This window comes from Musa acuminata, chromosome BXJ2-8 (assembly GCF_036884655.1).
Source record: "Musa acuminata AAA Group cultivar baxijiao chromosome BXJ2-8, Cavendish_Baxijiao_AAA, whole genome shotgun sequence".
NCBI lineage: Eukaryota > Viridiplantae > Streptophyta > Magnoliopsida > Zingiberales > Musaceae > Musa > Musa acuminata.
The window spans coordinates 10,344,033-10,416,121 of record NC_088345.1 but is presented as its reverse complement, the minus strand read 5'-3'; the positions used below and the strand labels follow the sequence as shown (position 1 = coordinate 10,416,121).

The 72,089-nt window shown below is 39.1% G+C and overlaps 1 protein-coding gene and 1 long non-coding RNA gene across 2 annotated transcripts; both read left to right on the top strand.

The window, feature by feature from the left end:
• Positions 1 to 24,187: 24,187 nt before the first annotated feature.
• LOC135618425 (uncharacterized) lies at positions 24,188 to 25,060 on the top strand. The gene is made up of 2 exons (XR_010489004.1): positions 24,188 to 24,315; positions 24,461 to 25,060. It is a non-coding gene; the product is annotated as an uncharacterized LOC135618425 (long non-coding RNA).
• Positions 25,061 to 28,090: 3,030 nt separating this feature from the next.
• LOC135618173 (alpha carbonic anhydrase 7-like) lies at positions 28,091 to 29,901 on the top strand. Its single transcript, XM_065119033.1, has 7 exons — positions 28,091 to 28,427; positions 28,509 to 28,726; positions 28,817 to 28,923; positions 28,997 to 29,102; positions 29,221 to 29,379; positions 29,464 to 29,517; positions 29,616 to 29,901. The coding sequence occupies exons 1-7, from the start codon at positions 28,328 to 28,330 to the stop codon at positions 29,700 to 29,702; spliced, it is 831 nt and encodes a 276-aa protein (XP_064975105.1). The 5' UTR covers positions 28,091 to 28,327; the 3' UTR covers positions 29,703 to 29,901.
• The last annotated feature ends 42,188 nt before the right edge of the window (positions 29,902 to 72,089 follow it).

Below are 72,089 nucleotides of genomic sequence, written 5' to 3'. Positions count from 1 at the left end.
CCACTAACAAAGCCGTTGTCTCATATTTGTTTTGAGCGTCACAGGGGTCTGATGGGGATCAGACACATAGGTGATTGGCTTTAGGTCAAGTGGGAGATTACTAGTCATAGGTGCCTAGCAAGCCAATCACGTGAGTGATGGCACGTGTGACTTAATATAGAATCTTTTTGCTTATTATATTTTGGCATATATCACTTTATAACTATTGCATAAATGCATACATATATTGTGATGTCCTTGGATTTGTGCAATGGGAATCTGATCGTGATGAGATCACGATAGTGAGATCGATTCACCTTTAAACACATATCCTAAATAATCCCGGTCATAGCTTACTCAAGAGGGATATCGTGATAACCGGACAGACTAGTGTGCTGTATACCCGTCCATATGATGGATGCAGCTGGTCTCATAGCTGCTTGTGTAGGGACACTAGGGATACAGTACAGGTGCTCATTGGAGAATGAGTTCACTAATTGATCCGCTTACGGAATGCTGGATGGTTGATGATGCCTTATTGTCAGACAGCGATTCCGTAGTCCTAGTGGTGTATCTGGTCCTTAGACTTGAGACACCAAGGATGTCCTGTATGAGTGCTCCACTCTTTGATACCAGACTTATAGGTTTGGCTATCCCAGATCTAGTACAACTGGTCATTGGGAGTGGTAGTCGACCTTACGAGGGCTATTGAGTGTCGATAGAGGATCATCCACTCTCGGCGTCATGAGAGGAATATCCCATGTGTTCTTGCTCAGACAAATCCCTGGCTAGGGTCATTCGGGTTGAGAGAGAAAGAGTTCTCCGAGAGAATCCGATTAGAGCGAGACTCGAGAAGAAACCGTATGGGTCTGACAACACCATACTCTATATACGGTCTCTGGGATATTAGATGGATGAGGGACTATAGGTATACGGTAACTGAGGCCAGACATGTCCAATGGATTAGATTTCCCTGTTTCGTCTGGGGACTACGACGTAGTGGCCTAGTATGTCCGTAGTCGATGAGTCGAGTGAATTATTACAGAGATAATAATTCGCTGAGTTAGAAGGAGTTCTGACAGGTATGACTCATCGCCAGCTCGATATCGGGCCTAGAGGGTCACACACATATGGTAGGCATTGCGATAAATAGAGGTTTGGATATGAGATATTCGACGGAGCCCTTATTTTATTAGATGCAGATCCAATACCCACTAAAGGAGGACCCATTAAGGTTTGACAGGGGACCTCTATAAATAGGAGGGATTCAGAGCCCCATAGGCTAGAGAGCTTTTGTTCACTTTTTCCTATTCTCCTCTCCATCTCCACCTCTGAGCAGGCCTGGAGTTTTGAGGAGCGTCGTCGCAACCCTGTTGTGTGGATCACCACTAGAGAGGAGGACGCTTGACCTCCTTCACCCTCTCCTAAGGATCTGCAAGGAAACAGGGATATACGATCTCCCTTGGTAACATAATCTACTCTATACGCAGTTTCATGTTTCGCGGATTTTTGCGTACTAATCTTCGCACGACGACGAATATCTCTTTGGGAATCGGGGATTTTATTTTCTTGTTCTTCCGCTGCGCATGTGATATCGCCCCCAAGGATTTCCCAACAGGTTTTATACCATACCAAGCCTCAAAAGGAGTTCGATTCATAACAACCTTTGTTGGTGAAATATTCAACAAATAAACTGCTGTTGCAACTGCTTCTACCCAAAATTGATTTGGAAGATGTTTTCCTTTAAGCAAACTTCTTGTCATTTCAATGACAGTTTGATTCTTATGTTCAGCTACACCATTTTGCTCCGGTGTATATGGTGATGTCAATTCTCTGTGAATACCATTTTTTTACAAAAAGAACTAAACTCATTAGATAAAAATTCACCACCTCTATCTGTCCGAAGTGTCTTTATAGATCTACCACTTTGTCTTTCTACAAGTGCCTTAAACTTTCAAAAATTATCAAATGTTTCAGATTTCAATTTCAAAAAATATACCCAACTCATGCGACTATAATCATCCATAAACAATAAAAAATATTGACTTCCACCAAATGATTTTGTATTTATAGGTCCACATAAGTCGGCATGAATTAATTCAAGACAATTGGATGCTCTCCATGCTTTTCCAATAGGAAATGGTTTTTTTACTTTGTTTGCCATAAATATATCATTCACATACATCAAGTGTATTAATCTTGGGCAATCCGAAAACCATTTCTTTTTGACTTAACAATCTTAAACCTTTAATTTTAAGGTGTTCATATCTTAAATATCATAAACTAGGCCCGTTTTTTTGAGTTGTGATAAGTGCATGCCTTTCAATATTTGACACAACAAGTGGAAACATTTTGTTTTGTGTCATACAAACATTTACTATAATCAAACCAGATTTTTTATCTCTAATAGTGCATGAACCATCATCAAATATTACTGAATATCCATCATCTACTAATTGTCCAACACTCAACAAGTTATGTGATAAAGTAGGAACAAAGAAAACATTATCAAGGTATTTTACCTTCCCTTGATTTGTCTTCCTACTTGGATTTGCTTGCTATTTCCAAGTCTAACTTTCAACTTGTGAGTTTCATCGATATCTTTAAATATTGATTTTATGTCTGACATATGATTAGAACATCCACTATCCAAAAACCAAATATCATTTGAGATATTATATTATAAACTTGTGAATGAGTCATAAACAACTTACTATTTTCTTCATTTTTCTTCACATAGCTTGCTTGCTTTTCTCTTTTCCAGCAATCTGCCTTCATGTGACCAAACTTTTTACAATAGTGGCATTGAATTCCACTCTTGTAATTTCTTTGATCATAATTTGATTACCCTTGTTCATCATGCCCATCAAAGTGTCCTCTCTTCCATTTCCTCTACCACAAAATCCTCCTCTGTCACGTCCACTTCTTGCTGATTTTTTGTCTTCTTTTGAAGTAAAAGACTCATTCTTAACCTTAAATATTTTTTCTTCACTTTTTTCAAGTGACCTGTTCAACCTTACTTCATGTACTTGTAAGGAACCCATTAGTTCATCAAATGAATAAGTAGATAAATCTTTTGATTCCTCAATTGCGGCAACAACATGATCAAATTTTAAAGTTAAACTTCTCAAAACTTTTGCAACAATTATATGATCAGAAAGATGTTCACCATAAGATTTCATTTGACTAACAATTTCAGTCACTCGAGAAAGAAAATCTTGCACCGATTCATTACTTTTTATGAACAAAATTTCAAACTCACGACGGAGGGTTTAAAGTTTTACTGTAATCACCCTTGATGAATCTTAAAATTCATTTTGAAGTATCAACCAAGCTTGCTCTGAGGTTGTCGCTGTTGCAATTCTTGAGAAGATCATCTCATGTACAGCTTGTTGAATGAAGAACAATGCCTAGTCTTTCTTTCTATTCTCCCTCAGCCTGATTTTGTCATTTGGATCTGCATATCCATTCTCTATTAAGTCCTAAAGATCTTGAGACTTGAATAGAGTCTTCATCTTGATACTCCAATATTCATAGCTTTTGCCCGAGAAAATGAGGATAAGGGGTTGAGACATGGAATTGCCATTGAAAGCCATAATGCCCAGTTCAGAGTGAAACTAGGCTATGATACCACAAATGTTGGGAATGGAGGAGCAAGAAAAAAATAGAATACTACGATGCAAGTAAGAAGAAGCATTTCGATTCAAGAAAACTGATGTAGTATTAAAAAATAGGAGGATTGATAAGAACACTTACAAGATACCAAATTCACTCTGACTCTTTCTCTCTACTTGCTTCATGAACTATGGTCCTATTTATAGGACCTAGTGATAACCACCCTATAACTACTAGATCATCAGGTAGTTATTGAAACCACCTTATAACTACTAGATTATGATTGAGGTAGTTATTAAAATCATCCTGTAACCACTCAATTATGATAACTATCTAGATAGATAACTACGAATCAAGTCTCGACAAAAAAGAAGATATGTTACTGTTAAGAGTTGATATTCCAGAGACTTTTCCTTCATCGATTCTCCACCGATTAAAGACAATATTGGGCACACAAATTAAACGGCAAAATGATGGGTTAATGGAAAGTGTTTTTTTGCCTAAATCCTGTGGCATTGCTTGGTGATGTAAAAGAGCATCACCCACCTATTTATGTTTGCCTTTGTCGGCAGGTCTGAGAGGAATTACTTGTTCAGATTTCGTTTGCTTATATGTGTGAATTCAATGTAGGGACAGTTAATTGTGAAAGAAGAATCCATAGTTAACAGTGTTTACTGTTAATGCAGTAAGAGTCAAGCAAATGACATGCAAAATGAATTCTGTTCGACGTGAAGTCCTTGTCCAGCATCCGTGGCTTACAATTTGATGTAGGATGACGGTGCACACAACAGAACCCTAATTTATGGAATCAGTGAAACATATCATTTTTCTAGGAAAAGGAGTCATGCTTACAAGAAGAACAAACGCCTTTGTAGAGGTTTCCCGTCCTTCTCTACAAGAACAAGGAAACACTCGATATTTTCTGGCCTAAATTCCCACCAAATGAAGCTTTATTTTCTGACTAATCAAATTTGAAAGCAAATAGAACAAAGGAATCATATCTCATGCAACTAGAAATTAAAAAAAATTACATACATATAAATAGAAAATGATGAATTTTTTTGTTTGGTGCCATAAGATGCATGCATAAAAAATGTATCACTCTATGAGCAAACTATATAAGAAAACTAAGTGCTTCAAAGGAATTGAAACTATGTATACTGATGAAAAGAAATAGCTTGTTAGCAATGATTACCATGCCTTGTTTCAGTTCACTCGACCAGTAATTGTCGCTTCACTGTCTTGTTAAACTGCTTGTGTTCTTATGTACCTTCCATACGACTCCCTGTCATCTTCTATCCGTTTCTGAATCATTTGCATCTGGATGTTGATTGTTAGATGTGTCTACTTGGAGAGGTTTCAGGATTCTGTGCTGCTGATGGATTTGGTCATCTCTAGATCTGACTTATCATGTCAACTATTGAGTAGCTAATCAACACTAACAGTGGGCATCACATGCCTTCACCTATCTCATCAGCAGCCCCCTGAGTTCATTTACTCCATGTTCCACTTCCATCCATGCATATTTAGAGCTCGTCGTCCAGTTCTTGTATATACCTCGATGTTTTCTTGGTCCAAGTCCTTGAATCCACGATCTGATTCTTGATTCATGCGAGCTTACAAATCTAGTACCATGTTGTAGATATCATCAACCGAGGAATAAGAACTCTTAACATGGCCTGCTCTCTTTCTGGCCCATTAATGGGCGATCTCTAGCTATATCCATCCATCTCCTCATCGGGTGACAATGTGTTTATGGATATCTATCATGGTTTTATATAAATGCACAACATATGAGTGTGGCATCATTGATATAAATGTTCCCTGAAGTGAATCTAGTGTTTTATTTTGAAAACACTGTACAGTATTTTTTTTACCATTATCTGGCATGTTTTGAAAACACTATACAGTATATTATAGTGTTTTCGAAATAAAAAATAATATATAGTATTTTTGAACTAGCATTATAATGTTTTTGAATTCAAAACATTTTACAGTAATTTTAAAATAAAAACCCTATACAATATTTTTAAAGCACAATACAATTTGGATGATTTTTTTTTTTGACTTTAGGCAGAAAATTGCATGGCAACTTTTGAGGGTATTTTAATATTTTTAAAATAAGAGATCACTGTTTTAGAATTTTTAAAAGAGGTACTATTTAAAAAAATTGTAAAATTTTTTTTTCCAGACAAGCACTCAATCATTATTTACCATTTCATTAACATAATCCAATACCTCGGGTTTCATGCAGGTGCGAGAACGCACTTGGCAGCTGACATCAGAGCCATGCATCTGCTTTCTGATGTAACCTCTTGAGTAAACCCTAAAGTTCTAACAAGCATACCAAAGTAGAGTTCTTGCTGGAAGACAAGATGAACTTTGTTCGTGATGAAAACTAGGCTTCGATGTCTTCATGAGGAACATAAGCCAGATAAATTTATGCAAGGATATAATGGAGGTGTTTGGCTTGCAAGATCGAAATAGTTTTTGGTTCTTCCCGAGAGAGGGGTTTCTTCTTCCATGAAACACGTACACATGGTCGCAATAATTGAATGGAGATTCTTTGACGCTTTAAAGTGCGACGCGTCTTGGAATCTGAACCAGATTAGACAAGTTCTATGATTGATGTCTGAAGAGTGAAAGTTTTGAGATAATCTCATCTTACATACATATGTAGCTTCATATACCAGTATCAATATTATTCATATATATGTGTATGAACTCGAGGAGGGACATCAACAATATCTTGACAGAATCAGATTTCAGATACTACTCAACACCAAAATTTGTTTTCCTTTCCTTGCGTTTAGATCAAATTTATCACCTTATCCAAATTCATTTACCAGTTCATTGACATGATTCAAGTCTTGAGAGGTTCTTGTGGGCCCGCGAAGAACAAACCTGACATGGCCATGTTTTCTTGTTTCGATAGGAACATCATTGCCATGTTAGTAAAGCAAGTTATAAGAGGAGTCCTGTCCTTGCGAGTCGTCAACTATTTCTCTTTTGGCTTGACAAACTGTTTAGGGTTAGGGTAAGGGTCCAAATAACACGTATCAAAACCTTTCAAGAAAACTCATTCTATGAGAGATCCACACGGAATGAGTGAGATTGTGTGAGAAATATATAACACAATGTTGTATTACCCTCCATCTGCATCAAGAAAGCCTCTTTTAGTACTACTGCATGAAATCTTCCAATATCTATCACCATGATTAGCGTACTACTTGACATAGCAATTTTCTCAAAATAATAACATCAGAAATGCTCACAAATTGTGAGAATGCGATTGAGCATTAACTCCCTTCTCAAAATTTTTCTCATCCTATTGTGGTTCTCTCAAAGACATGGCAGGTGGACCTGAGAGAGGAGGAGGATGAGAAGGCGTTGGGCGTGTGCAACCAAAAGAGAGACAGTACATGCCAAATGAAGTCAGTACTTGTCTCATTTGACAATGCTATGATGACATGCATGGCTTCGATGTAAGCTGTCAAGTATTCTCGTTTGGTCTGCACGAAACCCAATGCTTCGGATTATGTTAATGAAATGGTAAATAATGATTTTTGGTTGGTGATTAATATTATTATTTTGTTCATATTCTCTTTTCTGAGATCCAAGTCAAGAACTTTCTCAGATCCAAGAAAACTCAGTGAAGAAGATAATGTGCATTTTTTGTGTGATATTGGTATCTGGCTACTCATTAGATACTATTCATCATCATCAAGCTCAAGTCTGCCATAAAATGTGCATTTTTATTGCTATATTATGACAAAACAACTAGAACGATAGTTACCATTTGATCTCCATTCTAATATTGAAGAGAGATCTGAATCATGTGTTTTGCCTCTCATTTAACTACATGCATAAAATTTTGAGTTCTGTTGACCAAAGTAAACTAGGCCTATAAGGATATGATGAATATACTGTTATTAATTTCTTGATAATTCCCTCATTCAAATGTACAACTATAGAATTATATATACTATGTTTTAAAGGGTATATAAATAATATCATTATTGAGGGATAGATATCTATGAACGTGCAAAAGAAATGGTTAAAAGTTTATACCCATAGAAAATTGTAGTTTCAAAGATATCTTATAAATAACCAATATATTAATGTTGTTATGCCTCAAAGATAGGCATTTATTGACCTATGTGTGTCTCTTAATACGATGATACTGTTTCTATAAACTAGGAATGAGAAAAATGTAGCTTCTACACAATGCATTTTCATTACACCACAAAGAAGGGGATGGCAAGTGTCAGTCAGCCATCGATGAAGAAGCAATATATGACACGGAACTTAAGAGCCCACAAGATAATGCCTACTACAAATGTTTGACCATAGGCTCACAAACCCTAACATCTATATAGATATATATGAAGCTACATGAGTAGGTAAAATGATATGTGTTGAATCTCAGATTTTGATAATGAAATCAATTGATGGGTTAATTGATCGAATCTATTTTATTGAAGTTGAGTGTGCAGGGCTAACTACGACAACCTAAAAACATAAAGCAAGGATACCGGAGTCAAGTTCGATGGACGTTTGAGAGTCCGAAGATTCGTCGGAGATGTTGTCGGAACCAACCAAGAGAAAATGGAGACTTGTCGGAACTTTCGGAAGTCTGCTGAAGAGAACGTTGGAGGTTCGCAAAGATCACCGAGAAGGCTTGGCTACTCGTTGAATTCGTCACAAGATCGGGAGCCTGCTGGGAGTCCGAGGGCATATCGGAAGTCCACCGGAAGAACGCAGGAAAGCTCGCCGAAACAAAGCTTGACGTTGGCCGGTTATACACTTGCTTAGGATTATGTTTTTAGGAATGTAGTTCACATGTAATTAGGGTTAGGATTAAGGAAAAATCTTATACCTTAGTTAGGGGCCAATTGGGCCCAAAAGAGACTTGGTTTGGGTCGGACGTAAAGCCCAAACCAGAAAGTTGTAAGGACGGGCGGTGGCACCGCCCAGAACCCGAAGTGTTAGGCGGTGGCACCACCAGACTAGGTGGTGGCACCGCCCAGCACCCGAGACCAGGCGGTGGCACAGCCATCGACAAGCGGTGGCACTGCTAGTACGCCTGCCTGACAAGACATTGACAGGCGGTGGCACCGCCAGTCTCGGAAACCCAAGAGAAATCAAAATTTAAAGCCCAAATTTTGATCCTCTTGGGGCCTATAAATACCTCTCTATTCTCAGCTGAGAACATACCTTCTTGCAAAGCAATAGTTTGAGATCAGAGCTTTATAAAAGTCTTAGTAGTCTTGTTTTTCATATTTATTGAGTGTTTACCTCCTCCCATCTTGTTGTAAAATAATTGTAAGAGTGTGAACCACTTGTAAAGGTTGGAAGAGGGGTATTAGTCCTTCCCCTACAAAAAGATTTGCTAGTGAAAGTTGGGAGCCTCTTCGAAGAAGGCTTCGCAAGTGGATGTAGGTCATTTTGACCGAACCACTTTAAAACTACTATGTTATCTGGTTTGCATCATAATCTTGCCATTTACATACTGCAAACTTCTTTACTTAGTCATTACGCTTCCATACGCCTCTAAATTATCAAGTTTCAAAATCGGTTCTCATCGATATTATTTGTTATCATGCGAAAGATTTTTCCAAAACCGAAGTTTTAATCCGCTGCACTAATTCACCCCCCCTCCCCCCTCTTACTGTCGCTCCGATCCTAACAATTGATATCAGAGCAAGGCTCACTCTTATAATTGGTTTAAAACCTAAGAGAGATGGCTTACTCCGGTATGCATGAGGGACATTCTATCACACGTCCACCTATGTTTAATGGGTCGGATTACACGTATTGGAAGACCCGTATGAGGATTTTCCTCATTTCCATGGATTTCGAGCTTTGGACTATTGTCGAAAACGGATTTCAAAAATCTTCTCTTCCGATGAGCGAATGGAATGAATCAGAGAAGAAGGTTTTTGCTTTAAACGCAAAGGCTATGAATGCCTTGTTTTGTGCACTAAACAAAAATGAGTTTAATCGTGTTTTAATTTGTGATTCGGCTTTTGATATTTGGAGAACTCTTGAAGTCACTTATGAAGGCACTAGCTGAGTGAAAGAGTCCAAAATCAACATCTTTGTGCACTCTTATGAACTTTTCCGAATGAAACCAAGTGAGTCCATCGGAGACATGTACACCCGTTTCACGGATGTCATCAATGGACTCAAAGCTCTTGGTAAAGATTTTTCTAACTTTGAACTAGTAAATAAAATCTTAAGATCTCTTCCTAAAAGTTGGGATCCAAAAGTTACGGCCATTCAAGAGGCCAAAGACCTCAAAACATTCCCTCTTGAAGAACTTATTGGGTCTCTAATGACCTATGAAATGACGTGTCAAGATCATGACGAACTCGAGAACCTCCTTCCAAAGAACAGGAAGGATATGACACTCATATCACAAGAAGATCACTTGAAAGGAACATCAAGTGATGAGGACAGTGAAAATGACATTGCACTCTTGACTCAAAAATTTAAAAAATTTTTAAGAAAGAACAAATTTAAGAACAACACCAAAAATAGACTTGAACATAAAAAGGATCAAGTGATATGCTATGAATGCAAGAAGCCAGGGCATTTAAAAAATAAATGCCCACAAGCCAAGAAGAAGCAACCAAAGAAGAAGAAAGCTCTAAAGGCAACTTAGGACGATTCAAGTGATTCGGAAAGTGAAGAAGCTAGCAACAAAGAGGAGGTAAACTTCACACTAATGGCTTTAGGAGAAGAGGTATATAATTTATTTAATGAAGATTTATCTTTTAAAGAACTCTCTATCGCTTTTCATGAATTGTTTGATGAATATAGAACTATTAGTAAGAAGTTAAGTATATTAAAGAAAGAGCACGTTTTACTACAAAATAAGTTTGATAGTCTTCAAACTCCTCCATGCTCTAAATGTGAACATTTAGAAGCAATAAAAAATGAAAATTTGGTTCTTAAAGAAACCTTAAACAAGTTTAAGGTTGGTAGCAAAGGATTAGATATGATCTTTGCAAACAAGGGTCACATCGCAAATAGAAGTGGAATTGGATTTATAAATGAATTACATCAAAATCCTACCATTTTCATAAAAGGACCTACATTACATGTTTCATCTTATATGAAATGCAACTTTTGTTGCAAATCCGGACATATTGCCTACAAATGTCCATTTAGGAAAATTAGTCCACAAAAATTAATATGGGTTCCTAAAGGAACTACAAATGATTCAATAATGAATAACAAAATTAGTGGATCAATTTTTGAGGCACCCAAAATCAAATGAGTACCTAAAAATCATCCTCTTTTGTAGACAAACCCATAAGCTAGGAGCAAGAGATGGTATCTCGATAGTGGATGCTCAAGACATATGACTGGAGATCCATCTCATTTCTCTATACTCACTAGGAAAAAAGAAGGGTATGTCACCTTCGGAGACAACAACAAAGGCAAAATCATTGGCAAGGGAACTATTGGTAACAAATTAAGTTTTTCTATTGATGATGTTTTACTAGTTGATGGATTAAAACATAATCTCTTGAGTATTAGTCAACTATGCAATAAAGGTTATATCGTTAGATTCGAATCAAATGTGTGTATTATCGAAAAACCAAATAATAACATGACTATGATTGCATTAAAATAGAATAATATCTACACCATCAACCTTGATGAACTAAGTAATGAAATGTGCTTCTCCACTCTAAATGATGATGCTTAGCTTTGGTATAGAAGATTAGGCCATGCAAGCATGAAACTAATATCTAAGATCTCATCTAGAGAATTAGTACGAGGGATTCCAAATATGAAGTTTACTAAGGACAAAGTATGCGATGCATGTCAACTAGGTAAACAAATAAATACTAGTTTCAAACCAAAAAATCAAATTAGCACCACTAGACCACTACAATTGATCCATTTGGACTTATTTGGACCAATTGACATAACAAGTCTAGGAGGAAGCAAATATGCTTTTGTAATTGTGGATGACTATACTAGGTACACTTGGACCTATTTCTTAGTCCATAAAAGTGATTATTTCAAGTGCTTCTCAAAATTCTGTAAACTCACTCAAAACGAAAAGGGCTTCATGATTTCATCAATTCGGAGTGATCACGGTGGTGAATTTCAAAACCGTGATTTCCAAAATCTTTGTGAAGTTAATGGATACAATCACAATTTCTCCACTCCAAGAAATCCTCAACAAAATAGAGTAGTTAAAAGAAAAAATAGAAACCTACAAGAAATGGCAAGAACTATGTTAAATGAACATAGTCTACCTAAGTATTTTTGGGCTGAAGCCGTAAATACGGCTTGCTACATCATGAATAGGGTTCTAATAAGACCGTCTTCATAAAAAACTCCCTATGAATTATGGAATAACAAAAAACCAAATATTTCTTATTTTAAAGTTTTCGGTTGCAAATGCTTTATTTTGAATGAAAAGGATGCCTTAGGAAAATTTGATGCTAAATCCGATGAAGGCATCTTTCTTGGTTACTCTTCCGTTTCTAAGGTTTTTCGTGTTTTTAACAAAAGAACCTTAGTTATAGAAGACTTTATTCATGTAGTTTTTAATGAAATTTCTAATTTAAAGAAAAATGATTTTGATGATGATCTTGGTTTTGATAATTTGAATTTAAATGAACCTCCTCATAGCAACTTAAATGCATATTCTTTTGAAATTTCCTTACCCAAGGAATGGAAGTATGTGGATGCTCATCCAAAGGAGCTAATTATAGGAGATACATCAAAAGGGGTTCAAACTCGCTCTTCTTTCAAGAATTTTTGTGCCAACACCACCTTCCTTTCTCAAATCGAACCAAAATGCATTGACGAGGCCTTAAAAGATGATTTTTGGGTCATTGCAATGCAAGAAGAATTGAACCAATTTGAGAGGAATGAGGTATGGAAGCTTATTCCTAGACCTAGTGATCATTTAGTCATTGGTACTAAATGGGTCTTTAGAAACAAGCAAGACGAATGCAGTATCGTGGTTAGAAACAAGGCTAGATTAGTGGCCAAAGGTTTCAACCAAGAAGAAGGTATCGACTATGAAGAAACATTCACTCCTGTGGCAAGATTAGAAGCCATTAGGATTCTCCTTGCCTATGCTAGTAGTAATAATTTTAAACTATTTCAAATGAATGTCAAAAGTACTTTCTTGAATGGTTTTATTTCCGAAGAAGTATATGTTGAACAACCTCCCGGATTTGAAAACTCTCTTCTTCCCAATCATTATTCAAATTGACTAAGGCTCTCTATGGCTTGAAACAAGCTCCTAGAGATTGGTATGAAAGGCTTAGTTCCTTTTTTATTTTAAATAATTTTACCAAAGGTAAGGTTGATACTACATTGTTTATCAAACATTTTGAAAATAATTTTCTTATTGTACAAATTTATGTTGACGATATTATTTTTGGCTCTTCGGATGAATCACTATGTGAATCATTTGCCAAATGCATGAGTCACGAATTTGAAATGAGTTTGATGGGTGAATTAACTTTCTTTTTTGGATTACAAATCAAATAACTTAGTGATGATATATTTCTTAACCAATCTAAATACACATTAGAATTGTTAAAACGATTTAACATGAATGATTCAAAAGCGATAAACACCCTTATGAGTACTTCAACTAAGTTAGATATGAATGAAAATAGTAAAAATTTCGATCAAAGAATATACAGGGGAATGATAGGTAGCCTACTCTACCTCACTACGACTAGACTGGACATCATGTTTAGTGTAGGACTTTGCGCTAGATTTCAATCAAATCCTAAATTATCTCATCTTAAGAGTGTTAAAAGAATATTTAGATATCTTAAAGGAACTCCAAATTTAGGATTGTAGTATCCTAAGTCTGATAAATTTGATTTAATAGCTTATGCATATGCCGATTTTGGCGGATGCAGGATAGATAGAAAAAGTACATCAGGAACATGCCAATTTTTAGGACATGCACTTGTTTCTTGGACTTCCAAGAAATAAAATTCAGTTGCACTATCTACGGCGAAAGCCGAATACATTGCTGCAAGTGTATGCTGTGCACAAGTTGTTTGGATGAAAAATACATTAGAAGACTGTGGAATTCACTTGAAAAACACTCCCATAAAATGTGATAATACAAGTGTCATATGTCTTACCAAAAATCTAATTCAGCACTCTAGAATTAAGCATATAGATATTAGACATCATTTCATACGCGATCATATCCTTAACAATAATGTCGTTCTAGAATTTGTTGACACAAAGCATCAATTAGCAGATATTTTTACAAAAGCCTTAAATGAAGACCAATTTGAATTTATTAGAAGGGAACTAGGCATGTTAAATTGTCCCTTAAAGTAAGTTGGTTTGAATGTATTTTTCGAAGAATATCTCATCCTTGTTCCGTTCTTTTGTGGATTTGATTTCATCCTTTTCTTTCGATTCCAAACGATATATTAAAGTACAACTCAATATCTCAACCTATCTTGAATCAAACACCTCTGGAAATCAAGAAGGGGAAGAAAGAATTTTTTTTTTCTTCTTCTCTTTTTTTTTTCTTCTTCTCTTCCGCGACAAGCCAGCGGTGGCACTGCCAGAATCGACGGTAGCACCGCCTGAGCGCTCGGGTGCTAGGCGATGGCACCGCCCAAGAGCCCCTTTATAACCCGAGGGGTTAGGGCCGACGGTGACACCGCCCCCAACCCATGAGGAATCGCCTCTACTTCTCCCACAACCTCTCCAAAGCTTAATTCCAGCATTTAGAAGCCTTGGAAAGTGATTCTTGTAGGTCCAAGCTCTCCATCTTCTAAGAGATTCTCAATAAGATAAAATCTGAAAATTTTCCTCTCTTCTCATTAGTTTACCTACTCCTTATAGTTTCATCTATCATATCTAGATAATGGCTCCTAAAAGATCAAAAGGGAAAAGGGTTGAAGGAGATTCATATGACCAAGACCTTTTTAGATCCAAAGAAGTAGCTCTTAGGTTTCCAAACTTCGAAACTAGATGTATCCATAAGGGTAAACACGTTGATCTCAATGAACTAGGAAACCTAGAACCTATTATGTGGTTTGCATATCTAGATGCCTTGCCTCTGTTACAAATAAATGAACCAATCTATCCTAGGTTAGTCAGGCTATTTTATGTAAACTTATATGTGGATAATGATAGCCTATGTAATTACCTACTAGGGACATAAATTAGAATTTTTGATAGTACTATTTGTGAACTAATTGGAATCACTGAAAAAGATATGAGTTGTTATTTTAGAGGTAAATGAGATGTCAATACAATCGGAGCAACCTACTCTGAAGCCGTCGAAACTATTTTTGCAAATCCTGACCTCGGCATAATACCAAAGAGTTGTGAGCACCTACTGCCCTTTAACTCTAAAATCCTTCATCATATCATAACTAGCATACTATTCCCTAAGCAATTTCATCTTGATGAAATGAGTCAAATAGAAATAAGCACCATGCATTAGATTATGACCGGTCAACATAACTGGTTTGGATACTCAATCCGGTAACACATGCAAAATATCATAGCTAAAGACACTATGTTGCCTTATGGAGGGTTAATCACTCGATTTCTACTTGCCCATGATATTTGTATCCCACCCGATGAAGAAATAATTTGAAGTGATCGGTATAACATTATCAATAGAAATCTGCTGAAAAGACTTAGGTGCACATTTAGCAACGATATATGGGTTAGGCAACCTAGAAGGACTGATCCAATTCCCCCACCTGTCGAACACCCTGAAACACCAATTCTTAGGGAAAATGAATCTCCTCCTCCTAGTCCCTTTAGCGCAGCACCTCCGGCTCTTGTTTCATCCTTCGAAGAACTCATTATGGTAGAATTGAATTATATCAAATCATAGCAAGAACAAATTCAAATCCAGCAAATTAAAATTTTGAAGGAACTACGACAAATGAATCAAAAAATAGATGTCATGTATCAGCACTGTGGCTTACCTCCTAAGGATTAATGCATGTTCTGATTACTCTTAATGCGATGTTAGAAGTCTATCATCTTCTTTTGAATAAAACCTGAACCTTTGTTACATTCTAGATGTTTTGCTGAGTTGGTTTTTATTTCTTGCGAGATTAATTTTGAATGATGAATTTCGTATGATCAATCTTTATGCTGACTTCTTTTGTTTTTATGATCATAAACTGTGTTTTTATGATCAATCTCCTTTTTCTTTTTTTTTGCTGATGACAAAGGGGGAGAAGTGATGACTTGTATGACTTATGAGTGCATATATAGCATGACTTATATGACTTATATCATGCTTATGCTTTAATCCTTGAGTACATCGCAAAATTGGTTGATCATATAAAATCATTCTTCACATTTATATCATGAAATTCATGTTGAAAATCTTTATCATATTTTTATCTCTCGTCAAAGTGAAAATTGTCTCTTATCATTTGACTTGAAAATGATTTTCAATAGCTAAAAATTATGAGAAATACGAAGGTTCGTATTTGCTCATGCTTAATAAGACAACGATAAGTTCAACATTAGAGCTAATCGAATTATGCTTGAAATCAAAGGGATGGAATCCAAGTGGTTTTATCTTCTCACATTATGGCATATAGATAGGGGGAGTTATGATTAACTCCGTCATCAATTGATTATCATCATAAAAAAAGGGGAGATTGTTGAATCTCGGATTTTGATGATGAAATCAATTGATGGGTTAATTGATCTAATCCACTTTATTGAAGTTGAGTGTGCAAGGTTAACTACGACAACCTAAAAACATAAAGCAAGGATACCGGAGTCAAGTTCGATGGACGTTTGAGAGTCCGAAGATTCGTCAGAGATGCTATCGGAACAAACCAAGAGAAAACAGAGACTTATCGGAACTTTCGGAAGTCTGTCGAAGAGAATGTTGGAGGTTCACAGAGATCACCGAGAAGGCTCGGTACTCATTGAATTCGTCACAAAATCGGGAGCCTGTTGGGAGTCCGAGGGTGTATCGGAAGTCCATCGGAAGAACGCAGGAAAGCTCGCCGAAACAAAGCTTGATGTTGGCCGGTTATACACTTGCTTAGGATTATGTTTTTAGGAATGTAGTTCACATGTAATTAGGGTTAGGATTAAGAAAAAATCTTATACCTTAGTTAGGGGCCAATTGGGCCCAAAAGAGACTTGGTTTGGGTCGGACGTAAAGCCCAAACCAGAAAGTTGTAAGGACGGGCGGTGGCACCGCCCAGAACCCGAAGTGTCAGGCAGTGGCATCGCCCAGCACCCGAGACCAGGCAGTGGCACCGCTAGTACGCCTACCTGACAAGACATTGACAAGCGGTGGCACCGTCAGTCTTAGAAACTCAAGAGAATTAAAAATTTGGAGCCCAAATTTTGATCCTCTTGGGGCATATAAATACCCCTTTATTCTCAGTTGAGAACATACCTTCTTGCAATGCAATAGTTTGAGATAAGAGCTTTATAAAAGTCTTAGAAGTCTTGTTTTTCATATTGCTTGAGTGTTCACCTCCTCCCATCTTGTTGAAAAAGAATTGTAAGAGCGTGAACCACTTGTAAAGGTTGTAAGAGGGGTATTAGTCCTTCCCCTACAAAGAGATTTGCTAGTGGAAGTTGGGAGCCTCTTCGAATAAGGCTTCGCAAGTGGATGTAGGTCATTTTGATCGAACCACTTTAAAACTACTGTGTTATCTGGTTTGCATCCTAATCTTGCCATTTACATACTGCAAACTTCTTTACTTAATCATTACACTTCCATACGCCTCTAACTTATCAAGCTTCCAAATCGGTTCTCATTGATATTGTTTGTTATCGTGCGAAATTTTTTTCCGAAACCGAAGTTTTAATCCGCTGCACTAATTCACCCCTCCCCCCCCCTCTTAGTGTCGCTCCGATCCTAACAATATGGTCCTCACACTTTAATTAGCACTGCAGGCATCAATCATAGAGCTTGTCTCAACTGGTTCAGATTCCATGATGAGCCGCATGCTTCGACATCAACGCACTTTAAAGCATCAAGAAATCCTCCATTTAATTATTACGACCCATGTGTACATGTTTCATCGAGGAAGAAACCCCTCTCTCTTAAGAAGAACCAAACCTATTGCGATCTTCCAACTTAAACACCTCCATTCCCTTGCATTAATTAATCAATATGTCTTCTTCATAGAGGCAGCAAATTAGCATAGTTTTCTTAAATAGGTTTTCATCATGAACATACTTTGTTTTTGGCCAGGAACTTAGTTTTGTTGTGCTTGATGGGGGAGCATTAGGGTTTATGCTGCTGAAAAAAAGAAAAGAACTTTATGTTGAGAATTGATTCATAGTAGTTATCTAGATAGTTATCATGATCTAATAGTTATCTAGGTAGTTATCATGATCTAAAAGTTATAGGGTAGTTTCAATAACAACCTCAATCATGAGTGACATGGTGATATGGGTAGTTATCACTAAATCCTATAAATAGGACCGTAGTTCATGAAGCAAGATAGAAGGGAGAATACACTTGAGAATATCTTGTAAGTGTTCTATGTCAATCTTCTTGTTTTAAATATTACATCAGTTTTCTTGAATCGAAAGAATTCTTTTTACTCGTATTGTAGTATTCTATTTTTTTCTTACTCCTCCATCCCCAACATTTGTTGTATCAGAGCCTAGTTTCAATCTGAATTAGGCATTATGGCTTTCAATGATAATTTCATGTCTCAACCCCTTATTCCCATCTTCTCGAGCAAATACTATGAATTTTGGAGTAACAAGATCAAGACTCTATTCAAGTCTCATGATCTTTGGGACTTAATAAAAAATGGATATGCAGATCCAGATGACAAAATCAGGCTGAGAGAAAATAGAAAGAAAGACTCAAAGGCATTGTTCTTCATCCAACAAGCTATACATAAGACAAACTTCTCGAGAATTGCAGCAGCGACAATCTCAAAGAAAGCTTGGTTGATACTTCAAAATGAATTTCAAGGCTCATCAAGGGTGATTATGGCAAAACTTCAAACCCTCCGTTGTGAGTTTGAAATTTTGTTCATGAAAAGCAATGAATTGGTGCAAGATTTTCTTTCTCAAGTGACTGAAATTGTTAGTCAAATGAAATCTTATGGTGAACATCTTTCTGATCATATAATTGTTGTAAAAGTTTTGAGAAGTTTAACTTTGAAATTTGATTATGTTGTTGCCGCAATTGAGGAGTCAAAAGATTTATCTACATTTTCATTTGATGAACTAATAAGTTCATTGCAAGCACATAAAGCAAGGTTGAATGGGTCACTTGAAAAAAGGGAAGAGAAAGCATTTCAGGTTAAGGGGGAGTCTTCTACTTCAAAAGAAGATAAAAAATCAGCAGCAAGAGAACATGGCAGAGGAGGATTTCGTGGTAGAGGAAATGAAAGAGGAAGAGGAAGTGGACACTTTGATGGGCATGATGAACAAAGGCAATCAAATTATGATAAAAAAAATTATAAGAGTAGAATTCAATATCACTATTGTAAAAAGTTTGATCACATGAAGGCAAATTGTTGGAAAAGAGAAAAGCAAGCAAGCTATGTGAAGGAAAATGAAGAAAATAATAAGTTGTTTATGACTCATTCATAAGTTCATGATATCTCAAATGATATTTGGTTATGAATAGTGGATGTTCTAATCATATGTTAGGCATAAAATTAATATTTAGAGATATTGATGAAACTCACAAGTTGAAAGTTAGACTTGGAGATAGCAAGCAAATCCAAGTGAAAAGGAAAAGAACAATTGAGGTGAAGACAAATCAAGGGAAGGTAAAATACCTTGATAATATTTTCTTTGTTCCTACTTTATCACATAACTTGTTGAGTGTTGGACAATTGATAGATGATGGATATTCAGTAATATTTGATGATGATTCATGCACTATTAAAGATAAAAATTTGGTTTGATTACAGTAAATGTTTGCATGACACAAAACAAGATGTTTCCACTTGATGTGTCAAATATTGAAAGGCATGCATTTGTCGCAACTTAAAAGAATGAGTCTAATTTATGATATTTAAGATATGGACACCTTAACATTAAGGGTTTAAGGTTGTTAAGTCAAAAAGGAATGATTTTAGAATTACCCAAGATTAATTAGAGAACCACTCCAAGTTGGGGTGAAAACTTCTTGCATTCCAGAAGTTCGATGATATTGAGAAGGTGAATCACAGTAACTAACTCAACGCAAGGAGTGCAAACACTTCAAGTGCTTCAGAAATGTGAGCAAAGAGTAGGCGAAGGCTAGTAACTAGCTCGATGCATGGAGTACAACCTCGAGGAGGCGGGCGAAGTCAAGTAACATTTGCCTTCTCAACTCTTAAGAGAATGGGCAAAAACCGAGTACCCAAATTCTCTTATCTATCCAGCAAAGGAGCTTTGCATATGTTCAAAGACCCTTCGAATATAATGGAAGACAATAGTTGTCAAATCCTTACCAACGGTGATCAGTGTTACTGAGAGTAGATTGTCCGCTTCATTTCCCAATGAAATGCCAATCAAAAGCGGAAGTGATGCGAACCTACTTGGATGTGACAACTAAGTGAAAGAAGAGTCAATGAGCAAATTTTGTGGAGGAATGAGCCAAAACTTCAGAAGTTTGTGAGGCGATGCTCGTTAAAGCTCCAACAAGCATCCACCCAATTCAAGCAGCATGAGGCATTTGAGAGACTAGCGCAGTAAGGATGGTCTTTTTCTTCATCTGGAGGATCCGCAAGAACGAACAAGGATCAACACAACTCAGCCAACCCCACACTAGAGTCAAAGTCATTGGTGAGTGGAAACAGCATGGCGGATCAAAGGTTCGACTACTCAAAAATAGCAGCGGAGAGCAGTTGGGAACCAAGAGGCATATTGCAGCTGGAGCAGAAGATTGAAGACTCAACAAAGGCGAGGAGTTGCAGTGTCGACAAAGGCTTCAACGAGGACGTCGAAGGAATAAGTGGGGGAGAATGTCACGGACAAACTTCTAAACAGGATGTTTGATGTAATGCTTATGTATGTCCGTGTCTTTTGGTATGTTTATGCTTTGCAAAGCATGTAGAGGGACGACCGAAGACTTAATAGTCTCATTTTAGTTAGGTTGGTAGTCGCTTTAGGCTTGTAAATAAAGGTTGTGTCATGTGGACAAGTGCGAGAAATTTTCGGTCTGTAATGGATCATTTTACTCTTTGTTGTGTAACTGTTCAGAGCTTGTAAAGTCTGTTTGTAATTTACATTGTCTATGAAGTGTTTTTGGAAATGTTTGCTTATGGATCTCAAATGAGGCATTTTCTCTAACCCGTTCTCTCTTTTGTGGGTCCTAAGGGACATAGGAGGCTTCGGGGAGACTGACCTTTGCAGACGGACACGCAAGGGTGCCGCATGACTTAGGCAAAACCAACTAAGTCCGTGACAAAGTGGAGCAATAACAATGAAGTATTGTGGAACGAATGAACAAGTTGCGGATATCCTCACCAAATCGCTTCTAGTTCGAAAGCATGTTTATTTTATGTCACAAATTGGTGTATGCAACTCTGAATCAAGTGGGAGTGTTGAGATTTGATTCATAATTATCTAGATAGTTATCATGATCTAGTGGTTACAAAATGATTTCAATAACCACCTTAATCATGAACTAGTAGTTATATTATGGTTTCAATAACTACTTAAATCTAGCAATTATAGTAGTTATAGGGTGGTTGTCACTAGGTTCTATAAATAGGACCGTAGTTCATGAAGAGCGTGTGCATTTGTTAATCCTCTTGTTTTTAATACTATAACAGTATTATGTTTTTTTCCTTGCTCCTCCATCCCTAACACTAATATGGTTAAGTAAATAACTAAAACTAGTATGGTTAAGTAAGTTCCTCCAAGTTTGAGATACTTGATAGGAGATATGATATTTATAAGGGAACCTTAAAGGATGGGAAAAATGGAGAAAGTAACAAGATAAACATTGGGAATCTTGTTGTCCGTATCGGTCATGCGTGCATATTATAAGATATAGCATGCCTAAGGTATTTATTGTGTGAATTACATCACACGCACCAATGAAATAGTGGAGAATAATAATCATGTTGTCGATGGATGAAATTGATTGCAATTGACACTCCATTGAGTGTCATATGTCTAACTTGGTATGCTAGTCAAAAGGTTCAAATATGCACTTCACTCAACCCTATATTGGACACCTATTAGTTTCCCTAGTTCTCTAATGATAAGAAATATCTACTACTCCTAAACTATCAACATTGTTTGCCAATTTGCTCATTACTCCACCATATGTATGCTTGACTTGTGATGCAAATAGAAGAACTTCTTTGTAAACAAGAGCAAAGACAATTAGTATGAACTTGTCAAGTTAAACCAACCAAAAGAATCATGTTAAATTCCTTACTACTGAAATGGATATAATTTTTTAGTTATTATACATATCATGAAAAGTATCATGTTCAAGTCTTGACTATTAATATGAATATAATTGCACAATTTCTACTCTTTGAATGAAACATCATAGTCATAAGCATAAGCATAACCAAACCTATGTAAACCTACATCAGCCCAAAAACACAGATTTAATATTAGCACATCCATTTTCTATTTAACAAGTTGTATAAATTATTAAAATGCCATCACAATTTGTTTAACATTGTTGTTTTGAGAACTGATTCTTAACTTATACTATGTGCTTCTCAGATGTTCTATACATCTAATCCTAGTTCACATGCTTAATTAAATTTCATTTGTTTATTCTTCTGCTCTTAATCATAACTCTTATGGCTTTCATCAGATCAATAACTATTCCATGCATGCATATATTCATCGATTTTATATTGAAACAAGAACCCACTACTCGATGGCATTCTCACAATTTGTGAGCAATATATGAGCATTTCTCACGTTATTATTTTGAGAGAATTGCTATATCAAATAATATGCTAATCATGCTGATAGATATTCAAAGGCTTGATAGAGACTCCAGTCCAGAAAGAGACTGTCTTGAGGAAGATTGAGGGTAATAGAACATTGTGTTATATATTTCTCACACAATCTCTCACATTCTGTGTGGATCTCTTAAGGAATAAGTTATCTTGAAAGGATTTTTTGTGCGTGCTATTTGGACTCTTACCCTAACCCTAAACAGTTTGTCAAGCCAAATGAGAAATAGTTGATGACCCACAAGGACAGTACTCGTCCTATAACTTGCTTTACTAACAGGGCAATGATGTTCCTATCGGAACAAGAAAACATGGCCATGATTTCGGCTGTTAGGTTTGTTCTTCTCGGACCCTCAAGAATCTCTCAAGACTTGAATCATGTCAATGAACTGGTAAATGAATTTGGTTAAGGTGATAAATTTGATCTAAATGCAAGGAAAGGAAAAGAAATTTTGGTTATGAGTAGTGTCTGAAATATGATTCTGTCATGATATTGTTAATGTCCCTTCTCGAGTTCATACACATATATATATAAATAATATTGATACTGGTATACGAAGCTACATATGTATGTAAGATGAGATGATCTTAAAACTTTCAATCATCAAACATCAATCATATAACTTGTCTGATCTCATTCAGATTCCAAGACGAGCCGCTTGCCTCAACACCAACACACTTTAAAGTGTCAAGGAAACTCCATTCAATCATTGCGACCCATGTGTACGTGTTCATGGAAGAACCAAACACTATTTCGATCTTGCAAGCCAAACACCTCCATTATATGCTTGCATAAATTCATCTGGCAAGGTTCTTCATGAAGACATCGAAGCCTAGTTTTCATCACGAACAAAGTTCATCTTGTCTTCCAGCAAGAACTCTACTTTGGTGTGCTCAGAACTTTAGGGTTTACTCCACCCCGCAAGAAAAACTTTAGGGTTTACATGTAACAGATGCATAGCTGGTAATATTGCCTAACAAAGCTAATAACAAAGCTAAGAATCAGTCCTCAAAACAACAATGCTAAACAAATTGTGATGGTATTTTAATAACTTATACAACTTGTTAAATAGAAAATGGATGTGCTAATATTAAATCTGTGTTTTTGGGCAGATATAGGTTTACATAGGTTTGGCTATGCTTATGCTTATGACTATGATGCTTCATTCAAAGTATAGTAATTGTGCAATTATATTCACACTAATAGTCAAGACTTGAACATGATACTTCTTATGATATGTAAAATAACTGAAAAATTATATCCATTTCAGTGGTTAGGAATTTAACATGATTCTTTTGGTTGGTTTAACTTCACTAAATTTATACTAATTGTCCCTGCACTTGTTTACAAAGAAGTTCTTCTATTTGCATCACAAGTCAAGCATACACATGATGGAGTAATGAGCAAATTGGCAAACAACGTCGATACTATAGGTATAGAAGTAGATATTTCTTATCATTAGAGAACTAGGGAAACTAATAGTTGTCCAATATAGGGTTGAGTGAAGTGCCTATTTGAACCTTTTGACTAGCATATGTAGTTAGACATCAATTGTAATCGATTTCATCTATCGGCGACATGATTATTATTCACCACTATCTCATTGGTGCAGATGACGTAATTCGCACAATAAATCTGTAGGCACGCTATGTCGTATGATATGCGTGCATGACCGATACGCACAATAAGATTCCCAATGTTTATCTTGTTACTTTCTCTATTTTTTCCGGCCTTGAAGGTTCCCTTATAAATATCATATCTTATATCCAGTATCTCAAACTTGGAGGAATTGAGTTCAAGGTAAGTTTGAAGACTAATACTAGTTTTAGCTATTTACTTAACCATATTAGCATTTGTATCTGTTGAATATATCAAAGTTCGAAATTAATTGTTACATATAGGATACCTTAGTATTGAAATGGTGAATTTTTTTTCTTTGTTGTAGCTGATCAACAATGAAGATGTCATTTGTGCTTGTTTTTACATTTGGTTTGGTCATCATCCTCTCCAAAACTGGTGTGGAGAGCAGAAGGCTTGAGGAGAATCCCTTGGGTAGCTCTCTTCGAGGAGTTCAGGTAAAGGAATACGTGCATGCTGATAACAAAGTTGTGTTTAGCTCCAGTAGTGCTGGTGGAAGCAACAACGAGGAGGTCAAGAAGGACATCAACAATATTCCCGGAGAGAAGAAGGTAAAAGCTGCTGCAGATGCATCAGTCGGCGATTCCTTTGGTGCCACGAAGGATGCCGAGAACGACAATATGTTTGATGTTAGTACTACGGCACGCACTGCACGCCCGGACAAATTACCACACCACTGCTTATCTGCTGCATGCCCTAAGACTATGCTGCTGCCATGAATTGCTATCTGCTACAGTAGTATATAGGATGTGTAAGATTTGCTCAGTATATGGGGCAAATGCTTTCAAGTACTTGCTGCCATGTATAGCTTAGATCATTATGTCATGGATGGCTGGGGCTTTTCTGTCAATGTACTGAACTACTACTACATTAAATAAAATGTCCATGGCTGGCTTGGCTTGTTTTATGTACTGTCCACATAGTACCAATTCTTAAGAGCAAAGATAGCTATGAGGCATTCACTAAAATTTCTAGTTGTTGGTCCTTTACAAAGTGAGTCCGCTCCTTTCCAAATCACTTGCAATTTTTTTTCATGAAAATTGTGGGCAAATGGCCAAAAGGAAGAGCACTTGTCGGTCTTCAAATCTATGATACACAGGTAGGTAGCAGCTAGTTAATTCAGTATACATGATGTTATAGGCAATGTTTCTTTTTGTGCATATTTTACATGTAAAATCTAGAGTTATTTTGTGGGGCAAACCCTACATTTATGCTAGCAATGTTGGGGCATATCTCTCTCTCTCTCTGTCTCTCTCACTCTCTCTCCCTCTCTCCTTGTCTATATTTACCAAAATAACCTAAGGGATGGACTCATGATGATGGATGTTTGATGACTATTATGAACCATGAGAGTTATGTATGAGCATAAAGATAAATCATATGCCACGAACATAATATACAAATAAAGGTTGAGCATGAGAACATAGAACATTTGCAAAACACATAACAAGTACATAAAATAATGAACTTAATCAAGGCCTAAGAAACAAGGTAGTTTGCTTTCAAATGATTCCTCCATAGTTCTTCTAGGGTTTATGGTTTTGATGTTTTTCTATGCCAAATACAGAAGAAAATATTTGGATTGTCCATTAATTAGATTTATAAATCATTTAATTCATCAAAAACAAGTCCAAGCATGGTCCATAATGTATGCTAAAAAACCATTATAAGTTAGTCATTACTTGAAGTCTTTAGAAGGGTTCATTGCAGACTCTTGCACGAGCAATGTGACCTTATCTTTGGACAGCCACCAGTTTAGCCAACCTAATCATTATAATGATGTATATACTTATGCTTGGTTATGCTTACTACTTTGATGCTTCATTAATTCAAAGCAATGAACAACAACAATGTAATAATTGGACAATTATGTTCATTTTATTAGTTAGGAACTTAACATGATTTTCTTTTCATGGTATATAGAACAATGGAGCCTTTGATCATTATCATTTTAGATTGACTAAGTTCATGCTAATTGTCTTTGTTCTTTTCCAACGAAGCTTTCCTATTTGGATTACAAGATAAGTATACTTGTGGTGGGTCATTTTTCTTGGTCATCTCTAAACTAATGGAGCACACTGGCAAATCATGCGGATAGTAGACTTGTAGAAATAGATATTATTTTATCAGTAGAGAATTAGACAATAATATTTGTCCAAAAGAAATTTGAGAGAAGCATATATCTTAATTTTTTTAGAAACATAAAAAGTTAGACATAGTTAAATTAATGTTGTATCAATTGCAATCAATTTTGTCCATCCGCGACATGATTATTATCCTCCCCTGTCTCATTGGTGTATTTGACGTATATAATTAGTGTGATAATTATCTTATGCAACCTATGTTTCATAAGACATATGGGCATCATCGAAAGGCACCATTAATTTAACTATGTCTACATAGTTATTATTATGGTGGCCAAAATACTATAACAAGTCAAAAATACTACAATATGCTAAAACATTATAACAGGAATAAAAAAGGAATAATTCATTTTTTTAATTAAAGATACTGTTTGGAAACAAAAAACAAAAGGGAGGTTCCGATTGAGAAAAATCTAAAATATAAATATTTATTAAGAAAATATTTATATATAGTATATGTATATATATAGTCACAGTGATCCTCAATCGTGTTAAGGAAAATTTGAAATGAACCTTGCATCTATCTTCACCATCATGCTGACATAATTATCATGATAGCACAAAAGTTCAGTTGGCCACTAAATAAGTCGATTGACCTTCGCCCGCAGTAACTATTCACATAGCCGAAGAATAAATGATTATGTCTGAGCTACAACCTACTCGGTGTTGCAGATAGAAAATGAAGATCCTACAAAGCTCCTTTTTTCCTATTAATTCGTATTACATGTCTTTGATCTCCCTATCTTTCTAAGTACTCATGTAGAAGTTGCACGCCGTTGTCTTCCATTTACTTTGTGTTGCGGATAGCTATAGCTAGCAGCCTTTAGTGACAGTAAACTTTGGTCGACAAAAGGCAAAAGCTTGTGTCCGGAGTTTATGAGAGGCAAAAAAGCATGATTCAAACGGTGACTATATTGTTCTATCTTTCTTATCATGACATAACCACAAAGATGCACATTTTGTGGCAGACTTGAGTTTTTGATGTCGAATAGTCTCCAATGAGTAGATATCAACATAACACCACATCGTCTTCTTCACTATGAGTTTTCTCGGATCAATAATAGCACATTCAGATTTATATCATCTGACTCTGTTACAGCAGGATTATTAACTGACAGGTGCCGTATCTACATAATATTCTACAGATTAGTATAAATTATTAGATGAGAATTTATTTTTTTTATATCTGATACATCACCATCCAACCAATATGTTAGATATTAACTTGTAAATATTTTAATATATTACCATAATGTGGCAGGACTAACATCCTCATCATTCGTAAAAAAAAAAAGGGAAAATAAAGTTGAAGCAAGATTGCAACTCTCACGAAACTTTGTGGTAGACAATCACATGGGTACTTATTTGGCTTATTAGTAGCATTTGCTGCTAATAAGATAAAGCTAGTAACTTTGTGGTAGACAATCACGAAACTTTGTGGTAGACAATCACATGGGTACTTATTGTGTCAGCAACATTTAATATCCATAGTATCATTCAAAGTCGAGAGGAGATTGGTAACAAGCCATATTTGCATGCTGTAAAACGTAAGATAAAGCTTCTCCCAATCTTGTCAGATTGATGCTTCATGTTTTTCACGTTAGCCGCCCCCCAGTTTTCTTCCATGCATGCGACAAAGCTAGTGATCGAGACGACTCGTCTGTCAAGGTTCTCTTTGTTTCGTCCGTGGATGCATCTGTCAAGAGAATAATAGTGAGATATCATTAGGTTGTCAAGTGTTACTAAACCTCTTCATTATCAATCTTGTGGAGAAGGCATATTGACATTTATTAGGGTAAGGACGTTGTCATCTGAAAAACGTGAGCGGTGGAAGAGAAGACAAAGTCTTCATCAAAGGACGAAGTACTACTAAAATGGCGACAACATGGTGAGGGCTAATCCATTGTCTTCGTAAACGTTTCCATGTTTCCACCGGGTTTCAGCATCTGTTCATGCACACTCGATCCCTATATAAGAAGAAGCGCACTGCGATCACATAACCTGCACCGATTCCTCCTGTATCTCCGAGCATGAGGAACTCTAGAATTCCATTCCAATGGCTGAGTGCTTCACTAGCCCTCCTCCTCGTCCTCCAATCACATGTCATGGCAACGGAAGCAAGTGGTGTTGGTGAGTGGCCTTCTAAGACCATGCTTTAGGTCTCATGTAAATTTAGGCCTCTTTGACTGAGTCATCTCGTTTTACTGGTAGGAGCTGATTGGGAGTACAGCTACGATCCATGTAGCGAGCTCGGACCTCAACACTGGGGAGACCTTCATGAAGAATGGGAGACGTGCAAAACTGGAGAACAACAATCACCGATTTCGATTAAACCAAGCAATATCATCGTCAGCACATCACTGGGGAGCTTGAGAACAAATTACGGCACCAGACCTGCTTTCTTGCAGAACAAGGGGCATGAGATCCTGGTAATCGAGAAACAGAGTCCGGAATGCCCTCATGTCTTGGCTTTAACAGTACTGAATCCTACGTTCTCTGTGATGTTGCATGCGTGTCAGGTGAATTGGACGTGGTCGCCAGGAGATCTTGTGATCGGCGAGAAGACATTCCATCTCCGGCAGTGCCACTGGCACTCACCGTCCGAGCATGAACTCTATGGCAAAAGGTTCGAACTACAAAGTTTATTGCTACTTGTAGATCCAGCGATCGGCAAGCTCAACTCCTAGTTTTGTCGACAGGTATCCCTTGGAGTTGCACATGGTGCACACTACTCGGGAGGGAGAAATAGCAGTCATTGGCATGTTGTACGAGTTTGGTCACTTTGCTGATCCCCTCTTGAACCAGGTTCGCATTCCCCTCCAATAATTGCTTGACATGCAGGTGGAAGGATTATTATGTCTCTCTCGTCAGCTGCTGGACTAACTCTTTCCCCTCTTTCTCCTTTCGGTCTCTTTTGGCACAGTTGTCGGAGGGTCTAATAGCTCTCCAGAATCAGGACAACGTGTATGTGGGGACTATCCGCCCACCTCTTATAGGTGTGAGAGAACCATACTTCAGGTACAGTGGCTCTTTGACAACCCCACCTTGCGGTGAGCCTGTTACATGGACGGTGATGAAAGAGGTACGCGTGTGCCTACCGCCACTCCTTTACCATCTCCTCATGGAAGTCGAATGATCATTCTCCGAATCGTATGGTGTTGTTTAGGTGAAGAGCGTAACGGAGAGTCAACTGGCGTCGCTGAGGATTCCCGTGCATGATGTACGTGTGGTGTTTGATCTTTTTCCCATGCATCAGATGAAGCGTTTTGTTTCTTGCATTGCCTAACCATCGTCTTCCTTCAACCCTCGTTCTCGCAGAAGGACAACGCAAGACCAGTTCAGCCCATCAAAGGACGCAACGTGTACAAGTACGAGCCGCCGCACGAAGACCACGCCAGCTCTTAAAGCGAAACTGTGGATGAGCACCCCCGACGACGCACACTTCCATGCCTGAAAAGGATGATGAAATGGGGTTGCTACTTCTGCTATGTATATTGCTGGGGTAGAAGCCATCTATCTACCAGTAAAAAATAGTTCGTCACACCTACTATGTAATATGCCAATGTCCGTTGTCTGGAAATAAATGGTACATCACGTTTGATTACCTAATAAGCTTGTTTTTTTTCTTTGGGAAATTAAAGATCAAATACAGCCAAGAGAGATGTGTTTCTTATGGGAAACACACTGAGCGTCACTAGAAATCAGATCTTTGGATCACGAGAGCTGTGCTAGAAAGAACTTTTTCTTGGGAACCGAGGCTGCAGGCTTTTACCTCCTCCGACCAAGTCTTTTGTAGCTACAGTGAGCTGTTGAGACTGGACACACGCCCTACAAATAAGTACTGTGTCTAATTTTGATGGAGGTGAGAGATAGAATACGAAACTTGAGGAGGAAGCCAGATCAGACTAGTGGGACGTGTTCAACGAAGTCATATCCGTCCATCAATAATTGGTATCATGTTCATGTCATCTACAAATATTTGAATCAATCTTGTTTATGGACAAGACCACAATTTGTCTGTCTTCATTGGCAGAGAAAATTGAGTAGGACCGAGCATGTTTTATCTGACAACTTCTCATGAAGAATATAAAGTAAATACATGATTAGCAGAACAACAAGGAATTAGCAAAAACAAATAAGTAAATACATCATTACCGGACCATCATCCATTGCTCCGGTAATGATGTATTTGTGTGGACACTGATTGTAGTACTACTATAGCATGTTGATGAATGTCTGTTGAGAGTTACTTTTTATATTTCATTAAATATGTAATTTGAGAGTGTTAGTAGATGCAAAATATAAACTATTTCTGAGTAAGATTGATGTAAATTGGAGAGCTTGGTATTTTGTAATGCAGTATTACTTGAATGATACAAGTAGTATCATATACAGTACTTCAGGTGGTCAGTCTCTTAATGCAAAATCTTGTTATCTTCTTTAACATATTATATCATTAGCATGTCAAATCAAAATCATCATATTGGTTTTAATTTAATTAGGATCAAGTAGCAGCACTAAGAGGGAGGGTGAATTAGTGCAGCTGATAAAAACATCAGTTTTAGAAAATCTTTCATACGATGAAACTCGAACTCGGAAATGCTTAACTTGAAACACATGTTCGAAAATGTATTGTAGATAGTAAGCTACTAAGAGGTTTGCAGTAAAGATAAATTACTTAAAGTAAAATACAAACCAGATTTTAGAATAGTTCGGTCGTCGTGACCTATATTTACTTTGTCGATTCCTTTTCCATCGAGACCATCGACATCCACTATCGATCTTCCTTTAATAGACGAAGAACAATCTCCTTCTTACACCCCTCTTCTCCTTTTCACGGGTTTAGGAGACAACCCTTATAAGCACTCACTCCTTTCTTACATAATTCTAAACTTATAGTGGAGGAGAAAATTTCTAAAGAGACTGCAACAGCGTTTCTTCACTTTTAAACTCTCTCTGCTTGTATCTCTTAACCAGGGATGAGAGGGGTATTTATATATAGGCTTCAAGTTGATTCAAACTTGGAGCCTAAAAACATCTCATCTTGGGTTTCCTGGGTCCGAGCGGTACCACCGCCCAGTCTGGCGGTACCACCACTTGAGATGCTGTGCTGGGCGGTACCACCGCCTAGACTGGTGATACCACCGCCTGACAAAGTCTCAAAGACTGTGCCATTATGGTACCACTTCTTGGGGCACTATTTGGGCATCTCATTGGGCTCAACACAGTCCTTACATGGGCATACTGTTGGGAAATCATGGGGGGCGACATCATATGCGCAGCGGAAGAACAAGAAAATAAAATCCCCGATTCCCAAAGAGATGTTCGTCGTCGTGCAAAGATTGGTGCGCAAAAATCCGCAAAATACAAAACTGCGTATAGAGATTGTGTTACCTAGGGAGATCGTATATCCTGTTTCCTTACAGATCCTTAGGAGAGGGTGAAGGAGGTCAAGCATCCTCCTCTCTAGCGGTGATCCACACAGTAGGGTTGCGACGACGCTCCTCAAGACTCCAGGCCTGCTCTGAGGTGGAGAGGAAGAGTAGAATAGGAAAGGCAAGCAAAGACTCTAGCCTATGAGGCTGTGAATCCCTCCTATTTATAGAGATCCCGTGTCAAACCCTAATGGGTCCTTCCCTAGTGGGTATTGGATCTGCATCCAATAAGACAAGGGCTCCATCGGATATCTCATATCCGAACCTCTACTCATCACAATGCCTACCATATGTGTGTGACCCTCTAGGCCCAATATCGAGCTGGCCGTGAGTCATACCTGTCAGAACTCCTTCTAACTCAGTGAATTATTATCTCTGTAATAATTCACTCGACTCATCGACTACGGACGTACTAGGCCGCTACGCCGTAGTCCCCAGACGATACAGGGGAATCCAATCCATTGGATATGTCTGTCCTCAGTTACCATGTACCTATAGTCCCTCATCCATCTAATATCCCAGAGACTGTATATCGAGCATGGTGTTGTCAGACCCATACGGTTTCTACTCGAGTCTCGCTCTAATCGGATTCTCCCAGAGAACTCTTTCTCTCTCAACCCGAATGACCCTGGCCAGGGATTTGTCTGAGCAATAACACATGGGATATTCCTCTCATGACGCCGAGAGTGGATAATCCTCTATCGACACTCAATAGCCCTCGTAAGGTCGACTACCACTCCCAATGACCAGTTGAACTAGATCTGGGACAGCCAAACCTATAAGTCTGGTATCAAAGAGTGGAGCACTCATACAAGACATCCTTGGTGTCTCAAGTCTAAGGACCAGATACACCACTAGGACTACGGAATTGTTGTCTGACAATAAGGCATCATTAACCATCCAGCATTCCGTAAGCGGATCAATCAGTGAACTCATTCTCCAATGAGCACCTGTACTGTATCCCTAGTGTCCCTACACGAGCAACTATGAGACCAGCTGCATCCATCATATGGACGGGTATACAGCACACTAGTCTATCCGGTTATCACGATGTCCCTCTCGAGTAACCTATGACTGGGATTATTTAGGATATGTGTTTGAAGGTGAATTGATCTCATTATCGTGATCTCATCACGATCCGATTCCCATTGCACAAATCCAAGGACATCACAATATATATATGCATTTATGCAATAGTTATAAAGTGATATACGCCAAAATATAATAAGCAAAAAGATTATGTATCAAGTCACACGTGCCATCACTCACGTTATTGGCTTGCTGGGCACCTATGACTAGCAATCTCCCACTTGACCTAAAGCCAATCACCTATGTGTCTGATCCCCATCAGACCCCTGTGACACTCAAAGACAATCTGAGACAACGGCTTTTTCAGTGGATCTGCAATGTTATCTTCGGATGGAACTCTTTCCACTACTACATCTCCTCGGGTTACGATCTCTCTTATAAGCTGGAACCTCCTCAGAACACTTCTGATGAGACCCGGGTTCCCTTATTTGAGTAATCACCCCATAGTTATCGCAATATAAGGAAGTCGACTTGTCGCTATCTGTATCGACTCCCAAATCTGTGATGAACTTCTTCACCCAGACTCCCTCCTTTGCTGCATCTGATGCAGTAATGTACTCCGCCTCTGTGGTCGAGTCAGCAGTGGTATCTTGCTTGGAACTCTTCCAGCACACTGCTCCTCCATTCAAGGTGTACACATACCCTGAATTCGACTTGCTATCATCGACATCAGACTGAAAACTTGAGTCAGTGAAGCCTTCAACCTTAAGGCTATTACCTCCATATACTAGTAAAAGATCCTTAGTCCTTCTCAAGTACTTAAGGATACACTTTACTGCTTTCCAGTGCTCCAAGCTTGGATCCGCCTGATACCTGCTCGTGACACTCAGAGCATGTGCTATATCAGGCCTAATACATAGCATGGCATACATGATATACCATATTGCTGAGGCATAAGGTATCATATCCATGTTCGCCCTTTCTTAGAATTTTCAATGCCAAACCTTTTGACAATGGTTTCTATGTACCTGGACTGGGACAAGCCAAGCATCCTCTTGGATCTATCTCTATAGATTCTAATCCCCAAGATATAGGATGCTTCCCCTAAGTCCTTTATGGAGAAGTGTCTAGATAACCAAGTCTTTACTGTGGATAGCATTCCTACGTCATTCCCAATGATGAGGATGTCATCCACATATAACACCAAAAAGGTGATAGCGCTCCCACTTACCTTCCTGTATACACAAGGCTCATCTTCGTTCTTAACGAAGTCATAAGATCTGATTGACTCATCAAATCTTATGTTCCAACTTCGGGAAGCTTGCTTTAGTCCATAAATGGATTTAAGCAACCTACACACCTTGTCTGGGCAGTTCTTGGATACGAATCTCTCAGGTTGCATCATATACACCTCCTCCTCGAGGTTCCCATTGAGGAATGCGGTTTTCACATCCATCTGCCAGATCTCATAATCATAGTGTGCTACAATAGCCAATAGAATTCTGATGGATTTTAGCATTGCTACGGGTGAGAAGGTTTCGTCGTAGTCAACACCTTGCCTTTGACAATACCCTTTAGCCACTAGCCTTGCTTTATAGGTCTCTACCTTTCCATCTACTCCGATCTTTTTCTTAAAGATCCATTTGCAACCGATGGGTACAATGCCTTCGGGCGCATCAACTAGGTTCCAAACCTTATTGGAGTACATAGAATCCATCTCAGAATTCATGGCTTCTTGCCACTTCCCAGAGTCTATACTCATAATAGCCTCCTCATAGGTTTGAGGATCAATATCCTCTACATCCTCTGCTCTAATATGTCTCACATATCTCTCAGGAGGATGGGATACTCTATCAGACCTGCGTAAAGTTGATACTTGTGTATTAGGTACCTGAACAGACTCGGGCTGTAGAGTGGTGCTTGAGCTTGGTTCTCCAACCTCGCTTAATTCTATCATTCTCCCACTGTCTCCGTCAATAATGTGTTCCTTCTCAAGGAACACTGCTCTCTTAGCTACAAAGACCTTTTGGTCCTCGAGATAATAGAAATAATACCCACAAGTTTTCTTGGGGTGTCCCACAAATTTACATTGCTCTGTCCTTGATTCTAACTTATCGGGGTTGTGTCTTTTAATGTGGGCAGGGTAGCCCCAAATCTTAACAACCTTAAGATCAGGCTTCTTCCCTTTCTATATCTCATATGGTATAGACACTACCGACTTAGTTGGAACTCTGTTCAGAAGGTAAGCTGCAGTTTCTAGGGCATATCCCCAGAATGAGATGGGTAGGTCAGCGAAACTCATCATGGACCGTACCATAACTAATAATGTATGATTTCTCCTTTCAGAGACACCATTGAGTTAAGGTGTATAAGGAGGTGTCCATTGGGATAATATCCCATGGTCCTTGAGGAACTGAGTAAACTCTGTACTTAAGTATTCACCTCCTCGATCTGATCGAAGAGTTTTGATACTCTTTCCAGTCTGGTTCTCCACCTCATTCTTATACTCTTTGAATTTCTCAAAGGCCTCGGACTTGTACTTCATTAAGTACACATATCCATACCTTAAGAAATCATCAGTAAATGTAATGAAGTAGGAGTAACCTCCAATGGCATGAGTTGACATGGGTCCACATACATCACTATGTATGAGTTCCAACAACTCAGTGGCTCTCTCTCCAGTTCCACTAAATGGAGAGTTGGTCAATTTTCCACGAATGCAAGGCTCACAAGTTGCATAAGACATATAGTCGAATGGATCTAGATATCCATCATTTAGCAACTTTTGAATCCTTCTTTCATGGATGTGACCTAGCCTACAATGCCACAGGTATGCACTGTTCAACTCATCTCGTTTCCTTTTGGACACATTTACATTCATGATATGTGGAGTGGTGTCTAACATAAATAAACCATTATGCAATGTTCCTTTCGTGATGATCTTATCATCTAATAATATCGAACAACCATTGTTCTCAAAAACAAATTTATATCCACTAACTGTTAAACATGAAATGGAGATAATGTTTTTGATAATAGAAGGAACAAAATAACATGCATCTAATGCAATAAAAGCTCCACTAGGCAGATGTAGGGCGACCTCGCCAACAGCTAATACAGCAACTTTTGCTCCATTACCCATCTTGAGGTCCATCTCACCTCTTTCAAGTCTCCTAGGCCTTGCCAGAACCTGCAACGAATTGCATATATGATAAGCACTACCGGTATCCAATACCCATGTGTTATCATAAGATTCTAACAAATGGAGACTGATCATGAATGTACCTGAAGCTTCATCAAGCTTTTGTTTCGCCCTTTCTGCAAGGTACTCTTTGCAGTTTCTCTTCCAATGCCCATCTTTACCATAGTGGAAGCACTGGCCTTTGTCCTTTGTTGGGTCTTTCTTAGCAACCTTTGCTTTACCTTGTTTGCCCTTGCCCTTTCCCTTCTTAAGGGACCTTTCTGCTTTCCTTTTCTTTCTGGTCTCACCAGTGTAGAGAATTAGCTTCTCTTTCTTAATAGTACTCTCTGCCTCCCTCAACATATTGAGGAGCTCTGGGAGAGTCACCTCAAGCTTGTTCATATTAAAATTCATTATGAACTGTGAAAAGAAATCTGGTAGGGACTGAAGCACAATGTCCACACACAAGTTATCCTCTAGGACCATTCCTAGACCTGTGAGTTTCTCTATCCACTCAATCATCTTTAGGACATAGTTCTGAACCGGTGTCCCCTCAGTCATCCTAGCGCGGAAAAGGCTCTTGGATATCTCATATCGTTGAGTCCTTCCCTGTTCCTCAAACAATTTGCGGACATGTAGGAGAATGGATCTGGCATCCATCTTTTCATGTGTCTCTGTAACTCTGGAGTCATAGAGCCCCAACATATAGCACTGAGCAAGAGTGGAGTCATCAATGTACTTCACGTAGCGAGCGATCTCATCCTCGCTTGCCCCTTCTTCGGGCGTAGGCATCACTGTATCAAGGACGTACACGATTTTCTCCGTTGTGAGAACAATTCTCAAGTTACGAAGCCAATCCGTATAATTTGGACCAGTGAGGCGGTTGACATCAAGTATGCCACGTAAGGGATTTGAAAGCGACATTTTCTGAAAATAAAGATGTAGCAGAAATGAATAACATGCAGATTTTGCAAGAAATAAACTATCAAGATATGGACTTCTATCTTAATATGCTCCCACTATTTTACTAACGAGTCACGCGACACCCTCAGCACGTGAAACGGAAGTCTCCGGCAGACTTCTAGTGGGGATCAGGATCCAATCAGCGTCTTAGTGTAACCTCGAGGGACTCGACCAATCATACTAAGCCTAAAAGGTAGGCAACTCTTGCCGATCACAACTCCTTGTGATTCCCATCCTGTTCGGCCTCCGAATCACCATGGCCTCGACCAACCATGATGCTCGGTTAAGTCAACACCTTCGTTACAAGATGAGTCTGATTTGATGATATACCCTCGAGGGACTCGACCAAGCATACCATGCCCTCAGGTCACCAGTGGCATCTCTATGTCGTAAGCAAGATAGCGAATCGTGATATAGGTGAGTCTCGAGGGACTCGACCAACTCAACCTACACCGGGAATCGGTTCCTACTCATAACGATGGAAGGCCACGTGGGTCAATCTAATTGCCTCACGTTTACCGACTTAATATTATCGAGAGATGTTTCTATAATTTGGTCTCATAATATGACATGTCACACATATACATATTTAATATATATCTACATCGCATGCAAATATATATACATATCTAGTATGTGTATAAGCAATCACATCAGATGATCATGGACCACAACCTAATATGATTAGGCCCGAGCCAGTAGGCCTAATCACTCACATCAAGATCTATGTGTGCAACGGTGCATCTCCATGCCCTGTGATCGTCCATCTCGTCCTCATCGGTTCCGTCGACATCTTGATGCATCTCCATGCATCACGATCGTCCGTCTCGTGGGTCCCGCTGTCGTATCCACGCTCCCGCTGCGCCTCCTCATGTGATTACAACTTAATCATAGGCACGCAGGCTCGACAATAAACGAGAAATATAATGGAGGTTCACAGACCTCAATAATAATAATCACAAGTACACACATCACACGGTCCATGATCATCCGTCCACACATCATACATCACATGTATAAATAATCATCATCATGTAGGACTACTAGATAATAATAAAAATAATAATCAACTAAACCTTTTAATTAATTAATATTTTTCTGAAATCAGGGACATGTAGGGACTTTCTCAATTCCTAAGGGTATTTTCGTAATTTAGACAAAAGACAGAAACTGGAATTTCTCAAATTCACAGGGGCAAAACTATCCTTTTGCCCAAAACCCTAATTCCCTCTGCTGCTGCCGCCGCCGCCACCCTTCCGACGGCGCCTGTGCGGCGGGGCGAGGGCACTACCCTCGCTTGCAGGCGGCACGCCCGCTGGCGGCGACGTCGCTGCAGGTGGGCGCCTCCTTCGGACGCCGCTGCCTCCGCAGGCGGTGCTGTCCCGCCAGGCGGCCGCCCCTGTGGGGGGGAGTTTCGCCTGCGGGAGCTGCGGCGGCAGGCGTCGCTGCCCTGCGGCGGCAGGCGCCGTTTCCTTGCGGCGGCAGGCGCCGCTGCCCTGCAGCGCCTCTGCCCGTGGGCTGCCAGCCCCGCCGGTAGCAAGCCTGCTGCAAGCAGACCGCCGGCCGGCTGCTGCAGGCACAGCGCTTGCGCATGTGCTGGCGCTGTGCTGCCTAGCTGCGGCTGAAGGCTGCCGCTGCAGGTGGCTGCAGGCATGCAGATCGAGGGCAGCAACTGTTGCTGCCCTTCCTCGCTTTTGCGTCAACGATTTTGACGTCAATATTCTTCCTAAACACAACACACGCAGTTCAAAACCAATCATTCGCACGAACAACCTGGCTTTGATACCACTGTTGGGAAATCATGGGGGGTGACATCATATGCGCAGCAGAAGAACAAGAAAACAAAATCCCCGATTCCCAAAGAGATGTTTGTCGTTGTGCAAAGATTGGTGCGCAAAAATCCACAAAACACAAAACTGCGTATAGAGATTGTGTTACCTAGGGAGATCGTATATCCTGTTTCCTTGCAGATCCTTAGGAGAGGGTGAAGGAGGTCAAGCGTCCTCCTCTCTAGCGGTGATCCACACAGCAGGGTTGCGACGACGCTCCTCAAGACTCCAGGCCTGGTCTGAGATGGAGAGGAAGAGGAGAATAGGAAAGGCAAGCAAAGACTCTAGCTTATGAGGCTGTGAATCCCTCCTATTTATAGAGATCCCGTGTCAAACCCTAATGGGTCCTTCCCTAGTGGGTATTGGATCTGCATCCAATAAGACAAGGGCTCCGTCGGATATCTCATATCCGAACCTCTACTCATCACAATGCCTACCATATGTGTGTGACCCTCTAGGCCCAATATCGAGCTGGCCGTGAGTCATACCTATCAGAACTCCTTCTAACTCAGTGAATTATTATCTCTGTAATAATTCACTCGACTCATCGACTACGGACGTACTAGGCCACTACGCCGTAGTCCCCAAACGATACAGGGGAATCCAATCCATTGGACCTGTCTATCCTCAGTTACCATGTACCTATAGTCCCTCATCCATCTAATATCCCAGAGACCGTATATCGAGCATGGTGTTGTCAGACCCATATGGTTTCTACTCAAGTCTCGCTCTAATCGGATTCTCCCGGAGAACTCTTTCTCTCTCAACCCGAATGACCCTGGCTAGGGATTTGTCTGAGCAAGAACACATGGGATATTCCTCTCATGACGCCGAGAGTGGATGATCCTCTATCGACACTCAATAGCCCTCGTAAGGTCGACTACCACTCCCAATGACCAACTGTACTAGATCTGGGACAGCCAAACCTATAAGTCTGGTATCAAAGAGTGGAGCACTCATACAGGACATCCTTGGTGTCTCAAGTCTAAGGACCAGATACACCACTAGGACTACGGAATTGCTGTCTGACAATTAGGCATCATCAACCATCCAGCATTTCGTAAGCGGATCAATCAGTGAACTCATTCTCCAATGAGCTCCTGTATTGTATTCCTAGTGTCCCTACACAAGCAGCTATGAGACCAGCTGCATCCATCATATGGACGGGTATACAGCACACCAGTCTATCCGGTTATCACGATGTCCCTCTCGAGTAACCTATGACCGGGATTATTTAGGATATGTGTTTGAAGGTGAATCGATCTCATTATCGTGATCTCATCACGATCCGATTCCCATTGCACAAATCCAAGGACATCACAATATATATATGCATTTATGCAATAGTTATAAAGTGATATACGCCAAAATATAATAAGCAAAAAGATTATGTATCAAGTCACACGTGCCATCACTCACGTGATTGGCTTGCTGGGCACCTATGACTAGCACCTACCTGGCCCCTAATTGAGTTGACCCAAATCCAAATCTAATTACATGCTAACTACGATTCCTAAGATATTTGCTAAGCTAAATAAGTCCCTATGTCTTGGTTTCTTCCGGCGAGCTTCCGACGATCTTCTAGTGAACTTCCGACGATCTCTCGGCAATGTTCCGGCAGACTCATAGCAAGCTTCTGGACTTTACGATGATCTTCTTAGTTAGTTCTGACGAGCTTCTCTGGCAAGCTCCGAGACTTCTCGGTTGGTTCCGTAAGAACTTCCGACGAACGTCCGGACTTCCGACGAACTCTCAAACTCCCAACGAAATCGCATCCTTGACTCTAAGACTTCATTTTGCTTTATGCCTTGCTATCGTATTTAATCTCGCACATGTAAAATATACTTCGATCTAGATAATTAATACTAAGCATTAATCATGTTGTCTGGAATGTCATTGGTCCTTCGACGCTTCGTCCGATTCTTCGATGCATTATCCTCTCTTGTGGCCTATTACCTAATCGGTCAGTTGACTCCGCAACTCCAATATCCTTAGCACAATATCCGCTCTTCTTAGCCTGATGCCCGAATCCATGGCCCGAAGCCTTCTATCGATACATCGACCGATCCTCTAGCTCGATATCCAATCATTTGACATGTTTTCCGCCGGCCCAACATGGTTCTTCTTGATTTAATTATCTCATCATGATCAAAGCATTCTGCATCACTCAAAATGCAGATTAAATCATAAACACTTATCAATTGGTTTCATCATTAAAATATAAGATTCAATAATCTCCCCCTTTTTTATGATGACAACCAATTGATAACAGAGTTAACCTTAACTCCCGGAGTTTAAACAAACTCCCCCTATCAATATGCCATATTGATAGAGACTCTTGGATTCAAAAATCCAAGCAAACATGCCATGATTAAAATCATGCATAACATCAACATACTTCTCCCCCTTTATCATCAACAAAAAGGAGAAGTGCATCATCTAAGCAAATGTTTAGACATAATTTCAAATCATTGCATAACAAACATTTTTATCATCATGTAAGCTAGCAAGTCTTGGTGATGTTCAAGATAGCAAGTTCTACATCATGCAAGCTATAGCAGTAATTAGAGATGTGCAAGTTTGCTTTTCTTTTACAATGTGCAAGTTGCAAGTTTTTCTCCCTACAATTTATGAGCTAGCAAATTTTACACATATGAAAGTTAGCAAAGTTTTGCTAACTCCGATATCTTTGATACTAAGCATTAATCATGTTGTCCGACATGTCATTGGTCCTTCGACGCTTCGTCCGATTCTTCAATGCATTATTCTCTCTTGCGGCCTATTACCCAATCAGCCATTTGACTCTGTAACTCTGATATCTTTGGCGCAATATCCGCTCTTCTTGGCCCAATGCCCAAATCCATGGCCCGAAGCCTTCTGTTAATACGTCGACCGATCCTCTGGCCCGATGTTCAATCATCTGACATGTTTTCCCCCGGCCCAACATGATTCTTCCTACTTTAATTGTCTCATCCTGATCGAAGCATTCTACGTCACTCAAAACGTAGATTAAATCATAAACACTTATCCATTGGTTTCATCATCAAAATACGAGATTCAACAATCTCCATCTTTTTTATGATGATAACCAATTGATGACGGAGTTAATCTTAACTCCCGGAGTTTAAACAAACTCCCCCTATCAATATGTCATATTGATATAGACTCTTAGATTCAAAAATCCAAGTAAATATATCATGATTAAAATCATGCATAATATCAATATACTTCTCCCCCTTTATCATCAACAAAAAGGAGAAGTGCATCATCTAAGCAAGTATTTATATATAATTTCAAATTATTGCATAACAAAACAGTTTTATCATCATGCAAGCTAGCAAGTCTTGGTGATGTTCAAGATAGCAAGTTCTACTTATACAAGCTAGCAGTAATTAGAGATGTGCAAGTTTGCTTTTCTTTTATAATGTGCAAGTTGCAAGTTTTTCTCACAATTTGTGAGCTAGCAAATTTTACACATATGAAAGTTAGCAAAGTTTTGCATCTTTTGAGATAAGCAAGTTTTTTGCTTCTCTTTATGATGTACAAACTAGCAACTGTTGCTTTTCTTTGCGCATATTAACAAATTTTGCTTCATTCTTGGATTGTGCAAGTTAACATCTTTCTGTACATTAGCAACTCTTTCTCACCGTTTGTCATTGGAAAAAAGAGGGGAAGAATATAATTTTGTTGTTCTTTTCCCTTTACATCAATTTTCAAATTACGATAATAATACATTTGCATTATAAACATAATCTCATGTTTATCATTCAAGCTAGCATATATTTTTGTTCTCTTTTGCAATGTGCAAGCCTACAATCTCCTTTTTCTTTTATAATAATGATTCAATCATATCATGCAATATACAAATCATTAATATTTCAAATCATGATGGTATCAAAAAGTCAAATTACATTACATCCTATCATGCATGATCATAACTTCATATTTGTATGCATCAAAATAATATCAAGAGTATTTCATACATAATTTTATATCATCGCGTGAAAAATATCAAGAGAATTTTGGTGATGCGATGCATAAATAATGAAGATAAATTGTGAATATCAAGAGACATATTATGATTCTTTTTTAATAACTCAAATAGTGAAAAGAAATAATCATAGTAGATAATCTTGATTTATAAAAAAAATTTTCAAGTTATAATTATGAGAAATCAAGATAAAAATCATGGTTAGATAAAACTCATTCAAATCAACAAAATCACTTTTAAGAGATTCAAAATGACATAAACAACTTTACTAATCTCTTAGTGAAAAATTGATAAGATAGAAAAAAAGAAATTTTCAAGAAAAATATTTTTTCTCTTTTTAGTTGTTTCAAGTCATGTGATTTATTTTATAGAAGCATGCCTTTGTCCCTTTTTTTTATGCCAAATGAAAATATATATATCATTGTTTAAAATGAAAGTGCAAGATTTATTACGACAAAGATTAATAAGCCACTTTTATTATAGTAAAAATTGATAATCCATAAATCGTAAGATTCATTATGCATAATTTCGAATTATAAAATCATTAAACATGATTTCAAATCAATATGCTCAAGTTTTTGTATGAAAACCATCCATCTTATTTAAAACCGAAAAAGCAACATTTCATCATGAATAACTTCAAAGTCTCATGCATAGTATAAAATCATCAAGATTTCATTAAACATAAATCATCTTCAATCAAAATCATGAAATCATCAAGATACACATTAATCATAAGATTAATCATTAGATTTAAATCTAACATTTAGTTGTATTTTCATCATTAAAACATCAAGCATGATTTCATAAGGCATTTAAAATCATTTTATTTTTTTTATCATGAATCATGCATTTGTCATTATCATTTTTAAAATTACTAGTATGGTAAGCATGATTCCTAATTTTTTATATTTTCATTACATTATTAAACATGTAACTTTCAAGAAAAATAATTATTCTAAAAAAAAACTCATGAAAAGCTTTATGTAATTTCAAAGTAAACTAAGGGCATTTTGATTACCTCATCGTCGAAAGCCGTTAAGGGGTAGTTTACCACCTCGCCTTTGTTGATTTTCTCCTCATCTTCGGATGAGCTTGATTCATCCCAAAGAGTTTCTTTCTTCTTGCGTTCATAGCAAGTAGTTGTGTTCTTTTTTATTTTTAATTTTTGTTTCATGAATTTTTTAAATTTCATAGTGATGAGTTCAAGTTCACCATCACTTGAGCTTATTCTCGAATGGTCTTCTTTTGTTCGATATCTGAAATCCTTCATATTCTTTGGAAGGTGATTATCAAGTTCTTTACATGCATTGCACATCATTTCATAGGTTATCAAAGACCCTATTAGTTCTTCGATTGGAAATTGGTTCAAGTTTTTCGATTCTTGAATAGTTGTTGCTTTTGAATCCCAACTCTTATTAAGAGAACGCAAAATCTTATTTACAAGTTCAAAATCTGAAAAACATTAGCCAAGAGCTTTTAAACCATTGACAACATCCGTAAAACGGGTGTACATGTCAACAATGGTGTCGCTAGGCTTCATTTGAAAAATTTTAAAATTATGCATTAAAAAATTAACTTTAGAATCCTTAACTTAGCTAGTGCCTTCGTGTGTGATTTCAAAAGTGTGCCAAATGTCGAAAGTCTTTTCGCACATAAAAACCCGATTAAACTCGTTTTTGTCTAAGGCGCAAAATAAGGCATTCATAGCGCATTTAGAGAAAACATTTTCTTCTCCAAATCATTCCAATTTTTCATTGGAAGAGAAGACATTTCAAATCCAATTTTGACAATATTCCATAAATTTAAATCCAATGAAAGCAAGAAAACTCTTATTCAAGTTTTTCAATAAGCGTAGTCTGTCCCATTGAAAAACAGAGGACGAATGAGAGAGTGACCCTCTTGAAAGCCGAAAAGAGCCATTTCTATTTGGGTGTTAAACCAAATATGAAAAAACGAGGCTCTGATACCAATTGTTAGAATCAAGAGCGGCACTAAGAGGGGGGGTGAATTAGTGCAGCGGATAAAAACGTCAGTTTCGAAAAATCTTTTATACAATAAAGTCCGAACTCGGAAATGCTTAACTTGAAACACATGTTCGTAAATGTATTGAAGGTAGTAAACTATTAAAGATGTTTGCAGTAAAGATAAATTGCTTAAAGTAAAATGTAAACCAGATTTTAGAGTGGTTCAGTCATCATGACCTACATCCACTTCGTCGATTCCTCTTCCGTCGAGGCCACCGGCATCTACTATCGATCTTCCTTTAATAGGTGAAGATCAACCTCTTTCTTACACCCCTCTTCTCCTTTTCATGAGTTTAGGAGACAACCCTTACAAGCACTCACTCTTCTCTTACAGAATTCTAAACTTAGAGTGGAGGAGGGAATTTCTAAAGAGATTACAGTAGCGTTTTTTACTTTTAAACTCTTTGTGCTTGTATCTCTTAACCAGGGATGAAAAGGGTATTTATAGGCTTCAAATTGATTCAACCTTTGAGCCTAAAAACTGTTGAATCTCGGATTTTGATGATGAAGTCAATTGTCATTTGTTGTCTAATCTATGTGTTGAGATAAGTGTGCAGGATTAACTACGATGAAAGATAGACAAGCAGCAGGAGTTGCGTCGGAGTCAAGTTCATGATCACGTTGGGAGTTCGAGAGTTCGACGGAAGTTCGGACGGTCGTCGGAGGTTCTGCGAGAACAGATCCGAGAAGTCCAGAAGCTTGCCAAGCGAAGCTCGTCAGAACTTGCCAAGTGGATCTTCGCAAAGTCCAGGAGTTTGCCGGAAGTCCGCAGGAGCATCACCGAGGGTTCATCGGATGATCGACGGAAGTTCACCGGAAACTCGCCGGAAGAAGCGATTGACGTACCGAAGCAAAGCTGCAGAAATTGTCTTAGATTTAATCGTAGTTAGCACGGTGATTAAGTTAGAAATGGGAGGTGATCCCATTAGCTTAATCCCGGGGCAATTGGGCCCCTGAAGAACTCAAGTTGGGTCGAATGGTTCAACCCATTCGAACCCAAGTAGCTGTGGGAGGTGCAACCGCTCCAGCCAGGCGGTGCAACCGCCCAGGCTAAGTCTCCCAGCGAGACTGGGCGGTGCAACCTCTCCAGCCAGGCGGTGCAACCGCCCAGGGCTCAGTCTCCAAGTGAGACTGGGCGGTGCAACCTCCTCTGTCAAGAGGTAGCACCGCCAGAGCTCAAGTTCCGAGCTCTGCCAAGAGGTGCAACCACCGAGCTCGGTCTTCGAGCTCTGGCAGAGAGGTGCAACCTCTTTGGACAGGTGATGCATCGCCTGAGCTCGGTCTTCGAGCTCTGGCAGAAAGGTGCAACCACCCCTGACAGAGAGGTGCATCCGCCTGAGCTCAGTCTTCGAGCTCTGCCAGGCGGTGCAACCTCTCCAGTTAAGAGGTGCAACCGCCTGATCCCGGAATTCCGGGATTTGATGGTTTTGAGCTCGAATTTTGAATTGGGTTGGGGCCTATAAATACCCCACCCATTCAGCACTGAAAAGATACAGACCTACACCGAAATCTTGATCTTTTCTGTGATTCTAAGAGCTCAAAAGTGTTGTAAAGCCTTTAAGTCTCCTCCTTCTATTCTTCAAGTTTTCAGTTGTAAAGTGAGGAGAGAAAGGTCTGTAAAGGTTGTCTCCTGAGCCTGTCAAAAGGAGAGAAATTGTAAAAGGGCAGTTTGGCCTTCGCCTATTGAAGGAAGGCCCCTAGTTGACGTCGGCAACCTCGTCGGTGGAGGAAGCCAAAAGTGGAGTAGGTCAAGGCTGACCGAACCACTCTAAATCTCTGGTTTACGTTTATTCTCGAGCACTTTATCATTACTGCAAACCTCCTTCATTACTACTGCTCTCTGCGCTTTCACGAACAAGTTCTAAGTGCTGTTCTTCCGAATCTGCATTCAGACGTAAATTCGTATTTTCATGCATTACAGTTTACGTTTACGTTTGATTCTGCAGAACTGTCTTCCGTGCTTTTACGAACGAGCTTCTTTGCAGTTTACTCTTACATTTTGATCCTATTGATAACTGCAAACTGTCCTCTACAATTTTACGAACGAGTTTCAACATTTAGACGTAAAACTGCATTCAGACGTAAATCGGCTTTCCTCGCACAATCATCAGATCTCAGTTCACGTTTACGTCTTGATTTCAACTGCATACTGCCTTCTGCGAGTATACAAACGAGTTTCAAAGTTTAGACGTAAATCTGCGTCTAGACGTAAAACTGCGTTTAGACGTAAATCTGCGTTTAGACGTAAATCTGAGTTTAGACGTAAATATGAGTTTAGACGTAAATCTGCGTTTAGACGTAAAACTGCGTTTAGACGTAAATCTGCGTTTAGACGTAAATCTGCGTTTAGACGTAAAACTGCGTTTAGACGTAAATCTGAGTTTAGACGTAAACTGCGCTTAGACGCAAAACTGCGCTTAGACGTAATCTGCGCTTAGACGCAAACTGCACTTAGATACAAACTGAGAATTAGCTTTTGCATCATAATAGTTTTTGAACGAACGCAGCTTTTGGTTTTTAATCGCTGTAAGATTTCCGCTGCACTAATTCACCCCCCCCCCCTCTTAGTGCTCTCGATCCTAACAATTGGTATCAGAGCCCGGTTAACTCTCAAAAGGATTAAAACCCAAGAGAGATGACTTACGCCGGAAACCAAGAGGGCCATTCTATTACACGTCCACCCATGTTTAATGGGACGGACTACACCTACTGGAAGACCCGAATGAGGATCTTTCTTATTTCTATGGATTTTGAATTATGGAATCTTGTCGAGAATGGTTTTTTAAAGTCTTCTCTTCCAATGATCGATTGGAATGATTTGGAGAAGAAGGCTTTCGCTCTAAATGCAAAGGCTATGAATGCCTTATTTTATGCACTCGATAAAAACGAGTTTAACCGTGTTTTAACTTGTGAAACTGCATTTGATATTTGGCACACACTCGAAGTGACCCATGAGGGCACAAGTAGAGTAAAAGAGTCAAAAATCAATTTGCTGTTACACTCTTTCGAACTCTTTCGGATGAAACCGAGTGAAACCATTGGCGACATGTTTACCCGTTTCACGGATGTCGTCAACGATCTAAAAGGACTCGGAAAGAGCTTTTCGGATTTTGAGCTTGTTAATAAGATACTAAGATCCCTTCCTAAGAGTTGGGATCCTAAAGTCACCGCTATTCAAGAGGCAAAAGATCTGCGAAATTTCCCTCTTGAAGAACTAATCGGGTCACTAATGACCTACGAAATGACTTGTAAAGCTCATGAAGAGCAAGAAGACATCCTTCCAAAGAACAGGAAGGATATGGCACTCAAAACTTCAGAATGCCACTTGAGAGAAAACTCAAGTGATGAGGACTGTGATGATGACTTGGCACTTCTAACAAGAAAGTTTAAAAAGTTCTTTAAAAGAAACAAGTTCAAGAATGATGCAAAAAATAAACTTGAACCCAAAAAGGACCAAGTAATCTGCTATGAATGCAAAAAGCCGGGACACTACAAGAGTGATTGTCCCCAAGTCAAGAAAAGAACAACAAAGAAGAAGGTGCTTCAAGCAACGTGGGATGATTCGAGCGCATCTGAGGAAGAGGAGTCCAACACCGAGCAAGTTGCTCATTACGCCTTAATGGCCATCGAAGACGAGGTAACAAATTCAATAGATGCTGATTTATCTTTCGATGAATTATCAGATGCCTTCAATGACTTATTTGACGAATGCAAGAGTATAAGTAGAAAATATAAATTGCTGAAAAAGATGCATGATAGTCTTACTTGTGAGTTTGATAAGTTAAAAGTCGAACATCATGATAGTTTAAATTCATGTATCAAATGTCATGATTTAGAAACTATGCAAAAAGAAAACCTGCTACTCAAGGACACCTTGAAGAAATTCGAGGTTGGTAACAAGTCATTAAACATGATCCTTACAAACAAGGGTCATGCTCCCAAACGAAGTGGGATTGGATTTGTGAGGAGTCCTCACCGAAATCCAACTACCTTTGTAAAAGGCCCCATCTTACATGCTAGAAGCAAGTGCAACTTTTGTTGCAAATCTGGACACAAGACACATTGTTGTCCATTCAAGAAAATAAGTCCAAACAAATTAATTTGGGTTCCTAAGGGAACCATGATAAACTCTATGCAACATGATAGAAAATGTAGATCTATTTATGAGGCACCCAAAAGCAAATGGGTACCTAAACATCATCCTTTCTTGTAGAAAACTAAACAATCGCAAGCTAGGAGCAAGAAATGGTACCTTGATAGTGGATGCTCAAGGCATATGACCGGAGATCCATCTCAATTCTCTAAGCTCACTAGCATAGACGAAGGATATGTCACCTTCGGAGACAACAACAAGGGTAAAATCATTGGCAAAGGAACCATAGGTAACAAATCCAACCTCTCTATTGAAGATGTTTTACTAGTTGATGGTTTAAAACATAACCTCTTGAGCATTAGTCAATTATGTGATAAAGGATATATTATAAGATTTGAATCTAATGCTTGCATCATTGAAAAACCACACAAAAATATATCTATGATTGCATTAAAACAAAACAACGTATACACTATTGACATCAATGACTTATGTGATGAAATGTGCTTTGCCGTTATGAATGAGGATGCTTGGCTATGACATAGAAGATTAGGTCATGCTAGCATGAAACTAATCACTCAAGTATCATCTAGAAAACTTGTAAGAGGAATTCCTCATATCAAGTTCATCAAAGATAATGTATGTGATGCTTGCCAATTAGGTAAGCAAATTAGGGGTAGCTTCAAAGCTAAGAATCAAATAAGCACCTCTAGGCCCTTACAATTGATCCATATGGACTTATTCGGACCAATCTCTACATCGAGTCTAGGAGGTAGTAAATACGCCTTTGTCATTATTGATGACTACAGCAGATATACATGGACCTACTTCTTAAAACAAAAAAATGAATGCTTTAGATATTTTACCAAGTTTTGTAAACTTGTTCAAAATGAGAAGGAATCTATGATTTCGTCAATTAGAAGTGATCATGGTGGAGAATTTCAAAACCATGACTTCCAAGAATTCTGTGAACTCAACGGATACAACCATAATTTCTCTACTCCAAGAAATCCTCAACAAAATGGGGTAGTAGAAAGAAAAAATCGAAATTTACAAGAAATGGCAAGAACCATGTTGAATGAACATAGCCTACCCAAATATTTTTGGGCCGAAGCTGTAAACACTGCATGCTATATTTTAAATAGAGTCCTAGTAAGACCCTTACTCACCAAAACTCCTTATGAGTTATGGAATAACAAAAAACCCAATGTCTCATATTTTAAAGTCTTTGGGTGTAAGTGTTTTATCTTGAATGAAAAGGATAACTTAGGAAAATTCGATGCTAAATCTGATGAAGGAATCTTTCTTGGTTATTCTTCGGTTTCTAAAGCTTTTCGCATCTTCAATAAAAGAACCTTAATTATTGAAGAATCCATCCATGTTGTTTTCAATGAGATTTCAGAAATTAAGAAAAATGATCTTGATGATGATGTTAATTTTGATTCCTTGAATTTAAACGAAACCCCGTCTCCAACTAGCAACTTGGATGCATCCACTTCCGAAACATCCTTACCCAAGGATTGGAAGTATATAGATGCTCATCCTAAGGAGCTAATCCTAGGAGACACATCAAAGGGGGTTCAAACACGATCTTCTTTTAAAAACTTTTGTGCCAACGCCGCTTTTCTCTCCCAAATTGAACCCAAATGTGTTGATGAAGCCATGAAAGATGATTCATGGATTATCGCAATGCAAGATGAATTAAATCAATTTGAGAGAAATGAAGTGTGGACGCTTGTTCCTAGGCCAAATGACCATTTAGTTATTGGTACTAAATGGGTCTTTAGAAACAAGCAAGATGAAAATGGTATCATGGTTAGAAACAAGGCTAGATTAGTGGCCAAAGGTTTCAACCAAGAAGAAGGTATCGACTACGAAGAAACCTTCGCACCTGTGGCTCGATTGGAAGCCATAAGGATGCTCCTTGCCTACGCTAGTTACAATAATTTTAAGTTATTTCAAATGGATGTTAAAAGCGCTTTTCTAAATGGTTTCATTTCCGAAGAAGTTTATGTTGAACAACCTCCTGGATTTGAAAATAATGGCTACCCTAATCATGTGTTTAGATTAACTAAAGCTCTCTATGGTTTAAAACAAGCCCCAAGGGCTTGGTATGAGAGACTTAGCTCTTTTCTCATTGAAAATAATTTCATAAAAGGCAAGGTTGATACTACATTGTTTATCAAGAATTTTGAAAATAATTTTCTCATTGTTCAGATTTATGTTGATGATATCATCTTTGGCTCTACAAATGAATCTCTTTGTGAATCGTTTGGTAAAACTATGAGTCTTGAATTCGAAATGAGCTTAATGGGAGAATTAACATTCTTCTTAGGTTTACAAATCAAACAACTAAGCAATGGCATCTTTATTAGTCAAACTAAATATGCCATGAATTTATTAAAAAGGTTTAACATGAACAACTCAAAGGCCAGTAACACTCCTATGAGCACCTCCACTAAATTAGAAATTGATGAAACTGGAGAAAGCTTTGATAAAAAAACTTATAGGGGTATGATAGGAAGTTTACTTTACCTCACTGCAACCAGACCAGATATCATGTTCAGTGTAGGACTTTGTGCTAGATTTCAATCAAACCCTAAGATGTCTCATCTCAAAGCAGTTAAAAGAATATTTAGATATCTTAATGGTACCACAAATCTAGGATTATGGTACCCAAAATCAGAAAATTTTGAGTTAATTGCTTTTGCTGATGCTGACTTTGCTGGGTGTAGATTAGATAGAAAAAGCACATCAGGATCATGTCAATTTTTAGGACATGCCCTTGTTTCCTGGTCATCAAAGAAACAAAACTCAGTTGCACTATCAACAACCGAAGCTGAATATATTGCAGCAAGTGCATGCTGTGCACAAGTTGTATGGATGAAAAATACCTTAGAAGATTATAAAGTTCATCTCAAAAATATTCCAATTAAATGTGATAACACAAGTGCAATATGCTTAACCAAAAATCCTATACAACACTCAAGAACAAAACATATTGATATTAGACATCACTTTATACGAGATCATGTCACCAATCATGACGTAACCATAGAATTCATTGATACTAAACATCAACTAGCTGACATTTTTACAAAACCTCTAAGTGAAGAACAATTTGATTTCATTAGAAGAGAGTTAGGAATGCTCATGTGTCCGAACAAATAAAATCATTTTTCGGACTATATTGTATGATCAAATCACTTGATTTTCATGATTATATCTCCAACAAAATCTTGTCTGAATGCATCTTATTTACACCTTCATGAAAATTGAGTTTCTGAAATAGATTTGATGAAGTGATTCATGTGTATGTATTCCATCAACGGATTATAACACAAAGGGGAAGAAGTATTTAAAGTAATCTATGTAAAATTCCTCTATAAGCTTATTTTCTGGTATCATAGTTACTATGCTTTTTGTTGATGACAAAGGGGGAGATATATATGAATTGATAAACACTGCCATGATTAGAAATACTATGAATGATGCTATAAACACTGCTATGATCACCAAGAGATAGATGAACATGTGCTGAAGTTTGCATTATGCCCTGAGCTGATATCTTATCATATGAAGCTTGCTAGAATATTTCAAATGTGTGCATCATGTAATAAGTTTCACAGCTTTATATGACAATGTTCACACTACATGATGAATAGTTACAAACACAATCATACAAACTTATTGATGCATGTCAAATCCTGACCTCATTCTTGAAGAGATACATCATGATGAGTATCATGATGGGAGTATTGATAAGTCTAATTGATCTAACTTATCAATACGTCACTTGAATTCTTAGGTCTTGAATTCAAGGTTAACTTATCTCAACTATGGCATATAGACAGGGGGAGTTAAGGATAACTCCATTATCAATTGATTGTCATCATCAAAAAGGGGGAGATTGTTGAATCTCGGATTTTGATGATGAAGTCAATTGTCATTTGTTGTCTAATCTATGTGTTGAGATAAGTGTGCAGGATTAACTACGATGAAAGATAGACAAGCAGCAGGAGTTGCGTCGGAGTCAAGTTCATGATCACGTTGGGAGTTCGAGAGTTCGACGGAAGTTCGGACGGTCGTCGGAGGTTCTGCGAGAACAGATCCGAGAAGTCCAGAAGCTTGCCAAGCGAAGCTCGTCAGAACTTGCCAAGTGGATCTTCGCAAAGTCCAGGAGTTTGCCGGAAGTCCGCAGGAGCATCACCGAGGGTTCATCGGATGATCGACGGAAGTTCACCGGAAACTCGCCGGAAGAAGCGATTGACGTACCGAAGCAAAGCTGCAGAAATTGTCTTAGATTTAATCGTAGTTAGCACGGTGATTAAGTTAGAAATGGGAGGTGATCCCATTAGCTTAATCCCGGGGCAATTGGGCCCCTGAAGAACTCAAGTTGGGTCGAATGGTTCAACCCATTCGAACCCAAGTAGCTGTGGGAGGTGCAACCGCTCCAGCCAGGCGGTGCAACCGCCCAGGCTAAGTCTCCCAGCGAGACTGGGCGGTGCAACCTCTCCAGCCAGGCGGTGCAACCGCCCAGGGCTCAGTCTCCAAGCGAGACTGGGCGGTGCAACCTCCTCTGTCAAGAGGTAGCACCGCCAGAGCTCAAGTTCCGAGCTCTGCCAAGAGGTGCAACCACCGAGCTCGGTCTTCGAGCTCTGGCAGAGAGGTGCAACCTCTTTGGACAGGTGATGCATCGCCTGAGCTCGGTCTTCGAGCTCTGGCAGAAAGGTGCAACCACCCCTGACAGAGAGGTGCATCCGCCTGAGCTCAGTCTTCGAGCTCTGCCAGGCGGTGCAACCTCTCCAGTCAAGAGGTGCAACCGCCTGATCCCGGAATTCCGGGATTTGATGGTTTTGAGCTCGAATTTTGAATTGGGTTGGGGCCTATAAATACCCCACCCATTCAGCACTGAAAAGATACAGACCTACACCGAAATCTTAATCTTTTCTGTGATTCTAAGAGCTCAAAAGTGTTGTAAAGCCTTTAAGTCTCCTCCTTCTGTTCTTCAAGTTTTCAGTTGTAAAGTGAGGAGAGAAAGGTCTGTAAAGGTTGTCTCCTGAGCCTGTCAAAAGGAGAGAAATTGTAAAAGGGCAGTTTGGCCTTCGCCTATTGAAGGAAGGCCCCTAGTTGATGTCGGCAACCTCGTCGGTGGAGGAAGCCAAAAGTGGAGTAGGTCAAGGCTGACCGAACCACTCTAAATCTCTGGTTTGCGTTTATTCTCGAGCACTTTATCATTACTGCAAACCTCCTTCATTACTACTGCTCTCTGCGCTTTCACGAACAAGTTCTAAGTGTTGTTCTTCCGAATCTGCATTCAGACGTAAATTCGTATTTTCATACATTACAGTTTACGTTTACGTTTGATTCTGCAGAACTGTCTTCCGTGCTTTTACGAACGAGCTTCTTTGCAGTTTACTCTTACATTTTGATCCTATTGATAACTGCAAACTGTCCTCTACAATTTTACGAACGAGTTTCAACATTTAGACGTAAAACTGCATTCAGACGTAAATCGGCTTTCCTCGCACAATCATCAGATCTCAGTTCACGTTTACGTCTTGATTTCAACTGCATACTGCCTTCTGCGAGTATACAAACGAGTTTCAAAGTTTAGACGTAAATCTGCGTCTAGACGTAAAACTGCGTTTAGACGTAAATCTACGTTTAGACGTAAATCTGAGTTTAGACGTAAATCTGAGTTTAGACGTAAATCTGCGTTTAGACGTAAAACTGCGTTTAGACGTAAATCTGCGTTTAGACGTAAATCTGCGTTTAGACGTAAAACTGCGTTTAGACGTAAATCTGAGTTTAGACGTAAACTGCGCTTAGACGCAAAACTGCGCTTAGACGCAATCTGCGCTTAGACGCAAACTGCACTTAGATACAAACTGAGAATTAGCTTTTGCATCATAATAGTTTTTGAACGAACGCAGCTTTTGGTTTTTAATCGCTGTAAGATTTCCGCTGCACTAATTCACGCCCCCCCCTCTTAGTGCTCTCGATCCTAACAAAAACCTCTCATATTCGGTTTCTTGGGTCCGAGTGGTACCACCGCCTGCGTTGGGCGGTACCACTGCTATTGTCAGTCTGACACTAGGCGGTACCACCACCCAATCTGGCGGTACCATTGCTTGGGATGCTGTGCTGGGCGGTACCACTGCCCAAACTGGTGGTACCACCACTTGGCACCCTGCTAGGGGTGATACAATTGCCCAGACTAGCGGTACCACTGCCTGACATAATCTCGAAGATTGTGCCATGATGGTGCCACTTCTTGGGGCACTGTTTGGGCCTCTCATTGGGCCCAACACAGTCTTTACATGAGCTTAGTTGGCCCTTAATTGGGTTGGCCCAAATCCAAACCCAATTACATGCTAACTACGATTCCTAAGACATTTGCTAAGTTAAATAAGTCCCTATGTCTTGGTTTCTTCCGACGATCTTCCGGCGATCTTCCGGCGAACTTTCGACGATCTCTCGGTAATGTTCTGGTGGACTCTCGGCAAGCTCCTAGACTTCACGACGATCTTCTTGGTGAGTTCCGATGAGCTTTTATTGCAAGCTTCGAAACTTCTCGGCTGATTCCACTAGAACTTCCGATGAACGTCCAGACTTCCGACGAACTCTCGAACTCCCAACGAAATTGCATCCTTGACTCCGAGATTTCATTTTGCTTTACGCCTTGTTATCATAGTTAATCCTGCACATGTAAAATATACTTCGATCTAGATAATTAATGCTAAGCATTAATCATGTTGTCCGGCATGTCATTAGTCTTTCGATGCTTCGTCCGATTCTTCGGCGCATCGTCCTCTCTTGCGGCTTATTGCCCAATCGGTCAGTTGACTATGCAACTTCGATATCCTTGGTGCAATATCCGCTCTTCTTGGCCCGATGCCCGAATCCATGCCCCGAAGACTTCTGTCGATACGTCGATCGATCCTCCAACCTAACGTCCAATCATCTGACATGTTTTCCCCCGGCCCAATATGATTCTTCCTGCTTTAGTTGTCTCATCTTGATTAAAGCATCCTATGTTACTCAAAACACAGATTAAATCATAAATACTTATCAATTAGTTTCATCATCAAAGTATGAGATTTAATATATATCTGGATATATCTCTAGCGGGGTTGAAAGTCACCAAGCTAATTATGTGAAAGTTGCATCAAGTTTAAGAAAACTAAAGAAACCTATTTATGAAAAACAAGAGAACTAGATAGCTAGCATCGATATGTAAATTTTGATGAAGGAGAATTTTGGATTGTAGAAAATGTTCTGCATTTGACCAGCATGTAGATATATAGGCATTAATTTGAATATTTAAGTTTCTCATGGAAAAGCAATGATTGTGAAATCTAGATGCTTATTCAGGTTTAACTTGTTAAAAGGTCATCATACATACTATAAGACTGAAGGGAAATTCCTGTGCATGGAAACCTCAACATTAGTGGGAACACATGGGAATAAGATGGTCTTTTTCTAATCTAAATTTGCACTAACATTTAATTTTGGATGGTCTTTTTACATGGCCATTTAATTTGCACTAATCTAAATTGCATCGGGCCAAGAAGAGCGGGTATTGTGCCAAGGATATCGGAGTTGTGGAGTCAACTGGCCGATTGGGCAATAGGCTGCAGAAGAGGACGATGCGCCGAAGAATCGGACGAAGCGTCGAGGGACCAATGACATGTCGGACAACTTGGTTAATTGCTTAGGATTAATTGTCTCGATCGAAGTTTTGTTTTGTTGTGCAGGATTAACTATGATAACAATGAAGACATAAAGCGAAACAAAGTGTCGGAGTCAAGCGCGAAGGATTTGTTGCGAGTTTGAGAGTTCGACGGAAGTCCGAAGGTTCGTCGGGAATGCTACCGGAACTAGCCGAGAATGAGTTGGGAGCTTGCCGAAGGGTTTTTCGGAAGCTCGCCGGAAGGTTCGTTGGAAGTTCATGGAGCTCGCCGAGAAAGATCGGAGCTTGTCGACGAAGCTCGTTGGAACCCGCTAAGATCAAATCATGAAGTCTAGGAGCTTGCCGGGAGTCCACAGAATGGTTTCCGAGAGTTCATCGGAAGACCGCCGGAAGTTTGCCGGAAGCTCGCCAGAAGAAGTCTTGACTTGCGGACTTTGTAATAGCTTAGAAAATATCTTTAAATTCATAGTTAGCACATTAATTAGGGTTAGGATTAGGTGTTAATCCTATAACCCAAGTAGGGGCCAATTAGGCCCAAGTTCGGACTGGTTTGGACCAAGTTTGGAGCCAAACCAAGTGAGCTGGAATAGTAAAAGAGGTGGCACCACCAGGGTTGGAGGTAGCACCGCCCAGGCTATGTCTTCCAGCGAGACTGGGAGGTGCAACCGCCCCAGCCAAGAGGTGCAACCGCCCAGAGCTCAGTCTTCGAGCTAGACTGGGCGGTGCAACCTCCCTGACAGAGAGGTAGCACCGCCTGAGCTCGGTCTTCGAGCTCTGGTAGAGAGGTGCAACCGCCTCTGACAGAGGTGGTACCGCCCAGAGGCTCAATCTTCGAGCTCTGCCAGGCGGTGCAACCTCTCCAGTCAAGAGGTGCAACCGCCTGATCCCGGAATTCCGGGATTTGATCGTTTTGAGCTCCAAATTTGAACTGGGTTGGGGCCTATAAATACCCCACCCATTCAGCACAGAAAGAGCAAGAGATCCACACCGAATTCTTGATCTTTTTTGTGATTCTAAGAGCTCAAATTTGTGTAAAGTCCAAAAGTTCTCCTCTTTCTATTCTTCAAGTCTTGAGTTGTAAAGAGAGGAGAGAAAGGATCTGTAAGGGTTGTCTCCTGAGCCTGTCAAAAGGAGAGAAACTGTAAAAGGGTAGTTGGCCTTCGCCTATTGAAGGAAGGCCTCTAGTTGACGTCGGCAACCTCATCAGTGGAGGAAGCCAAAAGTGGAGTAGGTCAAGGCTGACCGAACCACTCTAAATCTCTAGTTTGCGTTTATTTTGAGCACTTTACCATTACTGCAAACCTCCTACATAGCTACTGCCCTCTGCGCTTTTACGAACGATTCTCTAAGTTCAGATCTTTCCGAATCTGCATTAAGACGTAAATCGGTGTTTTCGTACGATCTTTACATTGCAGTTTACGTTAACGTATTGATTCCATTTATAACTGCAAACTGCTTTCTGCGCATTCATAAAACGCTTTTCAAAGTTCAGTATCTGCGTTTAGATGTAAAACTACGTTTAGACGCAAAACTGCGTTTAGACGTAAAACTGCGTTTAGACGTAAAACTGCGTTCAGACGTAAAATTGCGTTTAGACGTAAAACTGCGTTTAGATGTAAAACTGCGTTCAGACGTAAAACTGCGTTCAGACGCAAAACTGTGTTTAGACGTAAAACTACGTTTAGACGTAAAACTACGTTTAGACGTAAAATTGAGTTTAGACGCGTTCAGACGCAAAACTGCGTTTAGACGTAAAACTGCGTTTAGATGTAAATCTGCGTTTAGACGTAAAACTGAGTTTAGACGTAAACTGAACTTGGACGCAATCTGCGCTTAGTCGCAAACTGCGATTAAATACAAACTGTGAATCGGCTTTTGCATCATAATAGATTTTATCGAACGAACGCACCTTTCGGTTTTAAATTGCTGTAAGATTTCTGCTGCACTAATTCACCCCCCCCCTCTTAGTGCTCTCGATCCTAACAATTGGTATCAGAGCGGGGTATTTCTCATTTCGGATTTACACCCGAGAGAAATGGCTCTTCAAGAGGGCTTTTCGGTCTTTCGTCCACCGTTGTTTAACGGATTGGACTACACTTATTGGAAAACTCGAATGAGAGTTTTCTTGATTTCTACGAATTTAGATTTATGGAATATCATTGAAAACAGTTTTCAACTTCCCTCTAAACCGATGAACGAATGGTCGGATTTGGAAAAGAATTATTTTTCTTTAAACGCAAAGGCTATGAATGCCTTATTTTGCGCTTTGGACAAAAATGAGTTCAATCGGATTTCCACGTGCGAAACGGCTTTTGACATTTGGCGAACACTTGAAATCACGCACGAGGGAACTAGTAGAGTCAAAGACTCGAAAGTTAACTTTTTATTGCATGATTTCGAGCTTTTTCAAATGCAACCAAGCGAGACTATAGGCGACATGTACACCCGTTTCACGGATGTCGTCAATAGTTTAAGAGCTCTTGGAAAATGTTTTTCGGATTTTGAACTCGTAAACAAAATTTTACATTCTCTTTCTAAAAAGTGGGATTCAAAAGTAACTGCAATACAAGAAGCTAAAAATCTAAACAACTTACCACTTGAAGAACTAATTGGTTCATTGATGACATTTGAAATGGTGCACAATGCACATGATGAACATGTTGAACACAATCACCTTCCAAAGAACAGGAAGGATTTGGAACTCTGGACAAATGAATGCCACTTGAGCGATGACTCAAGTGATGAGAACAATGATGAACAAACCAACCTTCCAAAGAACAGGAAGGATTTGGGACATAGAACATTTGAAGACCACTCGAGCATAAGCTCAAGTGATGGTGAACTTAAACTACAAGTGAAACGAAAATTAAAAAGGAAAAAGAATGGAACTACTTGCTTTAAACGCAAGAAGAAGAACAAAAATTGGGATGAATCGAGCTCCTCTGAAGACAAGAAAGTTAACAAAAGCGAGGCGGCAAACTACGCCTTACCAGCCTACGACATTGAGGTAATTAAAATGCCTTTGGTTTATTTTAAAATTACTTGATGCTTTCATGATATATTTTTTTTTTTTTAGTTTAGAATTAATTTTCTTGAAAATTACATGTTTAAAAATAAAAATACAAAAATTATGATCATGCTGATAATTTCGAAAATGATGATATTGCATATTTTATGATAAACAAACAAAATGATTTTGATCATGGTTAAGAAGTAATAATGTGTATCATGTTTGATTAACATTGTTGAATGAAATCACGTTTGATTTAAAGTAAAGCATAAAGATGTAATATTAAATGGTTATTAACAATTTTATGCATGAGACTTTAAGTTATCCATGATCATGAGCTTGTTTGATCTTCTTGATTTAATTTCAAGATCTATAACAAAAATCATGTCTGAATATATGAAAGTGTTAATTTCATTTTCGGATTCACTTAACAATTGGTATCCTAACAATCGGATTTTCTCATACACTTATGAAAAATATTTTTCTAAAATGGATTTGATGAAATGATTCCTGCTTATAAATTCCATCTTGAAATATGAATGATAGTGTTTTTTGCTTGCAAAGATTTGTTTCACATTCATATCTCCTATGATTCATGTGCAGAAAAAGAATTTATAAATCATAATACAATGAGATTTCTTATGCAAAAATAAAGTGCTTTTGTGATTCTTTGCTAAAGAGAATAATTATTAAAATCATGATCTTGGTAATTATAACATGAAGCTCTTTATAAATCAAGATCGTTCATTATGCTCCCTACATTTATCAAAAAGAAGTTCTTCAAATGAAATGCAATTCAATGAAGTGTCATATTGATATCTTGAAACTTGGAATATTTTAAAATGTGATCTTTGATAAGAATGTTTCAAGTTGCTCTTTGTACTATATCTTTTCAAATGAATCATGAGCCTTGATATCATATATTTCATAATACAAGATTTCTTTGCCTTATGTCTTGAACTTTCATGCTTATCTTAATTTGGCATATAAAGACTAATGCATGCTTAGATGAAAAAGAATCTCTTAAAAAAATGCTTTTCCCATCTGATCGAGATTAATGATTTCATGATATTTTGTGAATCTCGAAATTAATTTTAATGACTTGACTATGAATTTCAAGTTAATGATTTGATTTGAATAAGTTTTATCTAAATCATAATCTTGATCTTGCAAAATTGAAGTCACAAATAATATCTTGTGGTATTCATGGATTGAAACATTGTATGCTTAAATTAATCATTCTCCTATGTTTCAAAAAAAATCCTTAAAAGCCTTATGTGTTGATTGAAAACTAACTTGCTTTATGATGAATCACGAATCATGACTTGATCTATGATGTAAATGCCTTGAAATGATTGAAATATTTAACACTTTTATGCTCTTCCCCCTACTTTCTTCTTGTTTTCAATGATAAAATGGAGAGAAGTTTTAATCATGCATGGTAGGATATAATTTGACAAAATTGATACCATCATGATATGAAACATTTATGATGTTCAATTATGCATGCAATACTTGTGCTTTCTAATTATGATGTGATGTATTGCATATAATGTAAATCATGATTTAAAATGCTATGAGTGCCGAGTTACACATTTTGAGAAGAAATTGTTATATTGAAACATTAATGTAATTATGAACGGTGATATGATATCATGCATGTAATACTTCAACTTATGATAATGATGCATGCAATGATAAAATATTCATGATGAAAAATTGTCTTGACATTCATAACTTGATTATTCATCCTTTGTCATGATTTTGAAATCGTTGTAAAAGGAAAAAAGAACTACAAAACTGCATTCTCTCTTTCTTTTTTACATTGACAAAGGGGGAGATAGCTAGCTTGTACAAGTCAAGAAGATGCAAAAACTTGATTGCTAGCTTGCCTATCTTAAGTAGCAAAGATTGCTAACTTGCTTATTTCAAGAAGAAAAATTGTCTTCTTGAACATCACTATCTTGAATATCTCAAGAAGCAAAACTTACAATTTGCACATTGCAATAGGAAGCAAGAATCATGAGCTTACACAAGAAAGCTATCTTGCATTTGCTTTCGAAATTTTTGCTAGCTTATATATTGTGAAACTTGTATATCGTAAAAATTGCTAGCTTGTTGGTCTAAAGAGAAGCAAAAAGTTGCTATCTCAAAAGAAGCAAATGTGCTATCTTGCCTATCTCAAGAGGCAAAAATGCTAACTTGCGCATCTAGCAAAGTGAGCAAAATTTTCAAGAAGCAAGAGTTGCCTTCTTGAACATCTCTAATTTGCTAGCTTGCATGATGTAGAACTTGCTATCTTGAACATTACCAAAAGTGTTATCTTATATGCTATAAAACTTGCATATCTAAAACTTGATAGCATGAATGTTCTAAGCATGATGTAACACTTGCTAAATCTTCTAGCTACAAGATTGCATGATGATAAAACTTGATATTATGATTTTCATGCAATGAGTTGAACCAATATCACACACAAACGATTAATTGTGATACTTCTCCTTTTTGTTGATGATAAAGGGGGAGAAGTATGTTGATGACATGACATGTGATGCATAAGTTTATGCATATGTTCATGTTGACGTGTTGCAAGTATTCATGATGAATATTGCAATGACTTGAATTCAGTTTGAATTCAAGGTTCTATCAATATGGCATATTGATAGGGGGAGTTTATTTAAACTCTGGGAGTTAAGATTAACTCCGTCATCAAGTGGTTGTCATCATCAAAAAGGGGGAGATTGTTGAATCTCGTATTTTGATGATGAAACTACTTGATATATATTTATGATTTAATCTGCATTTTGAGTGATGCAGGATGCTTCGATCAGGATGAGATAATTAAAGCAGGAAAATCATGTTGTGCCGAAGGAAAATGTCAGAAGATTGGACATCGGGCCGGTGGATCGGTCAACGTATCGACAGAAGGCTTCGGGCCGTGGACTCGGGCATCGGGCCAAGAAGAGCGGGTATTGTGCCAAGGATATCAGAGTTGTGGAGTCAATTGGCCGATTGGGCAATAGGCTGCAGAAGAGGACGATGCGCCGAAGAATCGGACGAAGCGTCGAGGGACCAATGACATGTCGGACAACTTGGTTAATTGCTTAGGATTAATTGTCTCGATCGAAGTTTTGTTTTGTTGTGTAGGATTAACTATGATAACAATGAAGACATAAAGCGAAACAAAGTGTCGGAGTCAAGCGCGAAGGATTTGTTGCGAGTTCGAGAGTTCGACGGAAGTCCGAAGGTTCATCGGGAATGCTACCGGAACTAGCCGAGAATGAGTTGGGAGCTTGCCGAAGGGTTTTTCGGAAGCTTGCCGGAAGGTTCGTTGGAAGTTCACGGAGCTCGCCGAGAAAGATCGGAGCTTGCCGACGAAGCTCGTTGGAACCCGCTAAGATCAAATTATAAAGTCTAGGAGCTTACCGGGAGTCCGCAGAATGGTTTCCGAGAGTTCATCGGAAGACCGCCGGAAGTTTGCCGGAAGCTCGCCAGAAGAAGTCTTGACTTGAGGACTTTGTAATAGCTTAGAAAATGTCTTTAAATTCATAGTTAGCACATTAATTAGGGTTAGGATTAGGTATTAATCCTATAACCCAAGTAGGGGCCAATTAGGCCCAAGTTCGGACTGGTTTGGACCAAGTTTGGAGCCAAACCAAGTGAGCTGGAATAGTAAAAGAGGTGGCACCGCCAGGGTTGGAGGTAGCACCGCCCAGGCTATGTCTTCCAGCGAGACTAGGAGGTGCAACCGCCCCAGCCAAGAGGTGCAACCGCCCAAAGCTCAGTCTTCGAGCTAGATTGGGCGGTGCAACCTCCCTGACAGAGAGGTAGCACCGCCTGAGCTCGGTCTTCGAGCTCTGGCAGAGAGGTGCAACCGCCTCTGACAGAGGTGGCACCGCCCAGAGGCTCAGTCTTCGAGCTCTGCCAGGCGATGCAACCTCTCCAGTCAAGAGGTGCAACCGCCTGATCCCGGAATTCCGGGATTTGATCGTTTTGAGCTCCAAATTTGAACTGGGTTGGGGCCTATAAATACCCCACCCATTCAGCACAGAAAGAGCAAGAGATCCACACCGAATTCTTGATCTTTTCTGTGATTCTAAGAGCTCAAATTTGTGTAAAGTCCAAAAGTTCTCTTTCTATTCTTCAAGTCTTGAGTTGTAAAGAGAGGAGAGAAAGGATCTGTAAGGGTTGTCTCCTGAGCCTGTCAAAAGGAGAGAAACTGTAAAAGGGCAGTTGGCCTTCGCCTATTGAAGGAAGGCCTCTAGTTGACGTCGGCAACCTCATTAGTGGAGGAAGCCAAAAGTGGAGTAGGTCAAGGCTGACCGAACCACTCTGAATCTCTGGTTTGCGTTTATTTTGAGCACTTTACCATTACTGCAAACCTCCCACATAGCTACTACCCTCTGCGCTTTTACGAACGATTCTCTAAGTTCAGATCTTTCCGAATCTGCATTAAGACGTAGATCGGTGTTTTCGTACGATCTTTACATTGCAGTTTACGTTAACGTATTGATTCCATTTATAACTACAAACTGCTTTCTGCGCATTCATAAAACGCTTTTCAAAGTTCAGTATCTGCGTTTAGACGTAAAACTACGTTTAGACGCAAAACTGCATTTAGACGTAAAACTGCGTTTAGACATAAAACTACGTTCAGACGTAAAATTGCGTTTAGACGTAAAACTGCGTTTAGACGTAAAACTGCGTTTAGACGTAAAACTGCGTTTAGACGTAAAACTGCGTTCAGACGCAAAACTGCGTTCAGACGCAAAACTGCGTTTAGACGTAAAACTGCGTTCAGACGCAAAACTGCGTTTAGACGTAAAACTGCGTTTAGACATAAAACTGTGTTTAGACGTAAAACTGAGTTTAGACGTAAAACTGCGTTCAGATGCAAAACTGCGTTTAGACGTAAAACTGCGTTTAGACGTAAAACTGCGTTTAGACGTAAAACTGAGTTTAGACGTAAACTGAACTTGGACGCAATCTGCGCTTAGTCGTAAACTATGATTAAATACAAACTGTGAATCGGATTTTGCATCATAATAGATTTTATCGAACGAACGCACCTTTCGGTTTTAAATTGCTGTAAGATTTCTGCTGCACTAATTCACCCCCCCCTCTTAGTGCTCTCGATCCTAACAGTCAAAACTTGTCCATCGCTCATTTTCAATCTAATCAACTTTTTATTTTACAGGTCTTTCGAAACCTATACGAGATTGCAACTAGGCTGACCCTTTGCGGATGCATATGTCGCAAGGGCACCTCATGACTTAAGTAATCCCAGCTAAGTATGAGGAGTTGACGCAAAGGTGCTTCACGACTTAGGCAACTCCAGCTAAGTCCATGACTTTGCCGCAAGGGTGCCTCCTTACTTGAGCAATTCTAGCTAAGTTCGTGACATTTTGGTATCAAAGCAGGAAAGCAATTCTAGCAAGTAGCGAAAAAACTTTACAATCTCACTATAGCAAAGCATCGTGGCAAATCGAGCAAGATGGGGCAAGCCGGACCATTTCCCTAAGCAGTCGTAGGTGGGCTGTAATTGCAAACTCATTCCCATGTTGTTGGAGTCACTCTTGAGGAGCATGGCAATGAACATAATAAGCGAAAAGTTGGCTACTCTCCCTGAGTAGAGGAGGCGCAATCTAGAGTGTCAACCGGGGAAAAAACCTACAAGGAGAGACTCACAGTGGCGGAAACCCACTTGGATGTTCTTAAAGTGAGCTTGGCGGAACTCTACTAAGGCCAACGAAGGTTTCTTAGGGTAGAGAGCTTGCAAGAAGAAGCTAAATCCTGAATCAACAAGGTTGAGGCCCTAGTCGATTGATCAACGGACGATACCGAAGACTCCATATAACATTTACTCAAAGTCATGGTGGAACTCACTTCTAGAGTGACAACACTCACAAGGGTACTAAATGCAGGGGGGAGTAACACCTGCATTACGCCACTACAAAACTTAAGGGCACCTAAGCCTCATTACTATGGAAGTGCTAGGGATGCAAAGGAGCTTAAGAATTTCTTATTTGACATGGAACAGTACTTTGACTCTCAAAGGTCGGCTCGTTAACATAGAACAGTACAACGGGTCGATCGACTCCTAAGGTCAACGAATCTCCGCTGCCTTGACATGGGGAGAAAGGGCCCGAGGAGGTTGAGCCCCTATTGGGTGAAAGGCCAAGTTGTGTCTATCAAGGTGAGAGGGATTGCAGGCTGATGTTGTATCCAAACATGCTTTTGGCACTGTTGGGACTATTGCATGTATGACAAGACATCTTAGTATATGGTCAGCTAGTAGTATCCTTGCCTAAGGATTTTGAAAGCTAAGATTCGACCGACGGAATGTTCCTCGCAAATGCCTTCATGGACTTCAGCGAGGACTGTCTCGGCCTCAGGCAGTGCTAGGGAACGTAAGAAGGGTTGGGAGAAGGCTCTTCGATACAGTTTCCCATTGACTTCACAATACCATGCATGGGACAGCTTGAGTCGACATGTAGTGGTCGGATCGTCAGGTTGCATCCCTTCTCTTTTATAGCAGAGGATCTCCTTCATCCAATTCGAGGTAACCTTGGTCGCGGTGATGTTCTTGGTCGGTATTGTTGGGGCCGGAAGGACTTTGATTTTTTAGAGAAGCTCCTTCGGGCTACGATCAGGAGCCAACCTGGCTAGTGCATCAGCCTATGCATTTTGGGCATGCAGTATTCTTGTAATCGAGAGACAATCGAAACAACCGGTGAGTCGTTTTACTTTAGCTAGGTATAGCACCATGGTTGGGTCTCGGGCTTCATAGTTTCCGTTGATGTGGCCCACCACTAGTTGTGAGTCATTGAAGGCTTTTAGGTCTCGAATGTGCATTTCTAGGGTAAGGTGCAGCCCCGAGAGTAGTGCCTCGTACTCAGCTACGTTGTTGGTGACTTTGAACTCTAGTCAGAGTACATGTTCATATGCTACTCTGTCCAGGCTTCTGAGGATGAGTCCTACCCTTGCTCCTCCCAATGTTGTGGACCTGTCTATGTACAAGGCCCAAGTTCACTTGGTACATTCCTATTGAATAGAACGCTTATTGAGTGTTAGTTCGGAAATGAAATCGGCCAATACCTGAGCTTTTATGACCATTCTGGAGGCATATTAGATGTCGAATTCTCTAAGCTTGATCGACCATCTGAGCATCCGACCTGATGCGTCGAACTTAGAAAGGATTTGTCGTAGGGGCTGGTTAGAGATCACTCTTATTGTGTGGGCTTGGAAGTATGGTCATATCTTTCGAGTCATTTTTATTAGTGCCAGCTTCTTGATCAAGGGATATCGACGTGGCTGGTGTAGTAGTTGGCCTACTGTACTTTTGAATCTTCCTACACCAACATGGAGTTGACTGCTTGCCTTGAGGCTGCCAAGTAAAGACTGAGGGTCTCGCCTATGTTTGGCAAGGCAAGCCAAGGTAGTTGAATGAGGTGTGCTTTCAGCTTTTTGAAGGCTTTCTTGCACTTCGGGGTCCATGCAAAGTTGTTAGCTCGTCGCAAGGCTTGAAAGAAGAGGAGGCACTTGTCTCCCGAGCATGACATGAATCGATTGAGTATTGCTAGCTTCCCGATGAGGCGCTGTATTTCTTTTATCAAGCATGGAGGTTGCATCTCTATTATAGCCCGAACTTTTTCTAGGTTGAAGTCTATGTTAGGAACAAGTCGGCACTAAGAGGGGGGGTGAATTAGTGCAGTAGTAAATATTACGTCGGTTTGAAAAACCTTCATACGATAAAATCTGATTTCGATGAAAATTGTTTCGGAAAGATCTTTAAATTGAAAGCATACAAATTGATGTAAAGCAAGGAAGGCAATTTGTAGTTAAGATAAATAGCAACACATAAATGCAAACTGATTTATAGTGGTTCGGTCATCATGATCTACATCCACTCCTCCGATTCCTCTTCCGTTGAGGCCACCAGCATCCACTATCGATCTTCCTTTAATAGGTGAAGATCAACCTCCTTCTTACACCCCTCTTTTTTTTTTACTGGGTTTAGGAGATAACCCTTACAAGCACTCACTTCTCTTTCAAACTATTCTAACACTTAGACTAGAAGAGGAGGATTCTCACAAAAGATTACAACAATGTTTTTTCCTCTTTAAATTCTCTGTGCTTATGTTTCTTAACTAGGGATGAGAGGGGTATTTATAGGCCTCAAGTTGATTCAAACTTGGAGCCTAAAAACATCTCATATCATATTTTCTAGGTACGAGCGGTACCATCGCCGTTCCTGGGTAGTACTACCACCGCTGGATCTACAGTTGGGCGGTACCATCGCCCAAATTTCCTGGGGTGCTATCACCGTCGGCCAAGGTTTCAGCACCTTGGTTGGGCCTTGAATATGGCCCAAACCAGCCCAACTTCGGGCTCAGTTGGCCCCTAACATAGTTGATAGGATTACCTCCCAATCCCAACTCTAATTATTGTGCTAACTATGATTCCTAAGACATAATCTAAATAAGATATGTCTAGTTTCTTCCGGCGAACTTTCGACGATCTCTCGATAATGTTATGGTGGACTCCTGATAAGCTCCTAGACTTCACGATGATCTTCTTGGCGAGTTCTGACGAGCTTCTTTAGCAAGCTCTTGGACTTCTTTGTGTTGAATCTCGTATTTTGATGATGAAACTACTTGATATATGTTTATGATTTAATCTACGTTTTGAGTGACGCAGGGTGCTTCGATCAGGATGAGACAATTAAAGCAGGAACATCATGTTGTGCCGGAGGAACATGTCAGAAGATTGGACGTTGGGCCGATGGATCGGTCGACGTATCGACAGAAGGCTTCGGGCTGTGGACTCAGGCATCGGGCCAAGAAGAGCGGGTATTGTGCCAAGGATATCGGAGTTGCAGAGTCCGATTGGGCAATAGGCTGCAGGAAAGGACGATGCGCCGAAGAATCGGACGAAGCGTCGAGGGACCAATGACATGCCGGACAACTTGGTTAATTGCTTAGGATTAATTGTCTCGATCGAAGTTTTTGTTTGGAGTGTGCAGGATTAACTACGATGAAAGTAAGACATGCAGCAGGAGTTACGTCGGAGTCATGACAATGATCACGTTGGGAGTTCGAGAGCTCGACGGAAGTTCGGACAGTCGTCGGAGGTTCTGCGGGAACAAATCCGAGAAGTCCAGAAGCTTGCCAAAGGAGCTCGTCGGAACTTGCCAAGTGGATCGTTGTAGTCCAGGAGTTTGCCGGAAGTCCACAGGAGTATCACCGAGGGTTCATCGAATGATCGACGGAAGTTCGCCGGAAACTCGCCGGAAGAAACGAGTGACGCACCAAAGCAAGATGCAGAATACGTCTTAGGAAATAATCGTAGTTAGCACTTTGATTAAGTTAGAAATGGGAGGTGATCCCATTAGCTTAATCCTGGGGCAATTGGGCCCCTGAAGAACTCAAATTGGGTTGAATGGTTCAACCCATTCGGACCCAGGTTGCTGTGGGAGGTGCAACCGCCCCTGACAGAGGTGGCACCGCCCAGAGGCTCAGTCTTCGAGCTCTGCCAAGCGGTGCAACCGCCCCAGTCAGGAGGTGCAACCGCCTGATCCCGAAATTCCGGGATTTGATCGTTTTGAGCTCCAAATTTGAACTGGGTTAGGGCCTATAAATACCCCACCAATTCAGCACTGAATGCACACAGCACATACACTCGAAATCTTGCTGTCTTTCTGTGTTTCTTAGAGCTCAAAACTGCTAGTTCTCCTCCTTCTATTCTTCAAGTTTGAATTATAAAGAGAGGAGAGAAAACTTCTGTAAGGGTTGTCTCCTAAGCCCGTAAAAAGGAGTGAATCTGTAAGAGGGTGGTTGGCCTTCGCCTATTGAAGGAAGGCTTCTAGTTGACGTCGGTGACCTCGTCGGTGGAGGAAGCCAAAAGTGGAGTAGGTCAAGATTGACCGAACCACTCTAAATCTCGGTTTGCATTTCCTTTGAGTATTTTACCTTCACTGCAAACTTCTCAATAGCTGACTGCCCTCTGCAATTTTACGAACGAGTTTCAAGTTTTAGACGAAAATATGCATTTAGACGTAAAACTGCATTTAGACGTAAATTGGCTTTCCTCGTACAATCATCAGATTTCAGTTTACGTTTACGTCTTGATTTCAACTGCATACTGCCTTCTGCGATTTTACAAACGAGTTTCAAAGTTCAGACGTAAATCTGCGTTTAGACGTAAATCAGCGTTTAGACGTAAATCTGCTTTTTGCAGATTACTTTTTGAGCTGTACAATAGCATCACACTATCTTTATACTTCTGCTTAAACTACGCTTTATCTAAACAAGTGATTTACGAATTGGCACTTAGACGTAAATCTGTTTCTTCGTACGAACGTCGGATTTCAGTTTGCGCCGATATTCTGGTTTTCATCATTGGTGCAAACTGCCTGCATAGATTGACTGTAACCTTGCTTAGTATCAACTCTTATACAGAGTTGTCCTTATCGTTCAAACGCAGCTTTCGATTTTAATCACAGATAGTTTTCCGCTGCACTAATTCACCCCCCCCCCTCCCCTCTTAGTGCTCTCGATCCTAACAATTGGTATAAGAGCGGGGTATTTCTCATTTCGGATTTACACCCGAGAGAAATGGCTCTTCAAGAGGGCTTTTCGGTCTTTCATCCACCGTTCTTTAACGGATTGGACTACACTTATTGGAAAACTCGAATGAGAGTTTTCTTGATTTCTCTAAATCTGGATTTATGGAATATCGTTGAAAACGGTTTTCAACTTCCCTCTAAACCGATGAACGAATGGTCAGATTTAGAGAAGAAGTATTTTTCTTTAAACGCAAAGGCTATGAATGCCTTATTTTGCGCTTTGGACAAAAATGAGTTCAATCTGGTTTCTTTGTGCGAAACGGCTTTCGCTATTTGGCGCACTCTTGAAATCACGCACGAGGGAACTAGTAGAGTCAAAGACTCGAAAGTTAATATTTTACTGCATGATTTCGAGCTTTTTCATATGAAACCAAGCGAAACCGTTGTTGACATGTACACCCGTTTTACGGATGTCGTTAATGGTTTAAAATCACTTGGTAAAAGCTTTTCGGATTTTGAAATCGTTAACAAAGTTTTGCGCTCACTTTCTAAAACTTGGGATTCAAAAGTAACTACTATTCAAGAATCGAAAAACTTGAACCAATTTCCACTTGAAGAACTAATTGGTTCATTGATCACATATGAAATGACGTGCAATGCATGTGAAGAACTTGAGAACCACCTTCCAAAGAACAGGAAGGATTTGGGACATAGAACATTTGAAGACCACTCGAGCATAAGCTCAAGTGATGGTGAACTTAAACTACGAATAAAATAAAAATTAAAAAGTAAAAAGAACGGAACTACTTGCTTTGAACGCAAGAAGAAGAACAAAAATTGGGATGAATCGAGCTCCTCCGAAGATGAGGAGAAAATCAACAAAGGCGAGGTGGCAAACTACGCCTTTACGCCTTTCGACCCTGAGGTAATCAAAATGCCTTCAATTTACTTTGAAATTACATAATGCTTTTCATAATACATTTTTCTTTTTTATTTTCTTGAAAATTGCATGTTTAATAATTTTATAATGAAAATACAAAAAATTAGGAATCATGCTTATCATTCTAGTAATTTTGAAAATAATCATGAAAATTGCTTGTTTATGATAAACAAAATGATTTTGATTAAAAATACATTATGAAATCATGCTATATGTGGTTGAGAAGTAATAATGTGTATCATGTTGATTTCCATTGTTATTTCTCGATTTTGAGTATATGAAATCATGTTCAATTTGAAGTTATGATTAATGAGTATATATTTTTGAAATTATGGTGATTCTTGATTATCGATTTTCATGATAATAACAGTGGCTTTAAAAAAAAAAAATGATGCATGTTTTCATAAATGAAAAGGCATGCTAACATGAAATCGATCACTTAAAATGAAACACTTAAAAAGGGGGAAAATATATTATCAATGAAATCATGAATCTATTTATGTTTTGTGAGCCATAGAAATGATTTTGATGACTTAAAATTGAAATGAGTTTTATCAAAATCATGATCTTGATTTATCAAATTGAATGAATTGAAAATGAATAATGATTTTTCTCTTGAATGATTGTGACTTGTATTCCTTGTATTCATGATATGATTTTTATGCAATTCTTTGTACTCATGAAATATTTATCTCATCACCCAATTATTCCTTTTCAATACTCCTCAAGTGATGATATGAATGCATGAGATATTCATCAATTTATTTTGATGTATGCAAATGAGAAGTTTCGATCATGCATGGTTGGATGCAATGTGACAAATTAATACCATGATAATTTGAAATAGTTATGATTTGGAATGATGCATATGCTTTTTATTATGATAATGTATGATGTGTATCATAAATGCTTAAAAAATTAAATAAATAAATGTTTATATCATGTTAGATGGTTTTACATATTATGCATGGTAAGCTATAGTGATGAGTGAAACAATGATTGAAATAATATGAATGATGAATTGGAATCAT

Bases quoted from the DNA above. Each gene is read 5' to 3' on its own strand.
- LOC135618173 (XM_065119033.1), top strand. From the start codon at position 28,328: ATGAGGAACTCTAGAATTCCATTCCAATGGCTGAGTGCTTCACTAGCC. The intron at 29,103-29,220 runs GTTCGCATTCCC...CTTTTGGCACAG, and splicing joins CTGATCCCCTCTTGAACCAG to TTGTCGGAGGGTCTAATAGC. The intron at 29,518-29,615 runs GTACGTGTGGTG...TCGTTCTCGCAG, and splicing joins TGAGGATTCCCGTGCATGAT to AAGGACAACGCAAGACCAGT.